The following is a 72,089-nucleotide window of genomic DNA, read 5'->3' on the forward strand; positions in this document are numbered from 1 at the left end:
AGATGTGTCGCGACCGTCGCGACACATCTGTCAATCCAAGCCGACAGATCAAGACTAACATTAACCATACATTAACTTGACATAAGACATAACCTCCTTTTTTGAAGTCGGTTAATAAGTCATAACCCTATAATTAATAGCGTAGAGCGGCCATCGATGTCTAAAAATCAAATTCTTATCTCTGATGATCTGATGTCGTCATACATCTTTGTAAATTAAACTCCTACGGAATTAAATAGCAATTCACGCTGTACTGCATTATCTATTTATAATGTAAAAGGCGCAATAAATTAAAATAAACTTACGACAATCTTTTATTTACCTTGCTCTTTGTACTATCAGAGAAGTTGATTTCTATGCAAATCGGGGACCTAAGTAGTTTGGTTGCGTTACGTCAAACCTATCTGACAGATCACAATTAACATTGAATTGACATATTCGACCAAATAACGTTGTTCTGTCAATTGCATAGGAATTAACTTCCTCGATGGTACATATATAAAATTAGATACCGTGTCACGTTGTTTGTTAGCGATGGACTCCTCAAAAACTTAACCGATTTGAAATTTGATTTATACACCGTGTGCAATTTGATACAACTTGAAAGATAGTAGTAATTAGTAGAGTAAATAATAATAATAGTTCACGGTCATCTATTTAGTCTATAATCGTAATTATACCAAATAAATTATACCAAGGATTATAATATTTCCCTTACTTTAAATACAAAGATAAGAAACCTTATTCTGCACCCAAAAGCTGGGATATTCAAAAACAACATTCCATATCAGTTCCGGGGAGGCTGTCTATGCCCTGATAACACGGACAATTTACGACCAACCCTCGGACTATGAATTGTTCAGACTAACTTTACCTCTAAAGGACCTTTATGGCGATAGAGAAAGGGTCAATTTGTTGGAAAATCAAGGTAAAATAAGTCGGAATGGAATAAACGCACGTTTACATACTATTACTCTTTTGAGTTTACTTTGTAATTTATTGGTAAAACATTTTATATTATATTTATAGACTGCACCTAGCTGTCTTTCTCCTTCCGTCTTTCAAATTTTCAACCTGATACGTGAGGTATTTTTTATACATTTTCTGAGCTTCCCCCCTATCCTAGTGAGATTACGTGAGATTTTATGAGGGGTTGCCCTCCCCGACCCCCCAATCTCACGTGAGACTTTTCAAAATGTGCAGGTTTCTTACGTAAACGCGTTGGATTGTTTGACACTTGACAGTCAGTAGATGTATAACGTCAAAGTATGAATGAAATTATTTTCTTTCGGACGAATTAGCGAATGATCTAACCGTATTAAGATTACGCTTATACGATTAAATCTTAAGTATACGTACAATGTGGATGAAATGGACCAAAATGGGATTTTTTTTGTAACAATGAGAAAAAAAAATACGTGAGATTTGACTCGACCCCCTCCCCGCCTTAAAAAGCTCACGTAATTTGTGGACGCCCCCTAACGTGTCCTAACGCGTCCTAACCCTAACGCTAGTTTTCTTCATTCTTTTTCAGTATAGAAAAGTAAATAACGCCGCTAAAAATATACTAAGTATTTCGGGATTACAGCCGTTTTAAATAGTATAAGCCTTTAGCCTAGTAGATGATGCCCGCAATTCCATTGTGCCAAAATTCGCTAATCGCGCGGGAACCGTACATCTTTTCGGGATCAAAAGTATCCTGTGTCCTTTCCCGGGACTCAAAGTATACTCAAGCCAAATTTTAGCAAAATCGGTTCAGCAGTTTGGGTGTGAAAAGGTTACAGACAGACTGATATTTTAGCATTTATAATATTACTGGTAGTAGTATGGATCTGGATGCACTAGAATGCAGTGACGTAGGCAACATACTAATAGAAGCAAGGTTCAATGTGAGACAATGGTACCTGCAAACTCCTCCGTCACGACTTGCCAAGGTGACGCATCGTGGTGTCACGTGTGACATGACGTGACGTCTAACTATAATTAAAATATTTTAGGGTGACACCAGCGGTCATTGCCCTTTTTAGCTACTAAAATGCTCGCACTGGGTTCTGTTAACTTAAGAAATCTTATTAAGTTTTTTGACAGGGGCTCAATGACCGCTACGGACAGGATTCAGCGATTTGGGTATAATAATTAATAAGTATTCTTTGACAGTCTCGAAAACAATAGAGTAAGCAGTCATTAATTGTTTCATCACGCATTCATTACTCTTAAGATTATTACCTTTGCACTTTTGCTCAGCGCACTAGAAATAGTATTACAGATAACAGGCTAAAACAAAGCGATATTTTAGTTCTGGGACACATTACATGTTGACAGTGAACTCTTTATAAGGGACACATCACACATGCATACACTACCTATTGTCTTGTAGCACTTGAGTAATTACTAATTAAGTGAAAATTTAGAATAGTGGCAATCATAAATCATAATATTATATTAATGTGTTAGAAATATTATGATAAACAATATACTTACATATTGTGGCGCCAGGTTGCGTACCCATGATCTTTGATACGGATGTTTTTCTTATCTAATGCTGGCTTGTCACGGCGCTTATTATCACAAGCCATCGCGCCCCAGCTCGAATCACGCGCCGTGTCACAGCCGTGTGTAGGGCGAGGCTCGAAGTGGCAAGGGCTGGCTCGAGCAGGCGCGTCCGATCCGTTTGAAGTCGGTAACTTCAAACTTCAAAGTTCGGGTCAGCGCCGCGCTGCTCGGCTCGTGATATTACGCGCCATGAGAAGCCGGCATTACAGCCGTGCTAGCATACGCCAACGAGATATCTCACTCTACACGTTTTCTCGATGTTAACTGATTTATCTCTTCATCTCTATTGACCCTAACATGACATACATTTTTTCTCGTACGTCTGTCGTCAAAATTAGAGATATTTTTTTTTATATATGTGCTATTTTTGCTATATACGAACGAGAAATTTATCTCTTGATTCTCGACGTATGCATGTTAGCGAAAAAGAGATATATATCGATATCGACAATATCACTACGCTCGAGAGTGAGATATCCACGAGATAATATGTCATTGGCGTATGCTAGGGGGCCAGGAGTCTGAAGTCTGACAAACTCCGCGAGTTTGTGTACGCGGGCCCGCGCCGCCCGCTTCCCCGCGGGTACCCCTCCGTTGCTCTGCGCAAGTACATTCGTTTCACTACTGTAGGGATATGTCATATTGCTATACTGTGACCGCGTGATGTTGGCTTTTTGTTGGTATAATATTTTATCTTGCGCTCAGTGTTCGCCAACGTCCATACCACTTTGAATACACCGGTGCTCGTCCGATATGATGATACATAATGCAAAAAGCTACGTACAATATTATGTTCTCATTATCTTTACACTAGTTTTTTTCCTAAATAAATAATATTCTACACGTGCCACGTAAAAGCAGAAAGATAAATCTTAAAATATCAGAATACAGAGTCGTATGAAAATCCGCACCTTTGTAATTTCTAAACCCAGTAAACATAAACAGAACAAAATCAGGTAGCTAGTTAGTTTTTTTTTTGTTGTATTGTAGAATTTGTTATGCAGCTTACCAAAGTCAGTAACAATCATAATATTATTAAGTAAGTAAGTACTGTTCTTTTAGTAAGTAATGAAATACACCTTTAGAAAATTCTGAATAAATGTGAACATCAAGTAAATAATATTGTGTTGACCTAAAAATTAAATCCAGGTGTTATTTCGCAAAAAGAATATAAAGTAACAGCTCAACAAGTGAAAGTTAACATACGATATTTATGTTTATTACAAACTCATTTTGAGAACAACAAGGTAAAAAAATAAATAAATAAAGAAAGTGTTTTGTTATTTTGTACAGAAGCAAAAAAGGTAAGTACTAAAATATTATTGTGATAATGCGTACCATGTGAACAAAAACAATAATATTATGTAGAGTTCTATGATCTGATTAATTATTATTCTTATTGATACGAGTAGGTACTATCGGCGAAATTGATACATAGGCAGATCACGGACCTACGTAATTTGGTCGGTTTATGTCAACAGTCAAACCCAGTCATGGTACCATCGAGGAAGTTGATTCCTATGCAATTGACAGACCAACGTTATTTGGTCGAATATGCCAATTCAATGTTAATTGTGATCTGTCAGCTGGGTTTGACGTAACGTAACGCAACCAAACTACTTAGGTCCCCGATTTGCATAGGAATCAACTTCTCTGATAGTACATAGAATAGTAATTTTTGGTGTTGTAAATTTTATCACGACTCACGCACATGTCGATAAAAATATTTCACACATACAAATTGCTGAGCTGTGGCTTTTAGCGAAATGATAGGACTGATAAAGAGTGGGGTTCTCCGTACACGCATGTTTTGCAAGCATGATTCGCCTTATAATTGGAAAAAATAATTACTTACTTACCTAATATTTTTAATTCATTCCTAAAAAAATGTAACATTAAGTACTTATTTGAAATATTTTCTTATAATTTGTCAGTAAGAATTACGAATATATATTACTTAATATTTAATTTTCGTCACTTAAAATAATGTCACCACTCACGCGTAGCGACTACATAGAAATGATAAGTTTTTCGTAACTGCATTTTAACAGTACAGTCAAACGATGAAAACGGAATGTGTGTTCCCTCATACACTAATAAGTCTTATCACATTGCGATAAGGTTGAATATGGCACACCACATGCATCGAAAGCGGCGTACGCGCGTGGCGTGATTATAACCGTTCCACCGTCCACGGCCAATGACTAAAGCTCTACCATAGAGAACGCACGCCAGCTGACAGCCGCGCCGGCCGGGCGAATTTCAAATTCAGAATATTGTGTTTTTTTTAATACGGCCAGTGTTTTTTTTTTTTTTTTGAGGTTATACCAAGTGTCTGTGACTTTTAACGTGAGTACATTTTTATGTGGTCGTTTTCTAACGTTGTTTATTTTCGTCAACGAAATGAGATTATAAGCGTTCGCTTCAGTTGTAGAGATCGTTGTAACACATTCGATGTGCACTCGGAGCGATTATTAATAGCATTCCTTTGAACTCGACAACAAAATCGCTTGCACATTTTCCTTTCAAAATAAAAATTCATTAAATACCTACACAATGAAATTACTTATTTACATATGTATAGGTACGTGATGATGTATAACGTAGGGGTTTTTATAATATTAAAGTTTTTAATTGCTTTCAAATTATAAAATATTAATAATTAATAAATATTTTAAAGTAAGATTTATTTAAGTAACTTTATTTTTAATTTTTTTTTTAAATAATATCTAGTAATACTTAATGATAATTTAAAAAAATTAAAATACTGTAAGTAAGTAAGTAGGTACTTATATTCTTACATTACAAACAAAAAAATAAAATACAAACATTAAATTAAGTAAAGTGATATTTTGACTAACATAATAAATCCAAATAATATATATTTTATATTAAGTATAACTCACTCTACGTTACTAACTTCCTGTAAAATCACGATTCACGACGGTTTCTTTAAACAATACCTAAACAAAATATCGTGTTACTTACTTACTCGTATTACTAATTGAAACTGAAAATAAAATAAAAAATATAGAACTCCCGGGTAATAATAATAATATAAGTACTTACTTACTCTTTATTTGCACATCAAAAATTCAAAATGAGAAAGAGAAACAATTTTTAGGAAGAGCGCAAATTTGCAGTCTTGCCGCTAAGATAACCATAACGTATAATGTACGTACCTATTTGAACTATAAAATATAATTTCCTAAAACCCTACAAATATTACAAACACATGATTAACAATATATTATCGAACCCCTACATAATGTATCGATTTGCAGTACGCGAATCTGCTAAAACCCCTCGCAAACCACCCCTCACAAGTTAACAATAGATCAATACTATTAATACGACTGCCATGATAAAATTATTATTTACTAGCTGTCCCGGTGAACTTCGTGTCACTTTCGAACCTTCCCTGGACTTCTACGAATATTTTAAGACTAAAATTAGCCCAATCCGTTCAGCCGTTTTCGAGTTTTAGCGTTATTAACACAATTGAAATCGATTCACATATATATATATATATATATATATATATATATATATATATATATATATATATATATATATATATATATAGATTGAGTTGGTATTAGATGACGCCCGCAACTACTTTGCGCTGTTTGTTCCGTGGGAACCGTACATTTTGCCGGGAAAAAAGTATCCTATGTCCTTTCTCGGGACTCACAGTATCTTCATACCAAATTTCAACAAAATCGGTTTAGCGGTTTGGGCGTGAAGAGGTAATAGACAGACACACTTTTATTAGTATTAGTCAAAATTACGAAACGTGACACGCGTACAAGTTGTGGCATTTTATATGAAGACGAGCTTTTGTCCGCGGCTTCGCTGGCGTTAAAAAGTATTATAACATACAAACTTGCATCCCCTATTTTAACCCCTTGGGGTTGGAATTTATCAAAATCCTTTCTTAGCGGATGCCTTCGTCATAACATCTACCTGCATGCCAAATTTCAGCCCGATCCGTCTAGTGGTTTGGGCTGTGCGTTGATAGATCACTATGTCAATCAGTCAGTCACCTTTGAGTTTTATATATATAGATTTGTGTTAATCATGATAAAATAATGTAACTAGTGTAGTCTTCATACTATACAGTCTGAATAATCTGCTCGATTTCAAATATCTAACACTACTTAAATAAATGTAGCGCAACTAGCAAACTAATTGAACACAGCGCGTGTTAAACTTATCTGTGTGTTAAGCGTGTTTCAGTTCAAGGACGCAAATGAGTTACTCTACTGTGTATATTTATATTGTGGTATTACTAGAATAACTAGCCTTGACAATGAACGATAAAGTGCATACTTGCAAAATTATAAAATACTTAATTACTCGTGTCTTGTATGTATAGATGTTGATTCGACACATGGCCGACCTACGTAATACGGTCGCGGTTTAACTAACCCAACCGACGGATGACGACTTACGTTTAGTTGACATAATCCGAACAAATGACGTAGGTCCGTCAACTGCCTATGAATCAATTTACCATTTGTACAGTAGGTATCTTCACAATTTCTGCTCTACCATACTCAAAACAGCAGAGGGAATCTGCAGTTGATATTTAAATGTCTCATATCCGCATCGTCAAGTGCGGTGGTTAAACTATATGCCTTTACGCCTAAATCAAGAACTCTGAGCATATTTCACCATATACCTGAACAGCAACTTTGTGGATATAACAAACTAAGATGAAATAAATGCAACCGCATATTTTTCCTAAACATTTACAACATGTGTGCTAAATTTCATTCAAATCTGTTAAACGGTTTTCGCGTGAAAGCGTGACAAACACAATCACACCATATCTAACATGCTAACATTTTTTTATTAACTAGGTACTTATATAATATTATATTCGCACATTTAAAAATGCAAAAAAACACAGTAAAATTAATAATGGCAATCCTACCTTTTTCCAGTTTTTGTTCCTGTTAATTGTTATTATCGTAGTTAATTTTATCTTACCGTATCGAAAGGGTAAGTTTATTATTTTGCTTCATTTAGTATTAGTCCGGGTTCCCTAGAACATTTTTTTATGACTATCAAGCTTATTTTTCGTGAGTAGCTTCATTTTGGTAAGACGAACAACAATTTCCTCTGCGAAAATTCTCGAAAGTTAAGTTAAGCTAACAGAGATAGAAAGTATGATAGAAATGATTTAATATTTCGATTTGATGGTCCTAAAATATGGATTGTTCCATTTGTAGGACAATGTTACACTTAAATTATATAACTTTTAACCTATCTATATACAAATAATCAGCTGGTTAGGGTTCCGTTTTAGGTTTCTGTAATCAACAAGTCCTCGTTCACTATGGAACCCTAACCAGGCTCTGATTTTTTTAACTACATTGAATATTGATAGGTAATTTAAGTGTAACATTGTCCTACAAATAGAACAATCCATAATATTTTAGGACCGTCAAATCGAAATATTAAATCCCTTCTATCTTTGTTAGCTACCACTTTCGAGAAGTTTCGCAGTAGTTGTTGTTCGTCTTATCAAAATGAAGCTACTCATAAAAAGTTAGCTTGATATATAAGAAAAACTAGATGTCCCGCGCGGCTTCGCCCGCGTAAATTAGGAATTTTACAGAAACCGTACAATATTTTCCCATAAAAAATAGCTTATGTCCCTACTCCCTTCACTTGGTCTACTCTATATCTGTGCCAAATATTGCCATAAAAATTGCTCCAGTAGTTCGTAATTTCTAATATTTCTCCGTTTTTCCCACATTTTCCTGAGTTTCTTCGGTCGTATCAGTCTTAGCGTGATAATATTATATACCTTACTCGATAAATGAGCTATCTAACACTGAAATAAGTTTTTAAATCGGACCTGTAGTTCCTGAGATTAACGCGTTCAAGCAAACATACTTACTCTTCAGGTTTATAATGTTAGGTAGGTAGATTTTTTTTAATTATCTCACAAATTACTCGAGCCTCGATCTTAAAGACTATGAAAAGTACCAATAACAGGGTCATTATAGGCTCATAAGTCATAAATTCATAACCATGGGACGACGCATGGTATAATATGGTAGTGATGATGATGATGAATGTAATTTGTATAGTAGCATATGCTTTCCGTTCTTAAAACAACGCCGAAACTCCCAAACTTGTATCTATAAAGAATCAGAAGTTCTCTCAGCACCTTCCGAACCACGGTATACCAGGTATACCTCGGTGCAAAATCTTACTTGTTGGTAGCATATGCTTGGAATACTTCTCACGAAACCGAAGTCACCACATGTTTCCCTATAAATTTTAAGGAGTTCCCTCGATTACTTATGGATCCTTCATCAGATCACCACTTTTGTGAATATAATACCAAATTGAGATATTACCCTATATACCAAAAAAAAAATTTTGAAAATCGGTTAACAAACGGCGGAGTAATCGTTGAACATAAGAAAACGAACATAACACCTCCCCCATTTTGAAAGTCGGTTAAAATTGTAGCCTATGTGTTATTCTGATGTATAAGCTATGATATTGTAAAGTTTCATTAAAATCCGTTCAGTAGTTTTTGCGTGAGAGAGTAACAAACATCCATACATCCACACATCCATACATCTATACATCCATACATCCAAACAAACTTTCGCCTTTATAATATTAGTAGGATTAGCTATATATATACTTAGAGTCCCGGGGAAGGACATAGAATACTTTTCATCCTGGAAAATGTACGGTTCCCGCGCGATAAACGAATTTTGGTACTTACAACGGATTTGCGATCGTCGTCATCTAGTTAACGATTATCTTATATCTTTAATCTTATCTTATATCTTTAAACGAGCAATTCTTGTATATAATATTATACTTATATATAATTGGAACCTCGGAATCGGCTTCAACGACTTTCATGAAATTTAGTATATAGGGGGTTTCGGGGGCGATAAATCGATCTAGCTAGGAATCATTTTTAGAAAATGTCTTTTTCATCGAATACCGAGCAAAGCTAAAGCAAATAGCTAGTAATTTATAACGTGCTGATCTAGAGATAATTAAATCGTGCGCCAAATATAATATGACTGAGTGCTAAATGCTTATTATAATTCGTATTGAATAACAAACATCTTTTACGCTTCCGCATTATTAATGATATTTATTGTATATTAATGTATTCGAGCGTGACCGAGATGATATTAGTTACAGTAAGCGATCCGCGTTATCCGATTTACATGTATTATATTGTTGAGTTTTATTCTCTAGTGCAGGGGTTCCCAATGTGTGCGCCGCGGCGCCCTGGTGCGCCCTGGAAAGGCAAGAGGGGCGACGCGCCGTGGCCCGTGAGTAGATCCTCCATCATTACCCGAAGGCCGAAACCACAAATATTAAATTATATTATAATATAAATTATCTATAGCAGGTAGATGATTAAATTTAATATTTGTTTGTTATCTTTTACCTGCTAAGCTCCAGTTTCACCAACGACTGTTAAAGTTATCGCTCGAATTAGTATCACGTTACTTCTCTCGTTTTTCATACTAACGAAAGAGAAGACATGACATTTTAATAAGCTGTTAACACTAACAGGCGTTGGTAAAATTGGAGCCTAACCTAACTACCTATAATATCATTAAAGGTGTTTTTTTTTTCTATTAGCTAGGTAGAGTAGGGCGCCGTGTAAGTGCGCCTTAAGGCTGAAATAGATTGGGAACCCCTGCTCTAGTGACTAGTCTATTAAAAAAAGTTGCGCGATCTTTGTAAGTCTTTCACGCCATTTCCAAATATCTACCCTACTTGGGAAAAGCTTACCATACGGTAGAAAGAGGGAAATAAACTTTTCTTCCGTGGTTTATCACAATGAAACAGTTCAAAAGCCATCAAAGATGCTAGAAAAGAAGCTATTAAGGCGACGCCTTGATAATTTGGTTGTAGCAATATCGATTTTTCTCAGCAATGACTAAAGCTAAAAAATAAAGTTCATTTCAGTATTCATCATATTATTGTCTTTGTCTTTGAATTAAATACCCATAGCATAACACGATTGGTCAACTTTTATAACACAGAATAATCAATCAAAAAGACATCTGTAAAAAAAGGGATTCCTATTTTGCCAATAAAGGAGAGTGATTTAAGCTTCCAAAATTTGTACATAGATTGGTTCAAGCATACACTTTAATTTGCCCATAGCTTATATGAAATGTATTAATGGTTTTTGAATTACGCGACAAAAACCATTTTGTCGCTTACGCCCTTTCTATTTCTTACTGTTCCATTGCTTGTTTTCTATGAGAGGCCGGCCCGGCCTCTCATAGAAAACGAGCAGCATTAAGAGGATACCACAGCGGCTAGAGAAATGAAAAAAAAGTACGTGTAATATCTATAGCTGTCTCCCTTACCTCAAGCCTATACCGCAGAACGCGATAGAGACAACTGCAGAAAATCCAGAAAATCAACGATTCGTTGTCCCCTGATTCCTTCTCCAAAACTTAACCGATTTAAGTACTTTTTTCATTAAAGATTAAAAAAAGGCTTCAGCTGTGTTCCTATGTTTTGCTTTTTTTGTATAATCTATCCAAATCCGTTTTCTGGACGTTTGAACACAGTGGAAAATCTGGCCATTTTTTTGGGTTTTTGAACGTTCATATCTTATTTAATAATTAAATTATGAAAAAAAAGAAAACATAGGGACATTGTATTAGTGGCCGTAGATATTCAGGAAAAAAATTATAACTCTACTAGCATTATCCAGGGAGGAAACAGGGGACAGCGTTTGTATGGAAAAAATGGCGGTGTGGAATCCTCTTAAAGCAATCCAAAACATATTCAACACGGTTTTTTACTTTAACGCGGCGTCACCTTAAAAGGGCGCTAAATATGTATCAGTCACAAACTTACAACTCACAAAGGGTTTTGTCCCCAGTGACACAGGTCTCCCGAAATAGCTGCTACCACTGTATAGTCTGTATAAATATCAGCTGTTACCGTGTCTTTGACCTCACAGTCCATAAAGACTTTCGCACTAAACCGGTAAAAATCCATACTAAAATGGCGAAAGTGTGTCTGTCTGTCTGTTAAGCACTTCGTATCTTTATCAGTTGGATTATTTTTGACTGTTAATTTTTTAATCCTATTGCTGAGTTATAATAAGTAATAGGTAAGCGTTCTTTTGACATTGCTTAGCAGTAATTTTTAAAAGTGGTTGAGCAGTTCTTTCGACTATCCATACTATTATTATAAATGCGAAAATATTATGTCTGTCTCTCTTTCCGTCCGCTGGACCGATTTTGATGGGTATATCTTTGGATCCCGGGAAAGGACATAGGAAACTTTTTATTTCGGCAACTAACCCGTCAAGAAAATCTCGCACGAGGCCACATTAAAAAAAATGTGTGCCAGTATTTTAGATTAAAAAAAATATTTTATGGTCCTATTTATCATTTTTTTCCTTTCTGAGGAGGATATACGAAATACTTATAAAAGGACCAAAATCGTCGTTGTACGAACAATAAACAAAAACCATAAAAATCCTGTATTTTGTTGCATCAGCCAACAGGTTTTAAATTCGTCCACTTTTTATAAAACGCCTTGTTTTAAAACCTCGAAATATGGGATTAAGCTTTAGAAGGCTGATAAGTAAAATAATAAAAGCAAAAATTGTGGGAATGTGTGGACGGTGGATTTGGGTTTTTGTTTCACACAAAAACTGTTTCTAACCTACATACCTATCCTGGATGCGATAACAATTTTAAATTTCGCCACCTTCTTTCGTATAGAAATTAATGTATCGCTCAGAAACTCTAAATTGTGTCATTATATTATGTAGGTATTACTAGATTTTGCCCGCGGCTTCGCTCGCGTTAAGAAGTGTTATTATTAATTAGGTATCAATCTCGGGTTGAGACTTTTCTCAATCCGGTCGGTTTAAAATTGACAACGTTTCATACAAACTTTCATCCCCTATTCTATCCCCTTGGGTGTAGAATTGATCAAAATCCTTGCTTAGCGGATGCCTACGTCATAACATCTACCTGCATGCCAAGCCCGGTCCGTCTTGTGGTTTGGGCTGTGCGTTGATAGATCACTATGTCAGTCAGTCAGTCACCTTTGAGTTGTAAAATATAATATTTAGATTATTATTAGTCCTTGCCCACATTTTACTGTAATCTTGTTAAGTTAGTCGAACCGTCAACTAGTTAGTACCAAATACCAATTTGTGAGCAAAAAGCAGTTCTAATTCTATCTATCTATCTATCATTAGCAGCCGGTAGGCGGTGGCACTGCTTGGCAAAGGCCTCCCCTTTTTTCTTCTACACGTCTCCATCCTTCACTGTATATTGCTACACTTTGTCTACAGAATGTAGTTTGTCATTAACAACATTTTTAGGGAAGCTGGAACCTGGGAAGTAAAGTAAATACAGAGTCAGGGGAAACAACCAGCTTAATATTACCATAGACAAAATAATATATAATATTACTAGCTGTCCCGGCAAACGTTTCTTTACCATATAAAGTATTTCGGCCGTATTATTTTATTGAAGTGACTAAATAAGTATGTCACCATGGCAACGTCCATCGCTATCCTGTCGCACAAACAATGGTCGCCATCAGTCTCGAGTTGTAATAATTTCCTTTTATTTATTCAACAAATGCACTTATCAATATAAAAAGTACCCAGTAGCTGATTCTCAGACCCACTGAATATGCACATAAAATTTGGTAAAAATCAGTAAAGCCGTTTCGGAGGAGTACGGTGACTAACATTGTGACACGAGAATTTTATATACTGTCTATAAGAGATCTATCTCGATCTCGTCCCTGATATTACGTAGAACTTAGAAGTAAACACAATAATATATACCATTCTGGTTACTACTCATATTCAATACGCTTGCGAAGGCCATGATAAAACATCAGTAAACAACGACGATTAATATCGAACCCGATAACAGTTCACTACACCTTTATTGATCCCTCCCATAATTACTGAATCCATACTAATATTATAAATGTGAAAGTGTGTCTGTCATCTCTTCACGGACAAACCGCGGAACGGATTTTGGTGAAATTTTGTATGGAGATACTTTGTGAACCGAAAGGACATTAGTCCTTGAGCCCTAGAACAAATGTTTTACTATCAAGCTAATTTTTTGTGAGTAGCTTCATTTTGATAAGACGAACAACGTTTTTATTTGCGAAAAATCTCGAAAGTGGTAGAGCCTAATAGAGGTAGAAAGGATTTCATACTTTGATTTGATGGTCCTAAAATATGTATTGTTCTATTTGTAGGAGAATGTTGCTCTTAAATTATATAACTATTAACCAACCAATATCCAAAAAAAAATTAGCTGATTAGGGTTCCGTTTTAGGGTTCTGTAATAAACAAAACTTGGTTGACTATGGAGCCCTAAAACGGATGACTATCTATACTAATATTATAAAGCGGAAGAGTTTGTTAGTTTGTTTGTTTGTTTGTTTGAACGCGCTAATCTCAGGAACTATTGGCCCGATTTGAAAAATTCTTTCAGCGTTAGATAGCCCATTTATCGAGGAAGGCTATAGGCTATGTTTTATCACGCCAATACTAATAGGAGCGAAGAAATAGAGGAAAGTGTGGAAAAAACGGGAGGAAATTATTTGAAAGGGCTTATTTGAACGCGCTAATCTCAGGAACTACTGGTCCGATTTGAAAAATTCTTTCAGTGTTAGATAGCCTATTTATCAAGAAAGGCTAAAGGCTATATTTTATTGCGTTAAGACTAATAGGAGAGAAGAAATAGAGGAAAATGTGGTAAAAAACGGGGGAAATTATTTGAAAGGGCTTATCTCACGAACTATTGGAGAAATTTTTCTATTATTTGGCACAGGTAAGAAGTAGACCACGTGAAGGATCATAGACTATGTTTTGTGGACTAGTTTGTCTGTGAAATATCTAAGCGAAGCGATCGGGCGAAGCTGCGCGGAACATTATATTTCGCGTGGTCACGACATCGCGCGTAAACAGCTGGACCCATTTGGCTGAAATTTGGTATAAAGATACTTTGAGTCCCGAAAAAAAACATTAGATACATTTTGACCCGGAAAAATAATTGTTTACTGCACAATATACTTTTATGATTTGCGCGTAAACTATTCAATCTATTTTGATGGAATTTGGTATGGAGATACTTTGAGTCTCGAGAAAGGACAAGGAATACTAATTTTGCCCCGGAAAATGTACCGTTCCCGCACAATAAACTTTTATGATTATCGCCTAAAGTCTCAACTATTCAATATATTTTGATGAAATTTGGTATGGCAATACTTTCAGTCTCGGGAAAGGACAAGGGATTCTTTTTATCCCGGAAAGTATACGGTTCCCGCACAATAAACTTTTATGATTCTCGCCTAAACTATTTAATCTAAGTATTTTGATTAAATTTGTCATGGAGATTGGAGATACTAATTTGAATTTGGGACAAGGAATGTCTTTTGTCCCGGAAAAATGTGCGGTTCCAACACAATATACTTTTCTGATATGCGCGTAAGCGACCAATCGATGCACGGGAACAACTATAAAGTCCACACGGACGAAGTCGCGGGCAAAAGCTAGTCGATTATACAGAGATGATAACTAAACGTTACAGTTAGGATTTTTTATTCATTATTCGTAAATCGTATCACGTCTACCGAGGTGGCCAGTGTACACGTGCCTTTACCGTCCTTGAGTAGATCGTAAACAAAGCCGTTACAAAATAACATATACTTAAACATTGTTTTGGTCAAGATACAATGCCCCCAATACAAGTAAGCAAATTTTTTGTCATTGAACTCTTATTTTGATAAGAATGCAATTATATTATTTAAAGATTTTTTCAGTTATCAACAACTCAACGACACTAAAATTTGTTTTCTGCTTTTCAATCATTTAAATGCCTATAAAATCTTTGAGATTTAAGCCGTCAAGTTTGTAGTTAAAATCTTTATCTTTCAATTAACCAGCGTAATGCGTTGCATATTAATTTGTGGTTTCAATTAGCACGTCGACTTTACTAAAGCGTTTGATAAAATCAATGATTAATTCAAAACCTACATTTCCATTAAACAAATTGGACATTGCTTCAATAAACCTTTCAAAATAACTTCTAACACATTCAATATTTAATTGAAATATACTTAATTTTACACTAAAATAGGTACCAGGTGCAGTTCATATACGTATTCCCTCAAGGATCAATAATTTTACCGGTTACTATTAAGGTGTATAAAACTAACGAGGGACAATTATTTTCGACCTTTATTCTATTTCAAATTTAAATTGGAAGAATTTTTTTATTTATTTTTAAATCGTTTACCAAACATTTTATAAAGGTGGTTAGCGTAAGTAAAGCTTTATTAGAATTCTGGACTCTGTTAGTACAATTCTGATAAAATTTGGTATTTTTATATACTCGACCATGGCAAAGGAAAACCGTTGCTTTTTACTGCTGAAAAAGTATGATTCGTTCGTATTATGTTTCCTTTTAATGATACCGGTCAACATAAATATTTAGATAAACTTGATTTCACTCCTAATTTTCATCAATTGCTCTGGAAAAAACTTCATGTTTAATAGTCATTCTATTATTAAACATGAAGTATACAAGTTTTGCATATTAACAGTATAATCTAGTGAAAATCGAGTATGTTCAGTAGGGTAAATGTTCGGTTATTTGATACCGTTGACCGTAATCCTGTAATGTGGAGCGATGAATATTGATGAGCTAAGTTAATTATACATTCTGGTAATTCGTCTGTTACAATGTTTCCCAATTATGAGCATAGTTGACAATAGTCGTGACGCAGAGGAACGTGAAGCCAATGTTCATTGGCTTCACGTTCCAAAAGAGTAATTTGTGGCCAGTGTACATTATTCCAATCCAGTGATCTGATCCATCATTTTTTTTGCAAAATGGCATTCCAGTATATATTATTCGAATAGTTAGCTGGATTGGATCACTGGATTGTAATAATGTAAATTGGCCATTAATTTAGTATTAGATAAATGAATGCCTATGCATAATATTGCATAATATGCTATGCATCAACGCAAGGACTTACCTACCTACGTTATTTGGCAGCGTTATGTTAATGCTATTAGTTGTGATGAGGCTAAACTTGACAAGTTGACATAACCCAACCAAATAATGAAGCGCCATAAATGTGTAATTATCAATCTGATAGTTCACAGTACCATTATTTTTGGAAATAACTGTAGTTTTGTTCTTTCTTTAGGAAGTTTCTTCAAGTTTTGTATTAACTAAAGAGTTTTATATCAGCTAGGTGCCCCATAATTACTCACTTTCGCTCCCGCCTACTGAAAACATTAACATCAGTAGCACGTGAAACAAAAAATACACAAACCACCGTGCGGGAAAGAGACGGGTTCCCTAGCAACAAAATGTCACAGAGCACATGTGAGTATGTCAATGTCCCACGAGGTCAGCTTCTTACCACTGTATTTAGTCTGTGGTTCGCGCTGTTGTTCGCGGTTCTAGAATTTTCTTGGGTGGGGTTAGTGATTGTTTGGAATATGGAAATGTTTCCTTTTTGAAATGTTTGTTAAGAATTACATGCGTGAACGCCCATAGTTGACGTTGACGCACATTTTTAAATATTGTTCTTATCCCCACCAAATATTAACACCAGCCACCAGCCTAATAAATTATCTTCTATCTGTTTAAATCAGTTAGCTGATTTACTGATAGATCAACGCACAACTCACAAGCCAAGCCTTTAGCATATGTTCTTCTGTAACCTGGTAACCACAACAAAAGTACTTATTTTTGAAAATCCCACCCCTACAGGGGCTGAAAAAGGATCGAAGTTTTTTTGACATGCGGACGAATTCGCGGATAAAGATTAGTTTTACTCATAATTATGTCGATAGTGTCATAAGAGTCAAACTAGCCTTTACTCGTTTATAGAATAACCTCCATGAAGTATGATGTTCATGGTAAAATATACAGTCCTAGTTAACCGTGACCAATTAAAATCGAGGTTTGTTTTTATCTATAACCATACTTTTCAACTACATACAATCGTATACAAGCTGTATAAATAAAATGTTTGAATATATAATAAGTTTAAGATCTTACTGAGAGTTTTTCAGTTTATTTACTTATTATGTTTTGCTGTCAATTTTGTTTATTCCTAAGAAAAACTTCTTCCTAATGAGGAATAAAAATTGTTTCATGACCTTTGCTTTGCTTTGGGACTCAAATTATACATCCCGAATTTTATCAAAATACAATCAGTAGTTTTAGCGTGAAAAATAAAATATAGAGTTGCACGCGACTTCGTCCGCGAGGACTTCAGTTTATAGCGCGCGATGTTAACAAAATTGGTGTCAAAAGTTTTTATAAGAAAACCCTGGTACCCCTTAAATCAATACAGCTGTGCAGTGTGCACACAATAAGTATTTAATTTTTTTATATTAAACTTTATATTTTATGCCAAATTTGAAAGCTTATTTAGTAATGGGGGGGCCCATTACACAACTTTACCCATAAACTATTTATCATTGATAGGTTTAAGGTTACGTCACTGCACAGATAAAGTACTGAGTTATTTAATACCGTAGAATAGATATAACAATCGAAAAACATCGAAACTTAAATGTAAGATGATACCACCTCTTATAAAAAGACTTTTGAGCAAGCGTCAGCGCGATGTAGAAGACGCACGGCGCCATCTATTATGAATTGTTGGAACTAACTTAATTTGAACAAATTTACGCATTTTTACCCCCTTACAACCCTTTTTTCCAGTAAAAAAGTTGCCTATGTCCTTTCTCAGGCTTAAGACTATCTGTATACAAAATTTCATTACAATCGGTTCGGTAGTTTTAGCGTTTGGCGTGAAAGCGAGACTGATTGACAGACAGACAGACAGACAGACAGAGATACTTTCGCATTTATAATATTAGTATAGATTATGTGCACACTGCACAGCTGTTTTTGGGTATTTTGATTAATTAAGGGCCGCGCTACACCGGAATGGCAGTGGCGAGGCGAGCACTTTCAGCGCTGCCATTCCGGTGTAGCGCGGCCCTGAGAGGGGTACCACTTACCAGGGTTTTAAAAAGATTTTAAATTTGACACAAATTTTGTTGACACCGCGCGCTATAAACTAAAGTCCACGCGGATGAAGTCGCGGGCAACAGCTAGTTATGAATAAAAACAATATATAATAAAGTAGATATATGATTGGTTATGTTACAGTAATGAAGTAAAAATAAAACGCCATCTGTTTTCATATATTAGAATTAAAATGTTGATTGCATTGATATAATATTTTCTGGATGGAATATAGGCCAACACGTACACGGTACACTCGAACTCCTTTATTTTAAAACGCCTTCTGTTGTCAACTTGTCACATATATTAGAAATGCAGTAGGAGTTCTATAAGATAAGATAGATTGATTATTATTATACCAAGTGATAATATTATTAAACATAATATTCTAACGTATTAAAAAGTATAAAAAAAAACATAATAATTAATAAGTATTATTAGTTCTATGTTACAATGAAGTAAAAAATAAAACGCCATCTGTTAAATCGTATTAGAACTAAAATGTTCATTGCATCGATATATTTCTGGATTTTTATAATATTATACATAAAATATATTTAAGATTTTCAAAATATTATTTTGATACACATCCAAGACCCAGAAACATTGAAAACTTTTTGTTCCGCCTGCGGGACTCGATCCCAGGACCCCCGGGATGAGCGCTGGCCACGCGCAATGCGAATAAATTTTCATCGATATTTTCATGGAAATAAGATATTTTCCCACATCAAAATGTAGCCTATGTCCTTTCTCAGACTCTAGAATAACTGTGTACAAAATTTCATTGCAATCGGTTCAGTAATTTTGGCGTGAAAGCGAGACAGACAGACAGACAGAGATACTTTCGCATTTATAATATTATAGTATAAGTATGGATGATGCGTAAAAGGACGAAAGATTCGTTTCAACTTGCATTTCTTACGCAACTGGACCTATTTTGATGTGGCTGGTATAGATATATTAAAATAGAGATAACTAGTCTGTCGACAGTACTAATCTTCTGTGAATTAGTTTAATTATAACATTAATGTCATTTTAATTGCCTTACAATAGTAAACAAAGCTAACAGGTGGCTACTGTGCGATGCCAATATACTGCACTTGATGTAATCACTAATTTTATTTTTGGTCTGTGACTATGTAAGGACAAACAATTAAGGTCCCCATCGGAAGATCGATCGATTGGATCGGAATGATCGCAGGCGGACCTGACCGGTGGGAATCTAGAAAGCGTTAGGTCGGCCTGCACCAAAAGTGCATAACGCTACTAAAGAAGCTTTCATTTCAAAAATAAAAACTCCTTTGTCAGGGCTATTACATATCTTGTGACATGTATACAAGCAACATACGTTTTATAGCATACTAGATGACGCCCGAATTATACATTTTTCCAGGATAAAAAGTAGCCTATGTCCTTTCCCGGGACTCAAAGTATCTCCATAGCAAACAGCAAAATTGGCGTGAAGTGCTAACAGACAGACAGACACACTTTCACATTTACAATACTAGTATGGGTTTAAAATTTTTGATAGCTGTTGCTTACCTGTCGCAATTATTCTGCGAGCTTTACGTTGGTTAAATATAATTTTAGGTTAATAGCTCCATTCGCAAGCCCCATCTGCGTATTCGATGAATCAAATTAAGTGTTCACGAACTAGACAATTGCTTAGGCTGCTTTCACACGATATCAGACTCTACTTTTTTAATGTTTGGATCGTAATTTACTTATTTTCTAGTATATTTTTTTCTAGTAAGTACATTTTCTAGACTACTTTCTAGTATTTTTGTACTTGTAGGTACAGGATTACTTCAGGGAATTTATGTACGCGGAACATGACCACTTATTTTAAATATGATTAGGTACTATTTTAAGGCTTTTTACGTTAATTTGATAACGTACCGAATGATGGTACCTTTAGAGTTTAGATAGAGATCACATCGAAATTATACACTGTATGGTGATTGTTAACTTTGTAAATAAAACGATAAAAAAATTTCATACTTTCCTTTAGAGCAGCCTTTCCCAAAGTGGGCGATAACGCCCCCTTGTGGGCGCTGAGGGTCTAAAGCGTATGGGACCCAGAAACAAAAGGAGGGCATTGTGTAGAGGCTTGGGGGGTGATTTATTTCATCTGGATGCATTTTAAATCGAAACAAAGTGGGCGCTAAAACACAATTTGTTCTCGAAGTGGGCAGCAGACATAGAGATGCCTGCACATTTCGCTACATATATTATGTAAACATGATGAATCAAGCTAAGAATATTGCACTATAATACTGCTCTTTTTCTGATTTATATCTTTGCGGGTCCCAACTCCGATGACATGCTAAAATATTTCCCTCAAGCGCCCGGAAGCCTGAGGGATATAATAATGATTTAGCACACTGCACAGGGGTCACCAATTAGTTTTTGTCCATTGGGTTCATTTTAAGAAATGAAATTACCTTCGCAGTCCACACACAAATTACAAAGGAATATTTTACTTACATATATGAGAAAAAGGACAATTTTGCTTACATTACATTAAATCCAGGAGATGTTCATCAGTAAGTCGAGACCGAAATTTTGTTTTTTAATAAACTGTTCATCTTCGAAGATGCTTGGTTCGCACACAATGGATCGGCGGTCCGGACGCGGACCGCGGTCCGCCGTTTGGTGACCCCCGATTTAGCATATCAAAGTGTTTCATAGTTCATTTTCGTTGTCTATCCTAATTCCTCGTGACATAATATGAGATGCAGTGTTGAAAATGTATGATGATTGATGTGTCAATGCCCGTTAATCATATTATCAGTATCGCACAGTGTGCAACTAGCCTAACATTAGCAAGAACCCAAGGCTCCGCAATTCGTTTCGCCTTACAAGCCACAGAACAATGTATGTGTATTTTACTGTATATGTATAACATAGTAGTAACTAGTACCGAGTACCACAGTATAGCAATATGTCATATTGCTATACTGTGCTAGTACAGTATAAATCATAGGTTCCCAAACTTTTTTGTCTACTGCCCATTTTGACAACAAATTATGTTTTAGCGCCCCCATTTGCTTCAATTTAAAATGCATCCAGATGAAATAAGTCACCCCCCAAGATTCTAGACAGCGCCGCAATTTTTTTTCTGGGTCCCACACTGCCCCTCCTTAGACCTTCAGCGCCCACAAGGGGGCGTTATCGCCCACTTTGGAAAAGGCCACTATAATCTAACGCACTAGCAATTACTGCACTATACCACCATGAGTTTAACAGTAGGTATACAATGTGTCCCGACACCAGTGTCCGAGCCTTTAATGGATGTCTGACATTTTATCGACAAATTGGCTGTAAATTTTCTTTCGAAGAAAATTAAAATTTGAGAGCCTATATTTTGTCGATAAAATATGCCATACATCATAATATTATGACTGTAAAGGATCGAACACTAGTTTCGAGACACATTGTATACAAATACTTATAGAGTAGACAAATGTAAAAAAGTGACTCTTTCAGCGCTGCTACTTTTATAGTGAATTTTTTATAAATTATAAGAGACACATACTACTCACCCTAAAGTGTCATCACTTATAGCGTTTTCTGTGTCATCTAAAACTGCCCCGGGGCAGGGCCTGCACCACGAAACCGTTTTGAGACTCAAACAATCGAACGAGAACGCCGCGTCCTGCTCTAGTAAAACGACGTTGTTAGAGCAGGACGCAGCATTCTCGTTCGATTGTTTGAGTCTGAAATCAGTTTCGTGGTACGGGCCCTGGGCTTGTACCACGAAACGGTTTTGAGACTCAAACAATCGTACGAGAATGTTGCGTCCTGCTCTAACAAACGTGAAATGACGTTGTTAGAGCAGGACGAGGCATTTTCATCCGATTGTTTGAGTCTCAAAACCGTTTTCGTACTGAGTCGGCCGAATGGATACGTAAATATTCGAGGTTTAAATTACTACATAAATTAAGTTTTGTAAGTTAGTACTAAGTCTAAGTGCTTCGTCCATCACCGGTTTTGTTCGGCTTTTTCCGTATCCATTCGGCCTGCCCTTCCCGCCCTGCCCTGGGGCAGTTCTAGATGCCGAAATCGCTATTAGTTTTGTTACACCCTGTTGACATTAGACAGGCTGTGACAAAAAAAAATCATCTTACTAAGTCAACAGATCATACTAGCAAGTACTAGCGTCATCTTTTGTCTCACTCGCAGACTAGTTTGTCTCTTTCTATAGTAATAAGAATAATTTCCCAGGCTTATAACAGGAAATATTTTCCAAGGCGACACGAAGACGTCCTCAATGCGGTGACCTCGGCACTTTTGGGTCGACACTCGGCACCTGACTCAGCCGTAGCCTTGAATGTAAATTATCTTATAATTACCCTTATTACTCCTAATTAAACAGGCATAAGCCTAGTGATTACAATAAAAATAATAAAATAGACATTTCTAGGTCAGTGATTCCGAAACTGGTTTTTAAGAACCCTAGGGTTCGTTTTAATATGCTTGCTAATATTTTAAATGCGAAATTGTGTCTGTCTGTCTGTCCGTCTCTCGGTCTGTCCGTCTGTCTGTCTGTCTGTCTAGTACCTCTTTATTCCCAAACTGCTGCACCGATTTAGCAGAAATTTAGTATGGAGATACTTTAAGAGCCCATATGACCCTAACTTGACTACATACTTTAACCTAGATCTCAAAATCTGTAAGGTCTAGAAAACTGATTTTTTGACACATATAACTTCAGTTCATAAAGATTAAATGCTCAAGACGAAAACACGATTACTCAAAAAATGCTCGATAGTTTCTTTTTTACAAAAAACCTTGTTTTAGACATATTTTTGCTTGGATCTTCGAAGTTTGCTGTCTTTTCTTTAATATTTTTTAATATCTAAAAAGGTATTGATAAAACCTAATTTTGCTCAAAACACTTTTTTCATAATCATTATAGTTCGTCTTTTATTCAAGTAAAACTAACTCGGCGATGATTCCGCGCCGTCCTTTTTCACCTGGCATATGAAAGACGGGCGTGAGTGTGAAGAGAGAAGGACGATGTTTGATTTTTAGAGTCAGGTGAGCTCTTAAGTCCCGGGAAAGGACAGAGAAGAGGAAGACAAGGAAAAAAATTAGGAGAGTTCCCACGAGATAAACGATTAATGGCGCAAAATTTTATTTAAACCAAAAGGATAGGACGGAGGACCTTTCTACAGAATGCAAAAACAGTTAAGTACATAATTATTGTCAATTTTATTCCCACTTGAATGATGAATGTACCGACATCGGACATTCGAAGCCCATGAGAGCCCATGTCCGGGTCCAGGAGGAAGCACGCTCTAGTGACGATTCGGTGGAGTGGAAACCCTTTGTACGTCTGTGCCTGGTGATAGGACACTTCTTATCTGTGAAACCAATGGCGAAAGTTTGAGTGATTCTCTCGAGGGAATCACACAAAAGTTGATTTATCGCGCGGGTAACCATTTTTTCGGTAAAAAAGTATCGTATGTCCATTCCCGGGAAGCGAAGTAAGAATCAAAATCATACAGATTTTAATATTTGGTATAGATATACTTAGGCTATAAAGAGTTTTTTTTAATAAGTAAGTATATATTTTATTATTTAAGCGTACAATATATTATTATGTATCTACGTGTCTGTTTTTTTACCGAAATAAGGGGGCAAACGAGCAAACGGGTCACCTGATGGAAAGCAACTTCCGTCGCCCATCCATCCATCCATCCATCATCGTCTTCCGTCGCACACTCGTAGGTGCGTTGCCGGCCTTTTAATAGGGAATAGGGTAATAGGGGAGGGTAGGGATGGGAAAGGAAGGGAATACGGGAGGGTAGGGAAGGGAATAGGGTAGGGGATTGGGCCTCCGGTAAACTCACTCACTCGGCGAAACACAGCGCAAGCGCTGTTTCACGCCGGTTTTCTGTGAGAACGTGGTATTTCTCCGGACGAGCCGGCCCATTCGTGCCGAAGCATGGCTCTCCCACGTATGTACTGTGTAGTATATAGTATGCGCTAGGACCCGGTTATCTGATGATTAACATTTTCCATTGAACCTATATGGAAGCATAAAGAGGTCATCTATTTATAAACTACATAATACTAGGTGGTAAATAATCTGTCTGTCACCAATTAAAATCTATAAATACACGATGCTAATTAGTTTGAAGATAGGAAATTATATGATAAAATAAATTGATAACTTTGCAGGATTATTGTTGACGTCTCAATTTTTCGGTGGTGACTCATTTTAGAGATAACTTGGCACGAAACGTACATTGATTCTGCTAAATACCTTACAGTAAGCAGATTTGATGCAGTCTCGTTACGCTAGGTTGTTTTCTTCTTCTATCCTGGGTGCCGAGTACGAGTTTTTTGTTTGACATTCGATCGTGAACGCGTTTGGCGTTTACTAAGATTTTGTATGGGAGATGGGCCCACTCCCATGAGCATCGCTAGGTGGCGCTGTACAAATCCTATACAAAATCGTAGTAAACGCCAAACGCGTTCACGATCGAATGTGAAACAAAAACTCACACTCGGGCCTCAGTTCGTTTCCTATCAAACAAGATATTAATTTTAATCCATAATATACTTCCATACTAATATTATAAATGCGAAAGTATCTCTGTCTGTCTGTCTGTCTGTCTCGCTTTCACGCCAAAACTACTGAACCGATTGCAATAAAATTTTGTACACAGTTATTCTAGAGTCTGAGAAAGGACATAGGCTACATTTTGATGTGGGAAAATATCTTATTTCCATGAAAATATCAATGAAAATGAATTCGCATTGCGCGTGGCCAGCGCTCATCCCGGGGGTCCTGGGTTCGAGTCCCGCAGGCGGAACAAAAAGTTTTCAATGTTCCTGGGTCTTGGATGTGTATTAAAATAAAATTTCAAAAATCTTAAATATATTTCATGTAAGTATAATATTATAAAAAATCCAGAAATATATCGATGCAATGAACATTTTAGTTCTAATACGATTCAACAGATGGCTTTAATTTTTTAATTCATTGTAATTACATTGAACTAATCATACTTATTAGTTATTATGTTTTTGTTTATAGTTTTTAATACGTTAGAATATTATGTTTAATAATATTATCACTTGGTATAATAATAATCAATCTATCTTATCTTATAGAACTCCTACTGCATTTCTAATTTAAGTGACAAGTTGACAACAGAAGGCGCTCTAAAATAAAGGAGTTCAATTGTACCGTGTTGGCCTATATTCCATCCAGAAAATAAATCAATGCAATCAACATTTTAATTCTAGTATATGAAAACAGATGGCGTTTTATTTTTTACTTAAATATATTTTATGTATAATATTATAAAAAATTTAGAAATATATCGATGCAATGAACATTTTAGTTCTAATACGATTCAGCAGATGGCGTTTTATGTTTTACTTCATTGTAACATAGAACTAATCATACTTATTAGCTACTAGCTGTTGCCCGCGACTTCGTCCGCCTGGACTTCAGTTTATAAAGCGCGATGTCAACAAAATTGGTGTCAAAAGCTTTTATGAAAAAACCCTGGTACCCCCCTTAAATCAATACAGCTGTGCAGTGTGCACACAATAAGTATTTCATTTTTTTATATTAAACTTTATACCAAATTTATGCCAAATTTTAAAGCTTATTTAGCCCCCCAATTACACAACTTTACCCATAAACTATTTATCATTGATAGGTTTAAGGTTACGTCACTGCACAGATAAAGTACTGAGTTATTTAATACCGTAGATAGATATAACAATCGAAAAAAATCGAACCTAATTGCAAGATGATACCACTTTTTATAGAAAGACTTTTGAGCAAGCGTCAGCGCGATGTAGAAGACGCACGGCGCCATCTATTATGAATTTTTGGAACTAACTTAATTTGAACAAATTTACGTATTTTCACCCCCTGACAACCCTTTTTTCCAGTAAAAAAGTAGCTTATGTCCTTTCTCAGGCTTAAGACTATCTGTATACAAAATTTCATTACAATCGGTTCGGTAGTTTTGGCGTTTGGCGTGAAAGCGAGACTGACAGACAGACAGACAGACAGAAATACTTTCGCATTTATAATATTAGTATAGATTATGTGCACACTGCACAGCTGTTTTTGGGTATTTTGATTAATTAAGGGCCGTGCTACACCGGAATGGCAGCGGCGAGGCGAGCACTTTCAGCGCTGCCATTCCGGTGTAGCGCGGCCCTAAGAGGGGTACCACTTACCAGGGTTTTAAAAAGTTTTTAAATTTGACACAAATTTTGTTGACACCGCGCGCTATAAACTAAAGTCCACGCGGACGAAGTCGCGGGCAACACCTAGTACCAAATAATTTAACATCAACACGTTGAAAATTTTAGGCCGCGTCGGCTAGTTCCCGAATCGGTGGTAGGGACATGAGTTTCGACGTTGGTGTACTTACTTACTAAACATGGATTTTGAATTGATTGATTTTGAATAAAACATTCTTTTATTTGTTTTATTTTTACAGGTATTAATTCTCATGGAATGTCTAACAAAATATGTAAAACATTTTATTTCATATTAATTACAGAATGTCCAAAATTCCTAGTCTATTATAATGAGTAGGTACCATTTTGCTGTTTGATAAGGGGCTAAATCTATTAGATTTTGAAGCTTTGCATTAAAGCTGCATTAATTTTGCATTACAATCGTAGAATCAAGGTACAGTTTGTACAATTAGCACGATGCTTGTGATTTGAATAGAATGCGCTTGTTATTCAGCTCAGGCGTTTGTCACCGTACAATATTTGTTGTACATTTCGTAATGTAGAGCCTTATACACTCTATACATTATACATAATACTTAATAGGGATGACGACAAGGTCAAAGATTAGCTGATTTTTTAAATAAAATAAAAACACAGCGATAAAATGTAAGTATTTCCAAAATTTAGCTTCATAACTTATGTATTTTTTTGGTTATGAGCCTTCAAAGTTGGATAGTCAAGTCGATTTTTTTATAAAATGCCTTAATTTTTGTATACCATTCGATAAGTTATGCAATTTATAAAAAAAATATGAAACCACTTTCATAAACGCAATATTTAACATAGCTATCGAACAAACTACCTAAGCGTGACGTCACAGTTAGGTAACATTTTGTATGGATATCTTGGAGAGTTTTTAAGCTATCAAAGTCATTTTTTCACCGATATTCCTATTTTTTAATGGTAATCTAATAATTTAATCAAGCAGATTATTGTAGCAAATTCATAATCTACTATTTTTTTATGTTAATCAAAGTTCATAATTATTGTATAATCGGATGAGTCAAGCGATGAGTCTCCAGGAGTCCAGGCTAAGGGTTAACGAATTAACAGGGACCCTAATTGGACGAGGGGAATAGTTCAAATTGATGAATCCCCCTTAATTATATTACGAGTTTTTACAATTAGACTAGTTGACCCGGCAAATGTTGTTTTGCCATATAAATTATTTCTAGTATCAATATAAAATGTAGATAAAATCCTATTCTCAGGCCTAACGAATGTGCGTACAAAATTTCATTAAAATCGGTTGAGTCGTTTTGGAGGATTTCTCGCACAAACACTCTGACACGCTCAGTGACACGAGAATTTTATACAGAGTGTAACAAAACTAAGTAATAATACTTTAGCGTGTGTTATAATAATATTATGTATTCCTTATAGAGAGTTCACTGTGAAAGTAGCAGCGCTGTAAGACCAAATTTTTATTTGTGATTTGTATAGGCGCCCCGACGACGCGGCGTCACGAGTTTCCCCATACAAAATTAAAAGTATTTTTGCTCTTTCAGCGCTGCTACTTTTACAGTGAACATGAGAAATTTTGGAAATTCTATTTTCCAAAATTTTGACAGAAGTTTTTTTGGCATGTACAAAGTTGAGCAACAAAAAAAGAATTACTGAAATTGGAATGGTAGTTCCAAAGATATGCGAACACAAACATAAAAACATACATTACATACATACATACATAGTAAATACATACGCACACTTTTGAAATTTGGCACATTAAGTACCTAGTAGTAGTTCAAACGCTGATATAGACTAACATATACGAAAATTGGGCAGTTCTGGTAATATTACATACATACGCGTCGAATTGATAACCTCCTTTTTTGAAGTCGGTTAAAAATAGCGTAGTCTCCATCTACACTAATTAATTACACTCTGAAAACATTCGGGAACAAAAAACTGTATCCATGTAACAAACATCCAGACAAAAAATCATGTAATCGATATCCGATTGCACAATCAGTTGTAACATAAGGTCGCAGCACTGTTCCCACGAATATTATTGGTTAAGATAAACATAGTGCCGGTTAATAACGACAAAAAATACTGTTAAAAACCTTGCAATATAGGAACCTAGTTCGTGACTTAATAGGACTAGACTACTTTTACTAATATTAGGTACTTATTCTGTAATTAGACGTAGATACACTGACAAACTACTAGATATTAATTCTGACCTTAAAGTAAACAAAGGTATAAATTATAATCCTATCAATTTAAATATCACCTAAAAGAAACCCAATGTCATTGCCACTTCAATGTGGTCAACTTAAAATTGTTGTCGACATTTAGAATTTTAAAGATCAGAATTAATAAAAAACCGGCCAAGTGCGAGTTGGACTCGCCCATGAAGGGATCCGCACAGCAATAAGGTTTATTTTTATGAATTTAAAAGGTTTTTGAATTATTTTTATATTTCAGTTGATTTAATGAAAGTTAATTTAGGGTTTAGCATTTATAACGTATAAAAAACTACTTGCTAGATCTCGTTCAAACCAATTTTCGTTGGTAGTTTTTATAGTAATGTCACTAATGTACATCATATATTTTTTTAGACTTATCATGCGCCTACTTTAGAAGTTAAAGGGGGGGGACACACATTTTACCACTTTGGAAGAGTCTCTCTCGAAAACTGTTCAGGTTAGAAAAAAATGATAAGTATTAGAAACTTCAATATGATTTTAGAAGAGCTATCCATAAACACGCATAGGTTAGATGAAAAAAAAATTTTTTTTTGTTTCAGATGTACCTATGGGGACCCCTAAAATGTTTAATAATTTTTAAAAATTTTAGGGGTCCCCATAGGTATAGACGGTAGTTGCCATCAGGTGAACCGTTTGCTCGTGTGCCCCTTTATTAAAAAGAACGTAAGGTTTGAAAGAATAATTTGTAAATGTCTAACGTAACCCATCTCTTTCAGTATGGAGGAGAAGAAGAAGGACATAAACTTGGACTCAGTGCTGGAGAGCCTGGGTCCGTACAGCCGATACAACCTGCTCAACTTCATGCTGCTGCTGTTCCCGGTGCTGCTGAGCAGCTTCTTCGAGTGCGGCTTCATATTTGAGGCGCAGGCGCAGAATTACAGGTACTAAGTTTTAGAACAATGCAGGCGCACCATTAGGGTTCCGAACCCTCCCGGATTGCCCGGGAGACTCCGGTAATAATGCTTTACCTCGCGTCCTCCCGGAGAACGATAATTTATCCGGTTTTTTAAAAACTAATAATTATTGTAATAATTGACTTAGTGAAACATTGTAAGATAAGGTTGAATTGGACAACCTTATCTTACAATATTATCTGTTCGAAGAAAAACGATTTGGCTTACTAATGATTTCTTTACGAAATTGAAAAAGATAAATGGTCCTGACTCCTGAGACTATGTTCTTTCTCATCCCCCCTACAATTCTCCAGGGTTGAACCTTTCGAGAGTTGGCAACCCAAAATATATAATCGAAGAAATTGATAGGCTGTTGACGGACCTACGTCATTTGAATTGGTCGGGTTATGTCAACTTAAGGTAGCCTTTCGAAGCGAGCGTCAGTGACGCCGCGACCGTAAAAATGTATGTAAGTGACGTCACAGTTGCCGCGTAGCGTCACTGCGCTCGACCTCGAACCATACATTTTTCACAGTCGCGGCGTCACTGACGTTATAGACGCTCGCTTCGAAAGGCTACCTTTAATGTAAGTCGTCATCTGTCGGCTTGGTTTAGCAAAACACGTACAGCTCGACAAGGCTTTAAATGAACGTGGCTAGAAAAGGAACTAACGCTTCTATCATACAAAAACGTCATTTGTGACAGTTCTCCTTTACCAGCAGCGCGTTTAAGCCTCGCACTTTATGTCTGCCATCTGCCTATGAAGTATGAATCAACTTTTATGATAGTACAACAATCAAAAAATTGGATGCATTGGCAGCTGCTGACGAACCTACGTTATTTGGTCGGACCGCCGCGCCGGGTCGGGCCGGGATCGGGGCTGGGTGGATATAACGCTGCCAAATTACGTAGGTTTGCCATCTGCCTATGAATCAATCTTTCGTATGGTACATAAGAGCTGCTGACGAACCTACGTTATTTGTTCGGACCGCCGGGTCGGGCCGGAATCGGGGCTGGGTTGGACATAACGCTGCCAAATGACGTAGGTTTGCCATCTGCCTCTGAATCAATCTTTCGTATGGTACATAAGAGCTTCTTTCCACTCTCTTCCCTTAATAGTCCCAGTGGGACGGAAGACCAACCGACAATTGACAGATTTTGTACATCCAAAACATGGATCATATTTCTTTCAAGACAATCAACATCCCCATTTTCCACACTTTATAGCAACGTTTTATGTTTTTGTTTTGTTTTAAAAAAAAGTCGGAAGCTTTGTTTAAAAAAAAAGTCGGATCGAACTAGGAACATTGCTGCATTAAAATTTAAACTGCAGAATCGGTGTACCTCTTCTGTTTGTGGTGTACTCTCTCCAGTCGTGTACTTCTTCTGTTAAGACTTTAGGAGAGTTAAGGAAGAGATTACTCTTTAACGTTACCAATATTGCAAAGAATAAATATCGACTTCCCTGATCCCAGCATAAAATACAATATTTAATCCACACAAGATTATAGAGATTGGTTGTCGTGTAAATATTACGGCGTGCATAATGTATTCAATATTGGCATAGCCTCATCAACTTTTTATACAATCAACAAAATTCACGCGTTTTTTTAGCTTGAAACGCATTTCGTTGATATATTAGGGTCAGTTCACATTGCAGCGTAACGACGTTGTGAATTGTGATGCATTTAAATGAGTCATTAAAAACTGAACTTTATATTGCTACACAAGAAGTTACACATTCAATTGACAGACTTGCTGTGTTGGGCTGCCTGTTCCAAAAAATGCTTCAATTAAAAATGCTGCGCCTCATGACGTTGGAATGTACTATCAGAGAAGTTGATTCCTAGGCAGATGGGGGACCTACGTAGTTTGGTCGCGTTACGTCAAACTTGGTCAAACCATAATGTTGATATACCTAGCGGAATAGAGCAACAATCTCGAGCTGTCAAACGAAACCAAAATTGATTTTCATCTGTGTAAGTATACACTTACACAAGCATGATTTAACATGAATTCTATGAGATTAAATTGTCAACGTGCGGCACGTGCCGACTGGACGTCAAAAAAAGAGTGCTGCCGTCATATATCACACGTCTCTTTTTACCACGCAGTGTTACTGATAGTGACATCTCTCTTGCTCAGGCCTTTGTTTCTCTATTCCGCTAGGTATATTAACTTTATGGGTACAGCCGACAGATCACAATAATTAACATTGAATTGACATGATCCAACCAAATGTCGACTGGCTGCCCATCAACTTCTTCAATGATACATTGACTCGTTTAGCTCAGATTCTGCTAAAATTAATTTCAAAAAAAGTTATTTTTGGAGTGATATCGAACCACTGCAGACGATAAGTGCGTCACGTTTAGTGATAACAGGTCGACCGATAACGCCGTCTGTTGGGAAACATTTCGTCATTTTGGAGTATCGAAAGAATGCATCTTATCGAAGAATTTGTGACAGAGCAAAAACTCATGACCTACGTAGAGAATACCTATTGTTGCCTGTGACTATGTTGGTTTCGTAATAGAATTTACAACAAAAACCCTTTACAATTCTTCGAGTCGTGTTCTCTTGTGATGCTGGTATTCACGGAATTTAGATGGATTTGGTTTTCGGGATGATGTTGCAAGGTGGTTTCTGAGTAACTTATGAGCAGGGTATATTAAAATCGAATTAAAAATCTCCAATTTTATTATCATTTACGTATGTTTCGTTCCCAAGACCATGATTTTTATGATGAGAATGACGAGAAATCAACTTATATTAGTTCCCCAATGCGCAAAAACCCTAAAGGCAACAAGACAAGACACAACACCGTATACATACTCATCTCAAGGCTTCCAGTTAAAGCTGCATTTCTCTCATTACCAGCTCTGGATTTATGTATAGGCAGTATAGGCCATGGCCTATGGGCGGCAGCGTCCTATGGCGGCCTAGGGGGGTCGGCAGCGTCTTGGGATGGCGGCAGTTCGTACATAGGGGCGGCAAAATTAAAGTGGCCTATACTTACTCATTAAAAGTATAAGAGCCCCCCAGACTACAGACTTTTAATCGGCCGATAGTTTGATCAAATTGGGGTTTCAGTACATTATTATCGGCCGATAAAAATCGTTTAGTGTGCGCACCTTCATACATCTTCGTACTGATTAAGCTTTCGATCAAACCATCGGTCGACTAAAAGTCTGCAGTCTGCGTGGGCTCTAAATTCCGGCCCTACTCATTTCACTCATCTCTTGCAGGTGCAAGGTCCCCGCTTGCGAAGACTACAACGACACCTCCTGGCTCCAGTACGCCATCCCCATAAACCCGAAGACAGAAAAGTTGGAGACGACGCTTCGGTACGTGGCGATTAGCGGAACAGTCTGCGGTCCTGCCGCGTTCAGCAACGTGACAGAGAGATGCGACAGCTTCGTGTATGAAGAGGGACGGTCGCTGGTTAAGGAGGTAGGTGTTGGCACAAATCGGGCTTGGGTATTGGCAACAGCTAATACTTCAAAATATCACGTCCTCTTCACTACTACTGCGCTATGAGTTATGACGAAGACATTTTTAAGGAGCAATTAAATTCAATCTGGGGGCACGGCAGTGCCCCTGCCAAGTCGAGCAAAAAAGCGGCACGTTTACTTTAACCGAATCGGAGAATAAATTGACTTTGTTTTTGACCGTTCAAAGTTTGAGTCGTACATCAAAAGATCAGATAGGTAATTTTTGAGGCCTGTTTTTAACACCAATTATATTATTAGGCAGGCAGGCAGACTTAGGCAGGTATAAAACGTATAAAGCTCTTTAGAATGCTGCAAATCATTTGAGCCTCACGCCTCACGAATATGACACAAATTTAAATTCCAATATAATTCAATACGCTTATTGATAAATATGATAAAACAAATTGAAGAGAACTCGAAATTCAAAAGATAGTTGAGGACATGAGTGGATGAATTGGCTAACTAACATTTTACAACATAAGGGCACTTACTCATTTTTCCCTCACAATTTGAACAAACCTTATAACTTTTGACGTGAGAGAGCCATGCTTCGGCACGAATGGGCCGGCTCGACCGTAGAAACACAGAAAACCGGCGTGAAACAGCGCTTGCGCTGTGTTTCGCCGAGTGAGTGCGTTTACCGAAGACCCAATCCCCTACCCCTTTCCCTTCGCTACCCTCCCATATTTCCCTTCCTACCCTCCCCTATTCCCTTCCCTACCCTCCCCTATTACCCTATTCCCTCTTAAAAGGCCGGCAACGCACCTGCATATCTTCTGATGTTGCGATGTTGATCCATGGGCGACGGAAGATGCTTTCCATTAGGTGACCCGTTTGCTCGTTTGCCCCCTATCTATTTCATTTAAAAAAACTTACCTACATCATCATCTAGATTCTAGTTAATATATCTGGCTATACATAGTACCCACCTTAATTTCGAATCATTTTCCCTGTCCTAAAGCCTCCATTTATGCAAAAGAAGTCAGTTTTCAAATTCTAGTTGGCCACTTCATGTCTTCAGTTATTTCACTCAAATACGCTTGAAGCATTCACAAAATTTAATGAGAGGAATTCCAGATAAATAATTGCCTTTCATTCGCTTTATAGACCGCTTTGAGAGGTACTTAAATACTTATCTTAAAACCGTCGTTACGTCTCGAATTATTGAATGATATTACTAATTAATTCACAAGCGGCGAAAACTGTCTGTAAGTCATCTGGAGGTAGTTATTCTCGTGTTCGATTTGCTGAAATAAAATAAAAAATCAAAATCAAAAATATTTATTTCCAAATAGGATAACCAAGTTAACACTTTTAGAACGTCGTGTCTACATGTCTGAGGCCTACCACCGGTTCGGGAACTATCCCGCGCCGCCGAGAAGAACCGGCGTAAGAAACTCGCACGGGGCCACCTTTTACCAAAAAGGTGGAAAATAACAATGATAGTTTAAACTGATTTACGCTAAGTATGTAAGTAAAGTAAGTAAAAATATGGTAAATTTATATAGAAGCGACCTATGGTTTAGTAGTTTATTCTATATATTTATATAGAAACGAACTATGGTTTAATAGTTTCGAGAAGGATTTTCAGAAACTTCAATGCAGGACTCCAGAATAATGTTGACTGTTTTGTTTACTCTGAAACCTAGTTAAATTTCTATTATTTTAATATTTTGGATCGATTAGTAATTATTTGGACTTGTTCACAATGACCACTGGATGGTTTGGATGTAGCCAGCGACTTCTAGTTGGCAGAAAAGAAATACTGCGGAAACCATAGCAATTGCCTATAGCTAGACATAATGACGACAACGAAGTAGGCAAGTTAAAGACGGAAAAGATTATGTGTCTAGTCTTTGTTGTTTTACGTGAATCTACATAATATAAGTGGTACTTAATCAAAATTAGTCCAGCAGTTCTTTTTAAATTCCCATGGGTTTTCTGATTTTTTCTATTTCATGCTAAAGTTAACAATTCATTGATGGTAGAATAACGACACTTCAATTCGCAGTGCAGACTGGTAATAATGAATAACTCACAAGGATTTATAACATTAATTTCAAACACGTTGGGATCATTGACGTAAAACATTCTAGATAGGACATTATACAAATATATTCAGATACTTATTTTCCTTGGATGGAACTGTTAATTTTAAAATAGCAATAATTTAGATCAATAGAATGGCGTAAAGCATAACGTTTATTATAGTAGAGCCTAGAGGGCAAGATCGTATTAATATCTTATATACATATAAAATTCTCGTGTCACAATGTTCGTTCCCGTACTCCTCCGAAACGGCTTGACCGATTCTCATAAAATTTTGTGAGTATATTGAGTAGGTCTGAGAATTGGCCAACATCTATTTTTCATACCCCTAAGTAATAAGGGTTGTTCACATTATTGAAAATTATTTATATTATGGCAAAACAACGTTTGCCGGGTCAGCTAGTCTATTAATAAAGATGCATATTAAAATTATTTTATTAAATACGCAAGTCACCGATCGTTAATTACATTATGCTAAATGAAATTGATTTCAACGTTTCTGATGCAAGTTTTTTCACCCAATAGTCGCTACCTATTTTCATAGTAAGTATATTTTACACTAACATCAAGCATTAAACCTAAAATGTGTTAATTTTAAAGTGAAATTTTATATCACGGCCTTGTGCACTTTGAAAAAAATTAAAACTCACGCCAAGACACGTGATCGAAAATTGGCAAGACGTGGTACTATGTGGCGAAAATGTATGCCTACTTCTTTCTTACTGCTTCCTTCTTATTTCTGCCGGCAATCGGAGTATTTTTTTTTAATAAAATCATTTAATTGCTCTACAGCCTCTTCCAGTAACACCACCTCTTTGTGAAGTAGGTTATCAGGTATGTATAGAATGTGCTAAGCCTGATATACGATTCGGTGATATACTGACTCCGCTGAACTGATGATCCCTGAGGCATTGTGCTCTACAAATTATTATTTATTGTTTATTCAGCTGTAGATCATAATGAGCTAAATGTTCACTCGACTTACTCCAGTTTTGCTTTACCGCGGTTATTATTTTAATGAAATATTAATGTACTTTAGTTTCTTGTTCAATTCAGTCAGTTTCCTATCATACTACAATATTCTTTTAGTATTCCGACAGTCGCAGCAACTTCTTTTAGTCTCTCAGGTCTTTGACGTACTCGTTTTGCTGTTTGAGTATGACAATAAACAGACTAGATCTAACAAAAAATAAGCTACAAAAATTTAAATAAAATAATCGGGAGACTATTTGCCTTATTTTGTCTTGTGTCGGCTTTAAAAATTCCCAAAGGGAGAAACCCTTAAAATATAATTATTGATATTTGGCTCTTGAAGCAAGTTTAACAAAAAAAAAAGAATTGACCAAAAATGTCTTGGGTAAAAAAAGTTGGTTTTTCACATGGAGCAAGAAAAAAATTTATGATTTTTATCATTTTTGATGACACGTTACATTCTACGATGGTGTGGGTTGCTACACCTACGTTCTTAAATTCTTGAAGTAAGCAAAACGCAGATGTGACTCATATTTTAGTTCCAGATGCTTCGAACTTGAATCTTGATGCATCATTGTATGCATATTCGATAAAATATAAAACAGAAGTGAAGTGTTGGTAAAGTGTTGCAGTTACAAAAATATGATTTCGATTTTAATAAAGATGGTTGATTTATGAATGCAGTCTTGTTCTAAATGACTTAAAGAATATGACTGCATTAATTATAACTGAATAAATATTTTTTGTGGGATGATACACAAATGCAACAGTGTCAAATTATGAGAAATGAAATATATCTAAAGATACAACAACAAACAATGATTTTATTTCGATTTTAAACCATTCCTATTGTAACGTGCCTAACGCGTTGATTGCTGCACTTAGCTCTTGGGTTGATTATTATATGTAGTTTAATCGATGAACAAGAGCCAAAGTGAGTCTTAGATAACCACTTCAGCTACATAGAATACTTTGACTGTGAAACTACTTGAATTAAGTTCCTGTAAGGACCGAGAAACTCAGCGGGAATTCAGATATAAGTCCGGTCCGAAGTATTGAGAACTTGCATTATAACCAGTGCATATTATCACAGATATTATGCATAACAATAATATTTTAGATTTTTTTTAAAGAAACGACAAACCGCTTGGCATGAACTACAGCAAAACGATTCTAGACGATTGGCAAAAATCAAAATCATCAAAATCAAAATATTTATTTCTAAATAGGTTAACAAAGTTAGCACTTTTAGAACGTCTACATGAGGCCTACCACCGGTTCGGGAACTAACCCGGCGAGAAGAACCGGCGTAAGAAAGAAGCAGAGTTAGAAATTGACGATTTTAAATAACTCAACGGCTGCACATCAAATGTTACTTAACTTTAATGCAGATTTTCTCATCTTAGTTATGTAATCATTAAATCTCTCTGAGTGCGGTCATTTTCAAGTTTATCTGTTTTCTATCTACTTGATTTTACTGTGGTATCTCTTTTCTCTCTATCCAGTTAAATTTTGCGCATGGTGGATCACTTGATTGTCCATGTATGACCTTGAATACAAAACATCAATTGCCAATTGCACAATAATTTGAAACTGATTGAACCATAACGAAACTTTTATTGTGTTTCATTTGCCCAACAAAATGTAATAATTTACATTAAACGTGCTTACATGAAATAGTTATTAATCAAGATAAATGGAGTTTTAAGAGACCCTTGACGACAGTTTGAAAACAGAATGAAAAAGAAAAAGAGATTTGAGAGAGACTGACGACATTTTGAAAATTCTTTTATCACAGAATGAAAATATTCTTTATTCAATCGGTTAGTGGTATCCAAAACACAATTAATGTGGCCTTTTTTTCAGTAATTCATTTTGGAAGAAACCTAATGGTGCATTCAGATTATCGTGATTGTGACTGAAACACAGTCTAGAAATGAGTGGATGTTCTTAAATATTACGGTCACAATCACAATAATTCTAGACGCAGATTAGATAGATATTTTTAGTACATCTCTTGAGATGCGTCCAGAGATTTTTGAAAAAGATTTGAATTTCGAAGGCCTTGTAATGTAAATAGTGTCCATAATTCCAGTTCGACCTTGGAGGACAGGAGTGGAAGCGAGTGCTGGTGGGCACTGTACACAACTCGGGGATGTTCGCCTCCATGCTGGTGACTGGAGCCGTATCAGATCGTTTTGGACGACGGTAAGCTTGATCCGATAGAAAAACTAAAGCTGATCTTCCAAATGCTAGTTACATCACTGAGATGATTAGTTTTGTTACGAGCTAATGACATATTGCACTTAATAGTAAAAGTGTAGGATGCTGATTGATTCCAGGAGCTTTGCATAAGAAAACTGCATCGCGGTATTAAAAAGCCATCTGGTGTTACTATTTGCGGAGTAGAATTGAAATCAGCTATGGATCTAAATTTATGATAGAGCACTATATTATTTAAAGATTTGTTAGTATTATTGGTTAATTTTTTCGTTTCGTTTTTCACAAGGGTTGCAGTTGGTATAGCAGCGATGTCAAGTTTCATCTTCGGCGTCATAAGAGCATTCTCGCCAAACTTTCTGACATACATGTCGATGCATTTCTTTGAAGCAGCTCTTGGTGGGGGATTGTATCCATCCGCGTATGTTTTTGGTAAGTCCTCTTCATCTAAAACTTTATTAACTGTTTTAATCTAAACAATTCTAGCGCAAAAAATTTTTACGCTTACGTCCTACAAAAAAAAATGTTTGACATCTATCTTTATCTTTTCTTTCAGCTGTGGAACTTGTTGGATTAAAGCAACGAGTGATCGTCTCAGCAGCTTGCAACATGACTTTTGTAATTGGCGTTGTCATCCTAGCCCTGCTTGCCTGGCTCATCGATAACTGGAGAACCTACATCCTTGTGATGTACACACCTGCCCTGATCGTGGCATTATACGTCTGGTTCATGAACGAGAGCGCGAGATGGCTGATCAGTAAAGGAAGGATGTCAGAAGCCATCAAAACCTTACAAGCAGCTGCAAAAATCAATAATATGGATCCCAGACAGTTGGAGTTATATTCCTTGAGCAATCCACTGTTAACCTCGGATAACCAGACTGTGGATAAAAGCTCGCAGTTCTCCAAAGCCCTTCGCTCCAGTATCATCTGGAAGAGATTGTTTGTATGCTCATTCTTGTGGTTAACGTGTTCTTTGGTCTATTACGGGTTGTCCATTAACTCAGTGTCCTTGAGTTCTAACAAGTACATTAGTTTTATGATTGTAGTGCTTGTAGAGATACCCGCATATATTGTAGTTGTGATTGTTTTAGACAAATATGGAAGAAAACGAGTGATACTAGTGAATTATGTAATTTGTGCCGCGACGAGCATACTCTTCGCATTCCTGCCAAGATGTAAGTATTAGTCATGCCGACTCATGCCTCACCACTGCACTAACAGTATGCTTATTTACTGCTTATATCTCTCTATAAATCTTAAGTCAGTGAGGATTTGAATAAAGTCATAAGCAATCAAATGTCCAAATAATTTTCTGATATGATGGAAAATTCATTTGAAAATCGGAATGATTAATTAGCCACAGCAATAAGTAGCTTATATAAGAATTTTATGTACCTACTTGATTATATGATAAACACTTATAACTTTAAAAACATTTCTGTATGTATTGCGCTAACACACTTTTTCTAAACTATTTAATATAACAATTTTAAATAGTCTAATATTCTTCCTGAGACGTCATTCGTAACAGGAGTCCCTCAAGGACTCCCCTTCTACTGTTTCTTTTTATACTGTACACTCATTACTCATTAACAAAAATTTTGTTACTGTCAAATCATTCAACAATGATTACTGGTAACAGTTATAAGTATAACAGTAAATATCCGTGTTGTTTCGGTTTACTAACTTTATAAAATAAAAATTGTCATGTGAAAACAGTGTGATTCTCTATGAATGATATCAGTGACCCAGTTTTTATGTTTGGGACATTGTAATTGTAAATGTATAGCACGTGTTGAGCACGTATCATACTGTTTACTTTTTTAAGTCTACTTATAAAAGAACTAACAAACCTAACCTAAAGGTTAACCCATGATAAGATAGAGTGATAATAATTAATACTATAATTGGCCATGTATATCACACTTGTGATAAAAAAAGTACAGAAATAAACTTTTGATTAGTTTATGTTCTATTATAAATCAATACCTACTCAATTCCCAAATCAATACCTACTTTTAAATATTTGCACATTGCAATCAATGATTAAATTACTGTGTCCTTTCTTTTTTCTTTCTTAAATAATTCTCCCTTAAATATTTTTCGTTGATTTCAATCTACCCAATCTCCTATATCACATCAAAGAGGTTTAATAGAATTTTTACCATTACAGCTGACTACTGGTCCATCCCCCTCTACCTGGTGGGTAAGTGGTGTGTGACGTTGACGTACTCGTCGGTCTACATCTACGTGTCGGAAGTCTTCCCCACCAGCATGAGACAGACGCTCATCAGCTTCTGTTCTACCGCTGGAAGGATAGGGTCATTGATAGCACCTTTGACTCCATTGCTGGTGAGTTTAAGAACTGCTATACTATCACTATATATTTTGGTTCTGCACTAATGTAGACTTACGTCGTGATCGTGATCATGAATATAGTATTAAGACCCCATGACCATGTTCCTGATGAGTTTAGGAACTATTATACTATCATATTTTATTTGTGCTTTAAATAACGTGATTAACTTTATCTTCATGATCATTGAACACTATCATTGTCATCGTGATCATTAATATAGTATTAAGGAGTAACGTTTATAGTCTATATCACGGAGCTAATACAAAGAGGCCTAAGCAACTGTGCACTGTGATTTTCAACTAGGTCCTGACGTCATCATTGTGGGCGGGGCTTAAGTCAGTACACTTTCAGCGTTTGTCAGGTGCACACGTAACAAGACTCCCAATAAATTGGTGTTTTTTTGCGTTTTTAACAAGGAAAGGATGAAGTATTGTGTTTTACAATGTCGAAAACATTCAGACAGACGTTCTGATAATATAAATACCATTACATTTCATTTGGAAATAATTTAAATGTAATTTAAATATAAAAGTTCTAGAACATTTCAGCTTTCAGCGTTAATTATACTACTTGACACTAGATGACCAAACCTTTGAAAGATAATACAGACGTAAATGCGTATAATTTTGCATAAGTTTATTACAATACGAGTAATCATACTTGAATACTGAAAACCGTTATACACTTAGTCTTAAACACATTTAAATAGCTGAAACCGTGATTATATAGCTTTTATAATGATATTACTTTTAAACCGCCATCTGTCGTCATCTATGATAACTATTTGAATCGTAACAAAATATCCAGGGCATATTACGTCCCATAATATTCAAGATAAAATGACATCTTGTGTAAGATAGTTGAACTACGTAGTAACATCAACATCGACCTAAGCTAGTAGTTTTGCTTTTAGCCGATAGATGAAATATTGAGAAGTGGGCGGAGCTTGACACCCCCTCACCCCGCAAATTGTCACGCGTCGTTTCATAAGGAAACTTGATTACAACACCTCCTCTATATATATATATATATATATATATATATATATATATATATATATATATATATATATATATATATATATATATATATATATATATATATATATATATATATATATATATATATATATATATATATATATATATATATATATATATATATATATATATATAAATCTCGGAATCGGCTCCAACGATTTTCATGAAATTTTGTATATGGGTGGTTTCGGGGGCGATAAATCGATCTAGCTAGGAACCATTTTTAGAAAATGTCTTTTTATTCGTGTTTTATCGATAGTTGATAAACTGAAAAATATGACTGTTCCTGACATCTATTGGCGAATTATAAAACTATTTCGTGAGCAACTAATTGCTTTAACGACACAACAATAGCTAAAGCTATTCCAGCAGATGGCGTTGTTAAGTAACACGAAGTCAATGAGTGTTTGCTATACCGAGCAAAGCTCGGTCATCCAGGTACTAATCATTAAGCACTATCGTTATCATTAATATAATATGTATTAAGCCCCCATCACTCTATTGCTGGTAAGTTTAGGAACTTCTATACTAAGCCAATTATTTGGCAGACTGTTACCTAGATTTATGCTGTCTTTATGACCATGTTTGTTGTCATCGTGATCATTATTACTGCAACGAAGTCTTAGGTTATCTTTATGATCATTATCGTTCTTATTGTGATCATTATATTAGCATTGTAGTGTAGACATAATATACATTCATAATTATAATCGTTGTCATCCTGTTCATTATGACACTTAACCTGCAATTTGTTTTCTTTACAAAAATGTATTTTTTAATTGAAATATTTTGTTACAGACGGAATATCACAAATCAATGCCAACTGTGCTATTTGGTGGCATGTGCCTCATATCAAGCCTCCTAGTTATATTGTTGCCAGAAACGAGAAACATTACATTGCCAGACACGATAGAAGAAGCAGAAGAACTCTCCAGAAAGAAGTCCAAAGCTATAGACAGATAATACCAATATGTGGTACCAAAAAGACTTGTAATTTAAGTAGTAACATTCGATTGGATAGCTAAAGATTTAGCTAAATGACAAAAGACAAAAGACAAAAGGCATAAAGAAGCATTTAATTTTTTAAGCTATATGACACTACAAAAAGTGACTTTTGACTTGCTACTCCAAATGTACCTTTAAATATATTATACAGCTTAAAAAGTCATCGTAAAATACTAAGACATGGTTCATTTAAATACAGATAAAATGATAACCTTCTTTTGAAAAGATAAATATTTTGCCTAAAAATTAAATTAATTTCGCACTTTAAGTTTATAAAGACAATTTCACGTTAGATGGCCATGAAAATACAATATCAGCTAAGAATGTCATATCGGAATTCCCATTTAAACTGTGTAAAGTGTAACAATGCAGATCTCTTACAATTTAAGTTCTTTTACTGCCCCATAAAACTCCGGAGTTACACTGTCGAAAATAACACCGTCTACGTTTTTATAATTCAAGAGAATTTCCTTTTACAATGTAATAAAAGGATATTTAAAATATAAAATACTAGTTTACATATTTTTTACATATTTTTTATCTATAGCAATTAGCAGGTAGTAACAGCAGATGTTAAAAATTACTGTCACCATTAATACGATTTTTTACGGATATCTTTGAATATTTTTGTAAAATCCTAATGAAAATTATTTTTAGATGTAGATTGTAGTATGATGTCAAAGAAATGTTTATTTTATAGGAAAGATAATCTTTTTTTTTCTTACAGCTTTCTTATATAGGTACTTAAACAAAAATCTGACAAAAAACATATATACAAACTGAGTGTAGTCTGTAGCATGTATGGTACTTCCGAATTTTTAATCATACATTTACGACCAGTATTTTAGCATATAAGACATTTTGGTGTTAATTGGGACCAATCTAAATTGCCTTTAGGATACTAAAAATAAAATCTATCAAAAAATCATGAAAAAATTTTTAAAAAAACTAAAAAAAACAGTCATCTGCTTTTAATATGCCAATATTTTTTTCAAAACTGTAATTAATGCCTCACCTCGATTTCAATTCATTTTGGCCTAAATATACAAAAAGCTCATTTTGGAAAGCTATAATGCTACCAATTTAAACGCTATCGAACCGCAATAAAGGTATGCAATAGTAAAATAATTTGGTCAAGTTTCATTTTCTTATTTTGTAATAATATGGTATGAAATAAAAGAATTATAATGAAACGAGCTTTTGCCCGCGGCTTCGCTCGCGGTAAGAAGTATCATTTTTAATATAGGTATCAAAGTCTCAGCCCGATCGATTTAAAATTGACAAAGTTTCATACAAACTTTAATCTTATACCCTTGGGGATAGAATTGATCAAAATCATTTCTTAGCCTACGTCATAACATCTACCTGCATGCCAAACAGCCCGCTCCGTCCAGTGGTTTGGGCTGTGCGTTGATAGATCACTAAGTCAGTCACTCAGTCACCTTTGAGTTATATAAATTTAGATATAAAAAAAATGAATTGAAACAGAGTATATATATTAAGTTTGGATTTATATGCGTCCGCCTGACCGCGTGGTTTGGCGGCTATACCTCGAGCTACAACCAGCCTAATAATTATGTAAGTTCCCCTTCTACTATGTCAACATAATACACATAATGAGACATTGCTATTTAGACACTAATCTAGTTTCTCAGGTACGCTACAGGTAGTAAGTCAGACTCAGTATAAGCCAGGTAATCCTCTTACAATGCTCCTGTACATTATTATATAATATGTCCTAATGGGACGATTAGCATTCTCTTTGACAGCTTAGTCATTAAAAATATTTTTATTATTATTTATTTATTATGTACCACTGTACTTAAACCAGATCTATAATAAAGTAAAATCTTTTAGGCACTCTGATATTGATATCTTCAGTAAATTGTAAATGTTTTGCATTTTTTATCATAGCGGACTCTTATATTTTGTTAATTAATTTCATGCAATGTAATGAAATATATTTTGTTTAATTTAAAAGGGTTAAGAATATTATACGAAACTTTTTACACTATTTTTCTGGTATACTCCATTCATATCTCTTGTGTCCTAAATTTATTCTAATATATTGCTTAATTTTCATTAATAATATTTTTTAAACTTCAACACAAACCATTCACAAATAGCTTTCAGTATTGTAGAGAGATTATACTCATAGCCAATGTAACAGTACTTATTAGCAGTGGCCATTAACTTAAGTAAATGTTTGTCACCCTACACAGTACACACGACAACAGGCGCAGAATAGTGCTAGTGTTTGAACACTGCACTCGCTCTGAGTGAACGTTATGTCAATATTGGGGTGAGCATGTTCACCACATTTTTGAGGAATATTATTTTTTGTACGAGTAACCTAAATTTCAGTAAAAATGTATTTTGAATGTTGAGTCTATTTTTTGTATATGTGCAGTAAGATTTTAAGCGTGGGTTTTACATTGGGCTAGAATTTAACTGGATTTTTCAGTTTTACAATCGATCTTGATCTTATTTATTACTTAATTTTTAAGCAGTTTTGTGTATTTATTTATCTGATATTTATACTGTGTGATGTTTTATGAGATATAGAATATTTTACAATTTTTAATAAACTTTTTAAAACTCCAGCTTGCTTTTATTACTACTTTTTTATCTTTAGACTGAATTTAATAAAAACATTTTTTTCCTTCTGTAAATCTAATAGGTACATTTAAATACAATTTTATTTTATGATAATATTATATGGTCACTGTTAAGCATTAGTGTCCTAACCCACAATTTTTATTGTTGTTAAATTTTGAATGCAGTCTTGTTCTAAATCATCTAAAGAACATAACTGCATTCATAACTCAATACATTATTTTTTGTGGGTTAGTACACAAATGCTTAACAGCGTCCAATTTATTTATTTATTATGAGGGTAGGTAATAAAAACTTGTGTTTATCCGTGGATTAAAGTATACACTCAATCCCGCTTAGCGTTCCGCTTAGAATATTGTAAATATTAAACAGAGCTTAAGTAATTACTTAAGTATGCCGAAGTAACGTACGTCGCTGAAAGGTAATCTTAGTAGTAATGTATTTATTCATGAACAAGTTGGTACGGTACCTTAAAGTTCGGGAAATCTGACTCCGAGTCCAAATAGTCCGTGTCCGGGATTGTTTAGACTTTAGACCACTTAAATGTGAATTAAATTTTCCGAAACTGTGTTTCCAAAAGTTTGCGTTTCGGTGTTGGGGAGTAAACGTAGGTGAATGTGTTTAGATGCAATCTGACAACTGTTTTGTAGACATCTTATGCAAACGTATTTTGTAATGTATTAAAATTTAAATCAATACGGCAACGACTGCAATAGATCGCCTGATGAAAAGTAATTACCGTAGTACATGAACGTTCTAGTCTTTTAAGAGAGATGCGCTCTTTTTTTTTTTTTGAAAATATGCTGGTCAGGGGCGTAGCTATCGCCGTATCTACTGTATCAATTATACGGGGCCCCGGGGCCATGGGAGCCAACGTGCGTATGTAATAATTAACAAAAACTTTCCTAATAATATTTTTTTTAATTCACAAATGTCAAAGTTAAAAAACAATGATATTCTATGTTACTAACGTAACTAGATTGGAAGTTTACGGTAGCAACGCATTGCCACTTCGAAGATGCCTGCAGGCATATCTCACATACATAATGACATAACGAATATATGACTTGACATTGTCTTTTGAACAAAAAAGTGGTTACGCATTTCTGAGAATCTTTTGTAAGACATTGCTACTCTAGTATTTTAGAAACTCATTGTTAAAAAAGCAATTTCTTTGTTACCCGCGCAAAGCGTAAGGTCAAAAGATGGCAACACCCTATATTTCTTACTTTTGTGAGAAGTTTTGACTTTCCTAAGGGCCTCCAAACTTTTTTTTATACGGGGCCCTGCCAGCTATGCTGAGCTGTTACTGATCGTGATTTTTGGAAAATACGGCTGGCGACTCGGTAGTTACGCTAGGTACAGAACCCTGGTCTTTTTTTTTGCACGTGGTAGAGCCATGCTTCGGCAGGAATGGGCCGGCTCGACCGGAGAAATACCACGGGCTTACAGTAAACCGGCGTGAAACAGCGCTTGCGCTGTGTTTTGCCGAGTGAGTGATTTTACCGGAGGCCCAATTCCCTACCCTTCCCTTCCCTATTCCCTTCCTTACCTTCCCTACCCTGTAATCCTATTCCCTCTTAAAAGGCCGGCAGCGCACCTGCAGCTCTTCTGATGTTGCGTGTGTCCATGGGCGACAGAAGTTGCTTTCCATCAGGTGACCCGTTTGCTCGTTTGCCCCCTTATTTCATAAAAAAGCCCGATTTACATATTCAACTAAAGCGATGGTAGCGCGACATTTTTATCAAGCTTTTATTTGCTTGGGCTGTATAATGTATGTAACGGAATCTTTGAGCACTATTTTTACCTATCTCCCGAAATCTAATTATTTGAAACTTTGCGTACTTAATGAATGACAATTCAATAATTTGTTAAAAATTTGGAAAAAAAAGTTAAACAAGGTTTTTCTTTTGTATTTTAAACTATGTATAGATTATAGTACGGAAGCACTAGAACAATTTTTTTGTGATTACTAACAAGCTAATTTTTTGTGAGTAGCTACATTTTGATAAGACAAGGGGTTCCGTTTTAGGGTTCTGTAATCAACAAAACTTGGTTGACTACTGTACCCTAAAACGGAACCCTAACCAGCTGATTTTTTGTATAGTTGTAGGTTAATAGTTATATAATTTAAGAGTAACCTTGTCCTACAAATAAAACAATCCATATTTTAGGACCATCGAGTCAAAGTATGAAATCCTTTCTATCTCTGTTAGCTACTAACAGAGATAGAAAGGATTTCATACTTTGACTAGCAGATTAGCTTAGTTAGTAGCAGAGATTAGCTACTAACTATTAGTATTAGTCGTTCCCACAGATTTTCTTATTTTCCTGTTCTGAGGTCGTTCCCTTAGCGTTTATATTAGGGCAACTATTGTATATAGTTGCTCAAAGTTTGTGTAAACTTCCCGGCGGTTGCTAAACCTCACCTCGCCCAAACTCACTCAACTAAAGTGCTCTCCGAATCCAATAAATAGTCTTAAAAATACAATTTCTCAGCACACGCGGTCGTAGACATAAGAAAACGATAGACTGGCTGCGGTAGAATCACAATATAAATATTTACAGCTCTGCCCTCTGGCAGGGTCGCGGTTGTGAATTCCGCGTATTCCGTGGCTCTGCCTATAAAAGCGGAAGAGCAGGAACACCGTTGGGGTTTTAGTGGGTATGCCCGGGCGCGGCCTTCACCGTCCCCAGGGAGTCCCACATACCCTGGTGGCCCTCCCCAGACCGCCGGGGATGCGTAAATGCATTCCCCAACGAAGAAAAAAAAAGGCTAGCTCTGTCCTTTTAACACACAACACATTTTACAGAGAAGGTTAGAAGTATATAATATTATTATAATCCTGCATTGTTTTGGTCTAACCGCCGTACTCAGAGAGGTTTAATTATGAATAACCTTCAATTTAATGAAGAGTTTGACAGATAATGTATGGAGCTTATGTCAACATTTTGAATTAATTACATTTAAGCTACTAAGTAATTAATGTTCCACTCTGAGTGCGGCAGTAAGTTATTAATCTGAAACTAAGGCCGGTATAAATAGTCAGTACTCAAGATGCGTCTCGGTCTCAAGACGCGGTTCGGCTCTATGGTCCCAATTTTGACAGCCAACCAATCACAGAGCCTGAACCATGTCTTGAGACCGAGATGCATCTTGAGTACTTACTGACTATTTATACCGGCCTAGATGACGCCCGCAACTCTGTTGCGCCAAATTTCGTTTATCGCGCGGGAACTGTACATGAATATTAAAAGAAGGTCTACGACATATTTATTGTTCTCACCACAAACACACAATATTATTACAAATAAGTGAAGTACAATTAACTATTTTGTGGGAGACTGGTGCCTAAGCTAGGCATAGCCTGTATTTCACTAGTTTTTACTTATGTTTACTTTACTAGTACTTTTGGTTACTTTTAAAAATTAATTTTTAGATTCGAAACAGCACGAACACCCGAAATACAACCTTTTGAAATGTAAATGTTTGTACGTTTTTCCGTAAAGCTGTGTTAGCTCGATTAAGTGCTTGGAGTAAAGCCAAGCTATTCATTGTAATAACATGTAAAATCGTTTTACATCTGTCATGAGTTTTGATTTACATAATATAAAAGTCAAAGAGCCACCACACCACATCCATTGTTAACGTAAGGTACGTACAGCGGTATTTATTGTATGGGCAAGTCTTGGTATTCATGGTTAAAAAAGACCCACATTTTGTGAAATTATCAAATCAATACTATCTATATCTTACTTCTCTACTAATATTATAAAGCGGAAGAGTTTGTTTGTTTGTTTGAACGCGCTAATCTCGGGAACTAACTTCAGTGTTAGATAGCCCATTTATCGAGGAAGGCTATAGGTTATATTTTGTTACGCTAAGACTAATAGGAGCGAAGAAATAGAGGAAAATGGGGAAAATACGGGGGAAATTATTTGAAAGAGCTTATCTCACGAACTACTGGAGCAATTTTTATATTATTTTGAACAGATAAGAAGTAGACCAAGTGAAGGATCATGATTTTTGTGGAATAATTTATCTGTGAAATATCTAATTTATATATCTTAATTCGAGCGAAGCCCATAATATATTATAATACGTAGCGGTTTTAACATGAAGATGTTAACAGAGAGACACAGAGATTTCCATAATTATGTCTCATACGAGTCGAGGTATTTCTACCATACACGTCTTATTGGATAAGCTGCTTAAGTAGGCAGACACACAGAGACAGACACACTATCGCATGTATTTTATTAGAATCGCTTAGGGCCTTGTTACAACTACCGAGTGGAGCGACGAGACTGTGCTCTGGGCCAATCAGGCCGGCCTCTTGGCAAGATTACTTACAGTGACGTGTCTATGGAACAGCAAATAGCTAAGGCAACCGGCCATATCTAAAGCGTTCTTGGTCTGTGGTCGCAATAAAGTCCGTGGAAGTTCTCGACCGCAGCACGTGAAAATAAAACGCGACACATTTCTGCTATTGTGTGACAGATTTATTTTCTATTCGCTACCACATGTGCAATGTGCAGCGTTCAACTTGGTCGAAACTGAGCTAAAGAGTTTTGCCTGGCTTTGAGTTTTGCATCTTAATGTAGACGGTCGTACAAGGATGATGTCAAATTGGATCATGAATGCAAATTTTTGACGTGGGAGAGCCATGCTGCGGCACGAATGGGCCGGCTCGACCGGATACCACGGGCTCACAGAAAACCGGCGTGAAACAGCGCTTGCGCTGTGTTTCGCCGAGTGAGTGAGTTTACCGGAGGCCCAATCCCCGACCCTATTCCCTTCCCTACCCTCCCCTATTACCCATTAAAAGGCCGGTAACGCACCTGCAGCTCATCTGATGCTGCGAGTGTCCATGAGCGACGTAAGTTGATTTCCATCAGGTGACCCGTTTGCTTGTTTGGCCCCTTATTACATAAAAAAATATGGGAGCATGAATGCAAAGAAGTTCATAGCTGTCACTTTAATGACACTAGATTTGTAACTGGACCTTTTAAACGTACCAAACAGCGCATAATCCTGAATTGCGCTATTGCAAACTTCTGAGATGGCACACCACAAGAAAAATAAAGTCTCAAATAGCTTTGTCCACACTGTGCCTTTTTCTGTTCGTCAAAGGCATGCGTTATAGCGCAGTCAACAGCGAACGTGAGGCATGCCCGCGACGCCGTATCCAAAACTTCAAAAATGACAATATTGGCGTTGCATTGAATGCGCCAATATGAAAGTTGATAGCGAAAATTGAAGATGAAAGTGCACAGTTTGGTCATAGCTAATGACGATAGTAGCAATAGTAGCAAAGCCTTACCGGAATTTTAAATCTTGTTTATTCGTTTTCGTTTCAATCGAAACGAAATCGTTTCAGTAATTTAAGTGCTACGGTAGATCATGAAGGCAAGATGACCGCTTGGTCAAAAGATCTTCCTTCGAGACTCCTACTCCTATTCGCACAAACTCGTTTATTAATTCACTAGCTGTTGCCCGCGACTTCGTCCGCGTCAGCAAAATGTGATAAAAAAAGAAAATGAAAAAGAGAGAATTTTTCCCCTTCCTTACCCAAAAAGTAAATTGTTAAGTAGTTGATCTGATCACTTTTCATGAACCTAAAGTTGTAGATGAAAACGCCAAAACTGTAAGTATAGAAAATCTTAATGATACCGAATAAGAGTAAAATTATTATTTTTAAACAAAAATTGAAACCGACTTCCAAGGTAATGACAATAGTAGTTTTCCTAAATGAACTAAAATGTATTAATTAATAATTCATATTCAGTATTCAATCTGTTCTCAACCTTCATAATTTGAAGTCGGTAAGTCGCGTCGTCAGTCATATTATAAGTTGCAGTTATATTTTGTCATAGAACAGAGAACTGGGAGTACGTGGGAGAGCCATGCTTCGGCGTGTATGGGCCGGCTCGACCGGTGAAATACCACGTTCTCACAGAAAACCGGCGTGAAACATCGCTTGCGCTGTGTTTCGCCGAGTGAGTGAGTTTACCGGAGGCCCAATCCCCGACCCTATTCCCTTCCCTACCCTCCCCTATTACCCTATTCCCTCTTAAAAGGCCGGCCACGCACCTGCAGCTTTTCTGATGCTGCGAGTGTCCATGGGCGACGGAAGTTGCTTTCGATCAGGTGACCCGTTTGCTCGTTTGTCCCCTTATTTCATAAAAAAAAGAACTGGCGATTAGGTTAGCTGATAGTTGGTACCGACTTTAAAATAATGAAGACTGAGAACAGAAATACTGAGTACAGAATATGAATTATTTAATACTTTTTAGTTCATTTAATCTGGATCTACAAAAAAGGTAAATTGCACATAGAAATTGCGCTAAAGTTAGCTGCTACGGAGTAAAAAATTATGAAGATTGAATACAGAAATAGTTGACGCGTCTATGTGTGTCCCAAAAAATATCCAGGAGTTCCCTCTAAATCTCACAAATTTCAGTATCAGATCACCATTTTCGTAAGCATTGTACCTATACCTATAAACACTATAGCAACAAAAGAGTTTTGAAAATCAATCAACAAACGGTGGAACAATAATATAATCAAAGGCAAGATTTTTGGTAATAATGTGATGATTCATGGCATAATTATTAATTATAGTGATGATGATGATAATTTTTTTTTATATTTATTTATTTAAATCAGGCTACGTAGGCCCATACAATATATACCTTAATGACTAACATACATAAAAATTATAGAAACTTAACAACTACACATTATCACGAATTAACGGCGACGTGACGCGCGCTTCATTCCGGAGTCTCCCCCGGAACCTTCGGTAAACCACATCAGTCGGCCAGAATTCCTCCGCTTCAAAGGTCGGGAGAAGATGCGTCGGTACTCTCACCACAAAGGAACTGAAGTTGACCTTGTGGCGAGACTGCAGACGCTCGACCCTCAAGTGGAGGGATGTCTTATTACTGATGTAGTCCACGACGTCTTCGACCTCCATGGACCAGTGCAGGCGGGATATGTACAGGAATTGAAATGTACAGTAATGTATTAATAATTGTTATGTACAAGAAATGAAAGGATTAGTATTATTGACACATACAGACACAATAATATGCTTTTAGTTGTTGAAACAAGCCAAAATAGCCGAACATATTTTATCTATAAGGATTCAAGAGTTCTGTACAGCACCTTCGGAACCAGGGTGTACTTTGGCGCAAATTTTTATTTTTTGGTAGTTTAAGCTTTAAATCCTTCAGAATAATATAAAATCACTATATGTTTCCATATAAATTTTAAGGAGTCCCGTCGATTTCTCATGGATTGCATCATCAGATCACCACTTTTGCGATCATGTTACCAAATTCGGGCTACATCTCATACAACAACAAAAGAATTTTGGAAATCGGTCTACAAACCACGGAGTTGTCCGCGAACCAATATAAAAAAAGTGAAATATATCCTCCTCCTTTTCGGAAGTCGGTTAAAAAGTAGCCTAAGTTATGCTTTACTACATCAGCTATGTGCCAAAAAAAGTCCCGTCAAAATCGCTCCAGCCATTTCAGAGATTAGCCGGAACAAACAGACAGACAGACAGTCAGACAGACAGACATACAGACAAAAATTGTAAAAAATGTTGTTTTGGTCTATGTAGCGTATATACTTACTATATACATTCATATGCATGTAGTAAAAAACGGTTCTTTCAATATTACAAAGAGACACTCCAATTTTATTTATATGTATGTATGTATGTATGTATGTATGTATAGATGTATAGATGTATAGATGAAGCCCTAAGCGGCCGCCTCCGGCCGCGATAACAATAGATAAGCTATTGTGTCAAGTCAATGGCCATCATCAAAGCGGCCGTGGCGTTGCCAAACTTTGCTCGGTCAGGAGTAATTTGGGACTGCATTGTTAACGCGTCATTGTAATATTACTATTTACTATCGTCAGTGTACGGCAATCGACGGTGTTTCCCGTCATTGTAACCACAATTCGGGCATCCTACACTATAATATAATATTAAATGCAACTATACAGTGTGTAACAAAAATAAGTGATAATACTTTAGGGCGTGTACGTGTTCCTTGTAGAGAGTTCACTGTGAAAGTAGCAGCGCTGAAAGACGAAAGTTTTTTTTTCACTTTTGTTTGGGAAAGGGCCCGTGCGTCACGAGTTTCCCATACAAAAGTGAAAAAAAAATTTCGTCTTTCAGCGCTGCTACTTTCACAGTGAACTCTCTACAAGGAACACGTACACACCCTAAAGTATTATCACTTATTTTTGTTACACACTGTATTATTATGTCTTAAAAATTAAACTTTTTGTGTAAAGTTCACTGTAAAAGTAGCGGCGCTGAAAGAGTTACCAGTGACTTCTATGTTTCTATGAGTAATGACTAATGACTAATGCTCCAACATCATAAAATCTCCCATACAAAAAAATACAAAAAAAATAGGATTTACTTGACTACTAGAGTGCTGAAGGCAGCACTGCAACTTGCACAGTGAGTTCTTTATAAGGTACCATGGGCGTTTATAAGGAGGGGGTCCTGGGGGTCCGGACCCCCCCCCCCCCCCATTACTATCCATCTTACTTGTGAAAATAATTAAGTAGGTATTATTATACTGTGGAGCGTATTAACTTTTTTTTAATAAATAAGAAATATATTCAACATTCCGATATTCAAATTTTACAAAATACTTTTCATTTCCTAAAAGTCCAACTCGCACTTGGCCGTTTTTTACGTTAGAACTTAGGGACCCCCCCCTTACCAAACCTATATATACGCCCGTGTAAGGTACACATACAGTCATACATTAGGTACCCATCCTTATTATTTCTTTGTATTGCACATTATAAAATAAATAAAATAAAAAATGTTTTATTTCTGAGTAAATATGAATCAAATTTTTTCAGAATGTCTACCTGATGCCTACCACCGGTTCGGGAACTACCCCGGCGAGAAGAACCGGCGTAAGAAACTCGCACGGGTTCCACTTTTTACCAAAAAAGTGAGAGAAAAATTATTCTTTTAAAATAAAGTTTACAATTTTGTAACTTAATATTATATACAATGTCAACATACATAATTGTAAGTCATAATATAATAATGTAGAAGTAGCCTTGCAAGAAGCCATCCTACTCCCAAGATGTGCCATCTTCTATGAAATCATTGACCTTATAATAAGCTTTGGCACACAAACGCTCTTTGACTACTTTTTTAAATTTATTAATGGAAAGATTTTGAACGTTTTCTGGGATTTTATTGTAAAGGCGTATACATTGACCTTTAAAAGATTTACTGACTTTACTAAGTCTGATCACTGGCATGTCCAGCTTGTGCTTATTTCTAGTATTTCTACAGTGAATGTCACTTTTAACTTTAAATTTATTTATATTTTTTCTAACATATATTACATTATCCAAAATGTATTGAGAAGCAACAGTTAGAATACCAATTTCTTTAAATTTATCTCTCAGAGATTCTAAAGCAGACATTTTATAAATAGAACGTATGGCTCGCTTCTGCAGCACAAATATTGTATTAATGTCGGCAGCGTTTCCCCATAAAAGGATTCCATATGACATCCTACTATGAAAATAACTAAAATATACTAATCGTGCCGTGTCTTCGTCAGAAATTTCTCTAATTTTTCTGACTGCATATGCTGCAGAACTGAGCCTACCTGCTAGATTAGCAATGTGAGGACCCCACTGTAATTTACTATCAAGTGTAATACCTAGGAATACAGTGTTATCTACCAAATTCATCTTCTCATCATTTAATAGCACATTGGTTTGGACTTGCCTAACATTGGGCAAAGTAAACTTTATACATTTAGTTTTACTAGAATTTAAAAGTAAGTTATTAACATTAAACCAATGTACTATTTTTGAGAGAGCACTGTTTACCTCGTCGTAGTTCGACTGTTGTCGCTTCACTTTAAAAATAAGTGAAGTGTCATCAGCAAAAAGCACTATCTCATTATTATTATCCTTTACTAGATAAGGTAAGTCATTTATATAGATGAGAAAAAGAAATGGGCCTAAGATAGATCCCTGTGGGACACCTAATTCTATTTTGGTTCCATTGGACCTTTTACTATTTACCTCAACCCTTTGAGTCCTATTTTTAAGGTAAGAAGTCAAAAGGCTGAGAGCAGAGTCCTTTATGCCGTAGTGGCGCAGTTTCCTGATCAATGTAGCATGCTCAACACAATCGAAGGCTTTGGAGAGATCGCAAAACACACCTAAGGCATCCTGCGACTCCTCCCAAGCTTCAAAAATACTACAAAGAAGTCCTATACCAGCATCCGTTGTGGATCGACCCTTAGTAAATCCGTATTGGTTATCGTGCAGCAAATTATTTGAATTAAAATGCACTAGTAATTGTTTTAAAAGAATTTTTTCAAATATTTTACTAAAGGTCGGTAGAATCGATATAGGCCTGAAATTAGTGGGATCCGATTTAGTCCCGGCTTTAAATAAAGGAACAATCTTGCTATGCTTCATCAAGTCAGGAAAAACACCATTTTTTATGCAGTTATTAAAAATCATTGCTAGATGAGGAGCTACGATATCAATTATTGATTTAATAATTTTTGTAGACATGCCCCAGAGATCTGCAGTATTTTTAATATTCAACAATTTAAAGGTATCAATAATATCTCTGGGGTTAATTTCTCTAAACTTAAAATTGACATCACACTCCTTTACATTGTCTCTGAGTAGCTTTTCGGCAGCTTCAGGTGAAGAATTTAAATTTTTAGTCGTTGAGACCGGAATGTCAGCAAAAAACTTTTCAAAGACCGTCGCAACTTCTTGATCATTAGTAATCTTTTTATTTTCAAAGTATAGTTCAAAATCAGAGCTGCGACAGGATACATTTCCAGTCTCACCAGCTATAACCTGCCATGTTGTTTTTATTTTATTTTTAGAGTGTTTAATTTTGTTTTTTATGTACAGGGCTTTAGCAGCTTTGCAAACTTTTCTAAAGGTTTTTGAGTAGTTTTTAACATATGCTTTAAATACTTCACTATTGTTAATACACCTTTCATCATATAGTTCATATAATCTTTTTCTACTAATTTTAATCCCCTTTGTTGCCCATTCAATAAATTTAGTTTTTTTATTACTGTTTCTAACTGTTTTAGAAGTAAATATTGAATTAAATTGAGTTCTTATCACCTTAAATAATTTATTAAAAGCTTCATCAGAGCTATGTGACCTATCCAATAAATGGATATTTGAATTTAATTTACTTCTAATTAAATATTATATTATTGTGTGTATTGTCAAGACTCAAGACAACTCCGAAAAAATACTTTTAGGGTCACCGCAGATATACAATTTCAAGTTGGCCGACTATCGTACAAGTGACAACTAAATTGCGTACTTTCACAATTTAATTGGACATCTTCTTACTTTATAATCGGAAAGGAATCGCGGTTACGATCGGTGTCCAATTATTTAGTTGTACAATTTAGTTGGATGCAATGTGCGAGCTCTCATAAGTCGCTATTGTGGTCGCTGTAGCTATTGGTATACTAAGCGATTTAGTTGGCCAACTTGAAATTGTAAGTCTGCGACCAAGGAATATTTTGGTCGAAAGCTGAAGAGATATATCTAATATCTTGATAACTTAAGCAGATACGTCTAGGAATTTCTTAAAAAGGAACACGTAAAAGCTACACTCGGAAGATATTAGCGCAGACATTAATTCCAATTATACACATACAGTAATGCACTCGCGAAAGAAAACACGAGCCCATACATTCTCATTGCGCCCTCAAGTGTGAGGCAACAGGAACTAAGTAACAAGAAGCGTCAGGGAGTCGTGAAAGTTTCAATATGGTATATTAAAGTTGAAAACCTCATGTCATGTCATGGAAATGCCGTTCAGTAGTTCAGGCAGTGTTTAACAAGCATGAATCAACAATACGTTTAGGTAAGGTTAAGGATACGATGGAATCTATAAGTACATATTTCTTTTTCATGATTTCGTCATAATAAAACAGTTGCTCCAACTTTTTTGGTTAAAGTATAAACTCAATAATTATAAGACGAGTAAATGTAATTACTGATTATTAAAAATTCACCTTATAATATCTGAATCTATTCAAACCAAATCTAAAATCTAAGTGTACTAAAGTGCTACTAAGCAACTTTTTAAGTACAGTGAGTAGTGATTAGTGAGTATGGCAAAATGCGCCTACATTCCACACCGCTGATTGGAAATTTCCAATTCTACTATAATAAATATCTGTGTGCGGTTGTTACTGAACCAATTGGTGAGAATAACTGAACATGTATGGTAATTTTTGGTGGAAATAAGTATATACTGATTGCAAAAAGATATAATCTTATCCGATTGCAATTAAAATGCCACATCCAAGTGTTATAAAAGAAGAAGGTTGCAAGATATGCAACTAAACCGCAACTTGCAGAGCCTTTGTTCTCCGACGCGCGGGTCTAGGCCAAAACGTGCACTCAGATAGTGATGGGACCATCTATTTATCGATAATGGTTTTTAAATTGATACGTGACAGCTGTTTGACAAGACCGACTGATGCATCGATCCGACAAGCTTTGCCTGGCAAGCAAGTGGAAAATGTCAATAAAATCTTATTTTCAGTATTAAATGCATGCAATGCTATGGCAGCGGGTAAAAAATATCGTGAACCCTAATTATTCAGAGGATTTTTTACATATCCTATACATTTAACACTTGGCACTCGATAACATTACAATTGCTTAGCTATGTCTAATCAACGATGGGAAATATCAGTCGATAATGGCTAGGGCACGTTTCAAAGAATGAATGAATTGTTGTTTGTTCATGTGAGCATTAATTTGTGACTAAAAACATAACACTAATTTGTGACTAAAAACTCAGCCTCTTGGCACAATTTCCAATCTATTTCAAATACTTTTGTGACAATGAATTCCTTGGTAAACATATTATTAGGTGACATGCAAAATTCTTGGTTTTGTTTGTCTAAAAACTTTGTACTAATGAAACATTAAGCGTAGTGCCTAAAGTGCTTAATTTTCGTCACCCGCGTGAAATTAGCGCATTTAACAAAGTAAGCACTCACCATTTATTCCAGTGTGTTTGAACGTATGTGATTTTAAGCAATGTTGGTATGTACCTAACCTATTTTTTCATTTTATTTATCTAAAATATTAGTATATTTTCCTTAATCTATGAGATTAGTAATACAATGGAGTTATATTTAAAGGGCATTGAATTCTGATCAAACTATAATTGTCCTGTAAAAAATGTATTCCCTGTTTTGCATCGATATCGATAGGTATAATGTTCGACAACACTACAAAATGGTACTTTGTAAGATTGAAACAGTAAAATTTTAATGTTGAAAACCTCCATAATGACAAGTTATGGCCAACGTTCCTGATTGTTCTTTTAATTTTTGTTTTTTTTTTGTTTTTTCTTGTTTTTATAACGTTTACTATTTCTCATAAACATACTGTCGCAAACAGTTAAATAACTGTTCTACTCTTAAATATTATAGAAAACTAATACTTAATATAAAGAGTCATGCTTAGATGTTAAAAGTTAGAATATAATTATATTACGCCTACAGCTGTGTAACAACTAAAACTACAACGCACGTTTGAACGCGCGCGTTCAGACGTGCGCGTTTTCTGCACGTCTTCTGCGCGTTTTCTGCGCGTTTTCTGTACGTTTTCTGCTCGCGCGGATTCATCATTCAGCGCGCGTCGCGTACTTTCCAAACGCTATAGCAAATTCACACGTGCTGAATCCGCGCGAGCAAAAAACGCGCAGAAAACGCGCACGTCTGCACGCGCGCGCGATTCATCAAGTTTTATGTTCATATTCTATTTTATTGCGAAAAATTCTAAGTCTTTTATTTATTAACAACATAACCATATTTCAGAGCAAAACAAAAGCTTAGCCTGTCACAAGACACTAAACCTATCCTCTTTGATAAAATCAAAAATTCAAAAGGCACGTCGAGCTCTGAAACCTTTTCCAATCTAGATAAACTAGATCCTAAGTTCGGTCTAGCGGCTAAGTTAAGTCTAGCGCCTAAGCTATCGCATAGGATATTACAAACACATTTGGGTTACGTGAAATTCATAACACGATGATGCGATCGTATATTGAACAGCTTGGCTGTTTTTAACGATTACGAAGCTAAAAGAGGGCTTATGATTTTGGCTGCCTATGTGTATGTATGTATGAATAGTGAATTGAACGGAGTATGACATAACTAAGTTATAATATGTCAGGGTGTTAATGTGCCCCATATACAGGTTGTACCAAAACATCCTTCCCGGAGGTCTACTCAATATTTATGTGCCAAATATCATAAATAAAATCGGCCAAGTGCGACTCGGACTCGCGCACGAAGGGTTCCGTGCCGTTATACAGTACCGAAAGTAGGGAAAAATGTGTTTTTTGTATGGGAACCCCCCTTAATTATTTATTTCATTATTAAACTAGCTGTTGCCCGCAACTTCGTCCGCGTGAATGTATGTTATTTAAATCGAGATTTACAAAATTGAACACCCATCTACGACTATTTTATTTGGATCTACATTACACACGAAATTTTTAATGCACCACGAAAATAAAATATAATTATAAAAATTGTAACTGTACTAAGTATAGCTAAATTAATATTGGAATTTGTTGTGTTAGACTGTTGCCAATAATAATTATGACAAAAACGCTTGAAGGCACGGATTAATTTCCTGCTGTCCATCAGATTTACACTGTAGGTTGTCTAGCATTGTAGTTCTTTCGTCTTGGCAGAAAAAACTCTCCCAGAGAACATGATTCAAACATACTGCCTTCGGTCGTACATATTCTACCATTTCTACCTATGTGCTCGACCGATGCTAGTAACTTAGATCCGTAAAGTTTGACTTTAAAATTTCCATGGCTGGTAACGAATTGAGATACGCAGTGGTCAATATCCATCCAGTGTTTGGATAAGCGTTTACGAATATTAGGAAAAGTTTTAAAGATCGACCTTTGCTAGAATTGGTAATCACTTTGGTTGTCGTTGTAAATTCCGAGGAGTTTCTTCAATTCCATTACTTATCAAGTCACCCTTTTTAGGGTTCTGTACCCAAAGGGTAAAAACGGGACCCTATTACTATAAGACTTCGTTGTCTGTCCTTCTGTCTAGGCTGTATCTTAAGAACCGTTATAGCTAGAGTTCTGATTTTTTTACAGATTGTGCATATCTGTTGCCGCTATAATAAAAAATACTGAAAACAAAATAAACTCAATATTTAAGGGGGGCTCCCATACAAAAAACATGATTTTTTTGGCCTTTTTTGCTCGATACCAATAATTACAACAGGCAGACAGTTGAACTTTTCACAGAATCCTTAAATATATGTGTTATTTAATAATTAATAATAAAATTGGAATATAATTAAAATTTAATTGGGGCTCCCATACAAAAACACAACTTTTGGCCTATTTTTTCTCTATAACGGTACGGAACCCTTCGTGCGAGAATCTGACTCGCACTTGGCCGATTTTATTGTAAACATGGTATCAAATTCGGGCAATCTATACAAAAAAAAAAGAATTTTGAAAATCTGACCACAAACAGCAAAGTAAACATTAACTCCTCCTTTTTTTAAAGTCGGTTAAAAAAAAGTATCTAAGATATTGACCAGGGATGTAAGGTATCATCATGCCAAATTTCATTGAAATCAGTCCAGCGGATTCAGAGATTAGCCTGTACAAACAGACAAACAGACAAACAGACAGAGAAACAAAAATTTCAAAAACAGTTAAAATGTATTCTACTACTCTTCTAATATGCCCCTGACTCGTTTTTTCAAGTTTATTTTCAATGTACAAAAATTTTACCTCTACGATTTTATTATAAGTAAGTATAGATATTGAACTACACGTATAAATAAGGATTTTGTGAAAATTTCAAGTGTCTATATTTTGCCTTTATGGATTAATAATAATAATAATAATAAACATTTATTCAACATGTAAACACATTACACCACATTACAAAACAGAACATAGCAAAACAAAAAACAGAGAAAAAAAAACAATCAGACGGACATTATAATACACATTTTTAATATCTATCTGGGTACCAAACACAATGTAGTGTAATGCGAATGCTGCCGAAAAGGACCCCACTCAGGTGATGATCGCGGTATAGTACCTACACCGCGATCCCTGGTGTTCTGTGGAGCCTTGTTGTCGTTCGCTCGACAGATGCACACTGGCGTGCAAACTAATTAAGTAGAATAAAATAGTATACTAGATGTCCCGCGCGGCTTCGCCCGCGTAAATTAGAAATTTTACAGAATCCGTAGGTACATTTTCCCATAAAAAATATTTCCCCCGTTTTTCCCACATTTTCCTGAGTTTCTTCTGTCGTATTAGTCTTAGAGTAATAATATAATATAACCTTCTCGATAAATGATGAGTCTTACTCGATAAATGATCTATCTAACACTGAGATAAGTTTTTAAATCGGACCTGTAGTTTCTGAGATTGACGCGTTCAAGCAAACATACTCTTCAGGTTTATAATATTAGGTAGATATAGATTTTTTTTAATTATCGCTTGACAAACTCGAGTCTCGATCTAAAAGACTATGAAATGGTATAATAATATGGTAGTGATGATGATGATGATGATGATGAAGAATGTAATTTGCATAGTAGCATATGCTTTCTGTTCTTAAAACAACGCCGAAACTCCCAAACTTGTATCTATAAAGAATCAGGAATTCTCTCAGCACCTTCCGAACCACGGTATACCAGGTATATCTCGGTGCAAAATCTTACTTGTTGGTAGCATATGCTTAGAATACTTCTCACGAAACCGAAGTCACCATATGTTTCCCTATAAGTTTTGAGGAGTTCCCTCGATTACTTATGGATCCTTCATCAGATCACCACTTTTCTGAATATAATACCAAATTGGGATGATACCCTATATACCAAAAGAAAAATTTTGAAAATCGGTTAACAAACGGCGGAGTAATCGTTGAATATAAGAAAACGAACATAACACCTCCCCCATTTTGAAAGTCGGTTAAAATTGTAGCCTATGTGTTATTTATTTAATATTTTAATCAGCACATGAATTGAATAACAAAATTTTTTTCAAATTAATCGTAGCACCATCTGTCAGGACAAACTAAAATTGAAATAGAATAATATTGAATGCGATGATAGCGCCGTCCGCCGGATCTAATGTAAAACATTCCAAAATCAACAACTCCTTATAAATAAGAAATTAATTGAAAAAACATTTTCCAGTAGACCAAACTGTAAATCTAAACCATTCTCGAATCTCCACGAACACACACAAAAAATTTCATCAAAATTGGTCCAGTCGTTTAGGAGGAGTTCAGTCACATACACACGCACACAAGAAATATATATATTAAGATATAACAATCTTTATAAGTAAATGCATAATAATTAGATAAAATAGATATGCTCAAATAATTTGTATACTTACATAAACTTTACCTACTTAAATAAAATGATAATATATATAATATTGGCAAAACACGTTAAAACAATGATTTAGAAGTATTAAATTTAATATTATCATTAAAAAGTTTCAAGTAACTATTTTCCTCTCACCCCAGCCAAAGAATACAATATTATGCACTACGTGAACCCCAGCTGCAACATGACGTCACGTCATATGCCATAGCTCAAAACAAAACAGCTGGCGTACTATAATACTTTATCTATGAGTTGGCGCCTAGCTGACGACTAACCTAGGTTGCAAGGAGAAATTACGAGCTACAAAAGCCAAAAAATCACGTTTGTTGTATGGGAGCCCCCCTTAAATATTTATTTTATTTTGTTTTTTGTATTTTTTGTTATAGCGGCAACTGAAATACATAATCTGTAAAAATTTCAGAAGTTCAGTTCTCGGTTCTTGAGATACAGCCTGGAGACAGACAGACGGACGGATAGACAGACGTCAGACAGACGGACAGACATTGAAGTAATAGGGTTCCGTTTTACCCGTTGGGTACGGTACCCTAAATATTATAATTAGCGCGTTCAATTAAAAATTTTCCCCGAATTTTCCACATTTCTTATGGGAGCCCCCCTCACGCTCACATCAACATCACGCTCTGACCAATAGGAGCGAACCGTCGTTCGCTCCTATTGGTCAGAACGTGATGTTATTATAATTATAGCCTAAAATATATAATCTTCCTCGATAAATACTACTATCCAACACAAAAATATTCTTTCAGTACGACCCAGTAGTTCCTGAGATTATCGCACTCAAACAATCAAACAAAAATTTAACAAACTCTTCTGCTACTATTTAAAGGAAATATACAGGGTGTAACAAAGCTAAGTGATAATACTTACTTTAGGTTATGTATATGTGTCCCTTTAAATATTATAGAGTTCACTGTGGAAGTAGCAGCGCTGAAAAAGCATTTTTTTGTGATTTGTGTGGGCAGGCGCCCCCGTGTCATGAAGTTTTCCATACAAAGTAATTCTTAGCGCTGCTACTTTCACAGCTGTAGATATACAGTGTGTTAGTGTAAACACCGTTATCCTAGAAACCATCAAACGAGCCCGTCAAAATGAACAACTAAGAACAATGCTGGGAACTCAAAAAAAAACCTTCATATCCATACTGTTCTCTACTGTACTATTATAATATTATATTCTGTGCCCATACGATTGCCCGGATCGTATGGATATGAAGACGGATTTTTTTAGTTCCCAGGATTGTTCTCACAGAAAAAGTTGTTAATTTTGATGGGCTAATTTGATGGTTTCAAGGATAACGGTGTTTACACTAACATCTTGTAGATTAAAAAAATACTTTGCTAGCCAAAAGAGTATTGGCAGTTTTTTCTCAATAGAAATTAGGTATATGTAAAAATCCTTATAAAATTCAAAATCGCTAACAAAACAACAGGTAGGAAGTGGAATTTGTGAATCTGTAGCCTCCCCGAGCTCGTAATGGTGACAAAAAGTGTATTTGTTTTAACGTACTGCCCTTACGGGGGCAGTTGCTCGGCGAAATTAGATACGTGCTTAAGAGGATACCACAGCGGCTAGAGAAATGAAAAAAAAGTACGTGTAATATCTATAGCTGTCTCCCTTACCTCAAGCCTATACCGCAGAACGCGATAGAGACAACTGCAGAAAATCCAGAAAATCAACGATTCGTTGTCCCCTGATTCCTTCTCCAAAACTTAACCGATTTAAGTACTTTTTTCATTAAAGATTAAAAAAAGGCTTGAGCTGTGTTCCTATGTTTTGCTTTTTTTGTATAATCTATCCAAATCTGTTTTCTGGACGTTTGAACACAGTGGAAAATCTGGCCATTTTTTTGGGTTTTTGAACGTTCATATCTTATTTAATAATTAAATTATGAAAAAAAAGAAAACATAGGGACATTGTATTAGTGGCCGTAGATATTCAGGAAAAAAATTATAACTCTACTAGCATTATCCAGGGAGGAAACAGGGGACAACGTTTGTATGGAAAAAATGGCGGTGTGGAATCCTCTTAACGCTAAACATGCCGCGTTTTCGCTGCTACACAGAGCAGGCGGGAATAGAGAGTCCTGCAGGGTTCCGTGCTGTCTTCAGAGTTCCGCAAAATAATTTACTTACTTAATTATTACGGCTTTGTGAAGACTTGTGTTTTAAGTCTGATTTTTGTTGATTGTGGTGATAATAATTATTTTAATAAGAAAGTTCTTTATCATTTTATTTTATAACTAGCCAAATCAGAAAAAATCTAAATTGAAATTTCCCTTACGCGGCGCGGCCCTATTAATTGGCAATTAAAGTTTTTGGCTGGGATTCCAAAGTTCCAAAATTGGTATTAAGCTGTAAATTACTAAGTATATTATTATTGTTTGTTAATAACGTCTTCAATGCTTATGCTGACCAAAGATTGTATTTTAAGTTATTTTTAATTTTGAGGATATTTACTATATTGACTACAGTAGTCACTGTAGCTACATGCCATCTCAAATGTTAGGGACCTATCAGACAGAGAGCGGTCACGCGTTCAAGCGTTCTGCCGTCTGCGTTCAAGCGGTCAGTCACACAGGAGGAATTCTGACGCGGTCAGTAAGCCGCGCCCCCTGTGTGAGTATCTCTATTATATTATAGAACGTAATAGTAATAATACCATAGAGTAAGTATGGTAATACAATACAAAAAATGCAAAACTGACCGATTGAACGCTTGACCGCGTGACCGCTCTCTGTCTGATAGGTCCCTTAGATGTTTTTTCACCGGCCCCCTAGACGAGCAAATTTACGAACAAAAACGTTTTCTTTTTAAAAAGTTTAAAACATTCCAGAATTTTCTAAAACTACTCTGTGTAAAGCAGATTTATAGATCGCCTAGGGCTTAACATGGAGTGAGCTCGCTCGTTTTCTTCTCGAAATATTGCCAAGTAAATTTTAAATTACCGGCCTGCAAACAATACTCTGGCCTACTTTTAAATTATAAATTATTCAATCAACTTTCTGTCCGCCAAATTATTGAACTTCAAGTTGACTGGATATCTGGGAATGCTTCGTAATTATGGTTATTATGCAGTTATTTTTACATCCGACGAAAACAGAGGGGTGTGTTTGTCCGGCTTCCAAGTATTTTTTTTTTATGAAATAAGGGTGCAAACGAGCAAACGGGTCACCTGATGGAAAGCAACTTCCGTCGCCCATGCGGTCGGCAACGCACTTGCAGAAGAGCTGCAAGTGCGTTGCCGGCCTTTTAAGAGGGAATAGGGTAATAGGGGAGGGTAGGGATGGGAAGGGAAGAGAATAGGAGAGGGTAGAGAAGGGAATAGGGTAGGCCTAGGGGATGGGCCTCCGGTAAACTTACTCACTCGGCGAAACACAGCGCATACGCTGTTTCACGCCGGTTTTCTGTGAGAACGTGGTATTTTTCCGGTCGAGCCGGCCCATTCGTGCCGAAGCATGGCTCTCCCACGTCTATGGGACTAGTATCCAAAGGACTGGTGTACTGGACGATTTTAATCTAGTTTTTTTTGTATGAAAGCTGACATGTTCGAGAGTGTTTTTAGCATTAGCCTGCTCACTGCAGGAAAATTTGAGTTTTATTTAGTTTTTATCGTTTTTTTAAGATCCCTAATTGATTAATGAAACAATTTTTTTAACCATTATAGACGAAGGCAAATTGTGCGTACAATGGCCCCACTTTGGGATTATTTGGCGCACAGCAGAACAACGACTGTCGGTACTTTTTCGTTTTATAATATTATTATCATTTATCAGCTATACTGTACTCGGCGAATCATGGCGGTAGTGGTCATTGACTCTCTGTCAAAAACTTGTCATTTTCTATATAAACCGCGATTGACAATGAAGTGTCAGATGTTCTTAGTCCATTTTCAATCTCGGTTTATATAGAAAATGACGAGTTTTTTGACAGGGAGTCAATGTTTTTTAGGGAGTCAGCTAACGCCATGTTTCGCCGAGTGCAGTATAGGCAATTGTTTTTTGAGGGTAAATGCGTTACGCATCCCCCGCTTACCGACTAAAACCCCCCCCATGCCCTCGTCAACGCTACACGTGAAAGAGCGGGAACGCAATGCATTCAACCGCGTCCAGCGCTTGCCGCTTCCAGCACCTCTTCGGCTGTAGCAGCCTTTGCCGCCGCCTGTCTGCACCAAGAGGCTCCACGGGCATCGGGGGAGCCTTTCTCCTCGGGGCCTATATTGCGGGCGGTGATCCCCCGATCAACCACCCACAGACCTAGGCTTCAACCTCCATGGCGGGGACGGTTTCACTCGCCGCGGCCTTATTGGCTCCAGCGGCCGAAGTATATAGGCTATATCCTAACTAATACGTAACCGTGAAAGATTATAACTTATATCCCATCATGTATCTGATTATTATGCTGGGAAATTAATACTTATTTAAATTAACTGTCGTCTCAAACGCGATCGACCGTATTATTTATGGTGTAATTATTTTCTTATTTAATAAGCAGACCATCGTATTAAAGTTGACATTGACCCCAATAATGATTAATGAATCTTGAAAACAATATCGATTCATAGTAGAGAACTATGATTATTATGTACTAGAAAATTCACGCAGAAGTTAGCTAGGCACGTTCTAAGGAAAGTCTATGGAAGCAGGTGACAAATTAATTTCTCATTGTATCACGTATACAGCATAATATACAGGGTGTAACAAAACTAAGTGATAATACTTTCAGTTACTCTTTCATCGCTGCAACTTTCACAGTGAACTCTCTACAGGGGTGGTAGGTATGAGAGTAGAGTTCACTGTGAAAGTAGCAGCGCTGAAAGATAAACTTTTTTAACTTTACAAATCACAAAAAATGCTCTTTCGGCGCTGCTACTTTCACAGTGAACTCTATTAAGGGGATACATACAAGCCTAGAGTACAATGACTTTGTTTTGTTACATCTTGTATGTACAGATGAGATACTGTGTTTAAGTTAAGTAATTTTACCATTCATTACAACATATTTTAAAATGTATTAAGTTTAGTTCCAACATATTCTGTCAATAGATGGCGCCGTGCGCGTGTTAGATAATAGTAAGCTCTTTACGATTTTTAGGGTTCCGTAGTCAACAAGGAACCCTTATAGTTTCTGTCTGTCAGTCCGTCTGTCCGTTTGTCCGTCTGTCTGTCCGTCTGTCTGTCTGTCTGTCCGCGGTTTTGCCCAGAGACTATGGGACCTACAAAGCTGTAATTTGGCATGAATGCACATAATATTAATGATGCCGACAGAAATCTTTAAAAAATATTTTTATGGTACCTTCCCTACACATCAAGCGGGGATGATTTTTTTTTTCGCGTCCACCCCATCGTGTGGGGTGTCGTTGGATAGGTTTTTTTAAAATATTATGAGTACTCATTGATCATTTTCCGATTTAGGGATCCGTTTGTGAAATATTAAGTTTGAAAGTGGAAAAAATTCACATACAGAATAAGCCGCTATAAGGAAAAAAAGTTAAAAATGTTTTATTCCAATTACCCCGGCAATTAGAAAATAAATTGACTCTAGCAATAAAGTCAATTTATTTTCTCACTTTTTGCCATCAGATTCTGGTAGACCTATAAGTAATTAAGTAAATATTACCTGCAGATGTAGCCAACAGCATCTAAGGATTCGGCATGTATTCGGTTTTTTCACTGGCAAAGCAATAGTAACACGTCTTAATCTGGAAAAAACACTTTGAAATTTGGCTTGAGTATCAAAATGGTCATTTGGGTTGACTTGGGTTATGTTGGGTTATGTTTTAAACATTGTCAAGAAAAAAAATCGAGGAAAATATGAGGAAATCTGTTTTGCTGTACTCACCTGTTAGTAGGGGAGGGGAGAGTGCTATAATCGTGTACTGTGTAACTCGAGCGAGCGTCATGGAGACCTAGTTAGGTAGTAGGTTTTTTAGATTAGGTAAGACTAATAAAAAAATAATAAGAGCGTTTTTTTTATTTTAGCGGTGGGTTCAGAAACTTCCGCTATTTTAAAGTTATGAAAATGAGAATATATTTAGAAAATTGCTTTTTTAAGTTACTTAATTAAAACAAGATTTTAGACAACAAGAACTAAATTATTTAGTTGAGTGCAACATAAAATGCAAATCTTAGTTAGGAAAATATGAATCTTTATTTTTCTATATTTAAAAATGTATCTACACTCTATAGGTATCTGGAAGCTTCTTTGCGGTATACTAAACATCCTCTATTTAAACAATGCCATCAAGTTTTATCCATTTTGCTACTTGCTAGCAAGGATATAATAATAATATAATATAACTAGCTGTTGCCCGCGACTTCGTCCGCGTGGACTTTGGTTTATAGTTGTTCCCGTACATCGATTGAATCGTTTACGCGCAAATTAGAAAAGTATATTGTGTGGGAACAGCACATTTTTCCGGGACAAAAAAACATTCCTTGTCCCAGATTCAAATTAGTATATCACCAATCTTCATGCCAAATGTCATCAAAATAGATTAAATAGTTTAGGCGAGAATCATGAAAGTATATTGTGCGGGAACCGTATATTTTCCGGGATAAAAAGTATCCCTTGTCCTTTCCCAAGACTAAAAGTATTGCCATACCAAATTTCATCAAAATAGATTAAATAGTTAAGGCAATAATCAGAAAAGTTTATTGTGCGGGAACCGTACATTTTCCGGGACAAAATTAGTACTTATTCCTTGTCTTTTCCCGAGACTCAAAGTATCTCCATACCAAATTCCATCAAAATAGATTGAATAGTTTACGCGCAAATCATAAAAGTATATTGTGTAGTAACCGTACATTTTTTCGGCACAAAATGTATCCTATGTTCTTTTTCGGGGCTCAAAGTATCTTTATACCAAATTTCAGCAAAATGGGTCCAGCTGTTTACGCGTGAAGTCGTGACCACGCGAAATATAACGTTCCGCGCAGCTAAAATAAAATATAGCCTATATTTTATCACGCTAAGACTTTTCTCGATAAATGGGCTATCTAACACTTACAGAAATTTTTCAAATCGGACCAGTAGTTCCTGAGATTAGCGCGTTTAAATAAGCCATTTCAAATAATTTCTCCCGTTTTCTCCACACTTTCCTCTATTTCTTCGCTCCTATTAATCTTAGCGCAATAAAATTTAACCTATAGCCTTCCTCGATAAATAGGCTATCTAACACTGAAAGAAATTTTCAAATCGGACCAGTAGTTCCTGAGATAAGCGCTTCAAATAAGTCTTTTCAAATAGTTTCCCCCCGTTTCTTCCACACTTTCTTCTATTTATTCGCTCCTATTCATATTAGCGTGATAAAACATAGCCTATAGCCTTCCTCGATAAATGGTATATCCAACACTGAAAGAATTTTTCAAATCGGACCAGTAGTTCCTGAGATTAGCGCGTTCAAACAAACAAACAAACAAACTAACAAACTCTTCCGCTTTATAATATTAGTATAGATATCTATGGACGCTTCACACCACGTTGTGATAAAGTTATTTGAAGTAATTGTTTACTTACTTACTACGTTGACTCAGCGACCCAAAGTGGATCTTGGCCTCCGACACGAGTTTGCGCCACTTGTCGCGGTCCTGCGCAGTTTCTTGCCACTCTGTGACTTAAAGATCGCGCACGTCCGACTCCACGACATCTAGCCACCGGTACCGTGGACGGCCGACAAATCGTTTCCCGATCGGACGCCCAAGGAACGCCTTTTTAGTGGCATGATCCTCTCCCATTCTTGCAACATGACCGAGCCATCGACCGGAGTCGCTGGGCTTTATATTGGGCTCAGCCATGAGCTCTTCAACTTCGGCGTTGGTTCGGATTCTATTTCCTCCGTCTCCTGTTTTCACCGGGCCCAAGATCTTGCGGAGGATTTTTCTTTCGGCCACCAGTAGTTTATTCTCTTCATCGAGTGTGAGCGCCCTGGTCTTGCATACGTATATTAGCATTGGCCTTATTATAATAATAATATAATATCTATAGACGCTTTACACCACGTCAGTCAGACCCCGTGCTAAGTACCTTAAGGACTTGTGTTACGGGTACCAGACAACGGATACATATTTAATACTTTTATACTATATGATATTTAAGATTTTTATTTATCATACGTACATATTTAATACACATCCATGACCCAGGATTCCTAGGAACTTTGAAAACTTTTTGTTCCGTCGGCGGGATTCGAATCCGCGACCCCCGGCTTTAGCTACCAACAGCCCACCCACTGAGCCACAGAGGTCGTCATAGACTATAGACTTGTAAATGGCGATCTTACTTTTTCTACTTAGCAGATTGGACGCTAACAGTTCATGAAGTGCCGCGCTGCATCGTAAGTTACGATGCAGCGTGGGCCGTAAGGTGTTTTGCATGCGGATGTTTATTTCCTCCTGTTTAAATGGAAATTATAATTAACAAGTAACAATATTGGGTATAATAATCGAATGAGAAAAATAACTGAATAAAAATCAAAAATCGAACCAGACGATTCTTTTTTTTGGCTCAATATAAGGCACAGAACTATTTAAAAAGTCCGTATCCCTACCGAAAAATAAATTCTAATGAAAACTATGAAAATAAAACATTTGTCTGCATATTTGTTGTGGTATTTTTGAGGCTATCGTATTTAGAAGGCTCAGGACTGACAATCTGAGGCGCATACGAGCTACTTTACAGATAACAATCCCTCACAGTCAAAACTTTCAATTCCACAAAGAGCTTTGCCGGGGAATAAACACGGAATAGTGAAGTGCGCACAAAAAAGTTATCGATATTTTTCTAATCTCGACGCCCACACCGA

General features: G+C 36.1%; 1 protein-coding gene across 1 annotated transcript; it reads left to right on the forward strand.

Annotated features, from left to right (window-relative positions):
- Window positions 1-4,743: 4,743 nt before the first annotated feature.
- On the forward strand, window positions 4,744-43,128 carry LOC121734068 (organic cation transporter protein-like). The gene is made up of 8 exons (XM_042124481.1): window positions 4,744-4,902; window positions 29,845-30,009; window positions 33,270-33,474; window positions 38,632-38,744; window positions 39,046-39,188; window positions 39,313-39,933; window positions 40,932-41,110; window positions 42,956-43,128. Exons 2-8 carry the CDS (start codon window positions 29,846-29,848, stop codon window positions 43,118-43,120), a joined length of 1,590 nt encoding a protein of 529 aa, XP_041980415.1. The 5' UTR covers window positions 4,744-4,902; window position 29,845; the 3' UTR covers window positions 43,121-43,128.
- Window positions 43,129-72,089: the final 28,961 nt, after the last annotated feature.

Source organism: Aricia agestis, chromosome 15, assembly GCF_905147365.1.
Source record: "Aricia agestis chromosome 15, ilAriAges1.1, whole genome shotgun sequence".
Classification (NCBI taxonomy): domain Eukaryota; kingdom Metazoa; phylum Arthropoda; class Insecta; order Lepidoptera; family Lycaenidae; genus Aricia; species Aricia agestis.

Excerpts from the sequence above, each read along its gene's own strand:
- LOC121734068 (XM_042124481.1), top strand. The coding sequence starts at position 29,846 with ATGGAGGAGAAGAAGAAGGACATAAACTTGGACTCAGTGCTGGAGAGC. Across the intron at positions 39,189-39,312 it reads TCCATCCGCGTATGTTTTTG|CTGTGGAACTTGTTGGATTA; the intron begins GTAAGTCCTCTT and ends CTTTTCTTTCAG. Across the intron at positions 39,934-40,931 it reads CTTCGCATTCCTGCCAAGAT|CTGACTACTGGTCCATCCCC; the intron begins GTAAGTATTAGT and ends TTACCATTACAG.